This window comes from Triplophysa dalaica, chromosome 1 (assembly GCF_015846415.1).
Source record: "Triplophysa dalaica isolate WHDGS20190420 chromosome 1, ASM1584641v1, whole genome shotgun sequence".
Lineage (NCBI taxonomy): Eukaryota > Metazoa > Chordata > Actinopteri > Cypriniformes > Nemacheilidae > Triplophysa > Triplophysa dalaica.
The window spans coordinates 12682403-12751931 of NC_079542.1; the positions used below are offsets into that span (position 1 = coordinate 12682403).

General features: G+C 38.4%; 8 protein-coding genes and 1 pseudogene across 9 annotated transcripts; 5 read left to right on the forward strand and 4 right to left on the reverse strand.

The window, feature by feature from the left end:
* Window positions 1-5721: 5721 nt before the first annotated feature.
* On the reverse strand, window positions 5722-11011 carry ccne1 (cyclin E1). Its single transcript, XM_056750978.1, has 12 exons — window positions 10634-11011; window positions 10117-10170; window positions 9887-9974; window positions 9735-9797; window positions 9178-9341; window positions 8828-8963; window positions 8448-8594; window positions 8226-8321; window positions 7987-8121; window positions 7179-7290; window positions 6715-6872; window positions 5722-6441 (listed from the first exon to the last, which is right to left on the reverse strand). Exons 2-12 carry the CDS (start codon window positions 10131-10133, stop codon window positions 6325-6327), a joined length of 1233 nt encoding a protein of 410 aa, XP_056606956.1. The 5' UTR covers window positions 10134-10170; window positions 10634-11011; the 3' UTR covers window positions 5722-6324.
* An 81-nt stretch (window positions 11012-11092) lies between these two features.
* Window positions 11093-22300, forward strand: zgc:162297 (uncharacterized protein LOC555865 homolog). 2 transcript variants are annotated; one of them, XM_056750990.1, is made up of 7 exons: window positions 11093-11571; window positions 11637-11719; window positions 11999-12179; window positions 12295-12445; window positions 12524-12651; window positions 21248-21424; window positions 21614-22300. In XM_056750990.1, the coding sequence occupies exons 1-7, from the start codon at window positions 11499-11501 to the stop codon at window positions 21877-21879; spliced, it is 1059 nt and encodes a 352-aa protein (XP_056606968.1). In that variant the 5' UTR covers window positions 11093-11498; the 3' UTR covers window positions 21880-22300. The 2 variants fall into 2 exon arrangements, with proteins under 2 accessions (XP_056606968.1, XP_056606978.1); XM_056751000.1 differs by lacking the exons at window positions 21248-21424; window positions 21614-22300 and adding an exon at window positions 14986-15196 and having other exon boundaries at window positions 11098-11571.
* On the reverse strand, window positions 15343-17924 carry si:ch211-260e23.9 (uncharacterized protein LOC555795 homolog). The gene is made up of 4 exons (XM_056751011.1): window positions 17784-17924; window positions 16623-16776; window positions 16302-16437; window positions 15343-16038 (listed from the first exon to the last, which is right to left on the reverse strand). Exons 2-4 carry the CDS (start codon window positions 16750-16752, stop codon window positions 15810-15812), a joined length of 495 nt encoding a protein of 164 aa, XP_056606989.1. The 5' UTR covers window positions 16753-16776; window positions 17784-17924; the 3' UTR covers window positions 15343-15809.
* Window positions 22301-22412: 112 nt separating the features above from the next.
* zgc:101715 (Protein C19orf12 homolog-like) lies at window positions 22413-23910 on the forward strand. Its single transcript, XM_056751168.1, has 3 exons — window positions 22413-22537; window positions 22760-22933; window positions 23193-23910. Exons 2-3 carry the CDS (start codon window positions 22774-22776, stop codon window positions 23453-23455), a joined length of 423 nt encoding a protein of 140 aa, XP_056607146.1. The 5' UTR covers window positions 22413-22537; window positions 22760-22773; the 3' UTR covers window positions 23456-23910.
* Window positions 23911-24388: 478 nt separating this feature from the next.
* si:ch211-260e23.7 (protein C19orf12 homolog) lies at window positions 24389-26037 on the forward strand. Its single transcript, XM_056751297.1, has 3 exons — window positions 24389-24501; window positions 24711-24889; window positions 25550-26037. The coding sequence occupies exons 2-3, from the start codon at window positions 24724-24726 to the stop codon at window positions 25813-25815; spliced, it is 432 nt and encodes a 143-aa protein (XP_056607275.1). The 5' UTR covers window positions 24389-24501; window positions 24711-24723; the 3' UTR covers window positions 25816-26037.
* A 2369-nt stretch (window positions 26038-28406) lies between these two features.
* On the reverse strand, window positions 28407-29929 carry plekhf1 (pleckstrin homology domain containing, family F (with FYVE domain) member 1). Its single transcript, XM_056753101.1, has 2 exons — window positions 29821-29929; window positions 28407-29616 (listed from the first exon to the last, which is right to left on the reverse strand). Exon 2 carries the CDS (start codon window positions 29601-29603, stop codon window positions 28728-28730), a length of 876 nt encoding a protein of 291 aa, XP_056609079.1. The 5' UTR covers window positions 29604-29616; window positions 29821-29929; the 3' UTR covers window positions 28407-28727.
* A 2550-nt stretch (window positions 29930-32479) lies between these two features.
* pop4 (POP4 homolog, ribonuclease P/MRP subunit) lies at window positions 32480-34861 on the reverse strand. Its single transcript, XM_056753112.1, has 7 exons — window positions 34713-34861; window positions 34492-34544; window positions 34127-34347; window positions 33851-33928; window positions 33681-33742; window positions 33460-33561; window positions 32480-32935 (listed from the first exon to the last, which is right to left on the reverse strand). Exons 1-7 carry the CDS (start codon window positions 34720-34722, stop codon window positions 32799-32801), a joined length of 663 nt encoding a protein of 220 aa, XP_056609090.1. The 5' UTR covers window positions 34723-34861; the 3' UTR covers window positions 32480-32798.
* A 145-nt stretch (window positions 34862-35006) lies between these two features.
* On the forward strand, window positions 35007-48141 carry shcbp1 (SHC SH2-domain binding protein 1). Its single transcript, XM_056753089.1, has 13 exons — window positions 35007-35340; window positions 35531-35725; window positions 35804-35919; window positions 36008-36213; window positions 38027-38122; window positions 38335-38565; window positions 38899-39076; window positions 40284-40404; window positions 42688-42819; window positions 43451-43569; window positions 43828-43914; window positions 44682-44823; window positions 47285-48141. The coding sequence occupies exons 1-13, from the start codon at window positions 35142-35144 to the stop codon at window positions 47623-47625; spliced, it is 2163 nt and encodes a 720-aa protein (XP_056609067.1). The 5' UTR covers window positions 35007-35141; the 3' UTR covers window positions 47626-48141.
* Window positions 45731-45872, forward strand: LOC130430448 (5.8S ribosomal RNA; annotated as a pseudogene).
* Window positions 48142-69529: the final 21388 nt, after the last annotated feature.

A 69529-nucleotide genomic window follows, 5' to 3' on the forward strand; every position in this document is an offset into this window, starting at 1 on the left:
CAGAGACAGCTGGGGTAAACTCAGCCCAGCTGATGCCGGATCCGCCGAGTAGTTTGCATATTCAACCATTGGAGGGCAGCAAACTCACACTCACTCAGACAAATGCAATCCATTCATAAATATTACCATGCAAATAAAGAAACAAGACAGACTATACATAAACCTCATCTGTATAGAATATAGAGTACTTTCCTGTAGCTCATTGGTAAGTGCATGGCGCCGTGGGTTCAATCCCAGGGTCTTGGACATCTTAGAAACAATTGTATAGGATAATGCAATGTAAGTCGCTTTGGATAAAACCGTATGCCAAATGCATAAATGTAAATATATATAACTGGCGTCAACATTATGCAGATGGTATCAAACTGCTCATGTCATCAACACATAAAAATAAAAAGTGAAAGTAACAACGGTGGTATCCATCCACTAGCATTGGTTTTGTGTTCATACAATAGAAGTCAATGTGAACCCACATTCTTCAAAATATCTTCTAGTGTTCTGCAGAAGAAAGTCATAAAGATTTAAAATGATATGCAGGTAGGTAAATTTTCATTTTTGGGTAACCTATCACTTGAACTGTTGATCCAAGTCTGATCATTAGTTTCAACAGCTGAGTTTACGCCAATTTAGAAAAAGTAAAGAAACTGGAATTTAATACCTGTACAAAAGCAAAGACATGTACACCATAAACAAATCGTCAGATATTAATGTTTAAAAAGTAATCGTCCACAGAATAGGAAGTTGGCACCCTTCAATAAGATGTTTTGCACCCTTAGTTCTATATAATGTGATTTCCCATTTTTACATAAAAAAACTGCTTGCAAAATTTTGTGAGATGTGTCCCTCACTTGTTCTCAGTAGCAAAACTAGATCTTAACATTATTAAGTCCCCGCGAAAGAGAACTGAAATGTCAAGAACATGACAGGACACCAAACCATTTACAAGCTTTGGGCCAGATTCTTTTCTGTCAGAGTGCTCTGTTTTGATGACCATACCTAAGCATGATTCCCATACGCATGACCACCTACGTATCACCGAGACCCTTTTGGGAAGTACTGAAATGTCCAAAGCATGACAGAAAATCAAATAACTTACAAACTCGGGCCAGATCCTATGTCTGTGTTCTTTGCATCTCCTCTGTTCTGAGATCCCTCTGAGACCCCCAGCATAGATGAACGTTCCTCTGTCTGAGTTCCATTCATAGGTGACCAGCTCCATCATCAAGCCAGAGCTGTGAGGAAGAACTTAAACGTTCAGGGAATGCCACAAAAACAAAACTATAAACAAGTTCGGGGCCAGATTCTCTTTTGACCGAGCCCTCTTTCAAAAACGTTATATATGTGACATATGTTATTGGAAATGCCTTTCTGACCTCATCGTCAGTAGACCACAATAAAATAAAGGATTTTGATTTTAAATGATCCAAGTGGATGAATAACTTACTTAAATTTACTTCAAGTTTATGAATTTAACATACATTATTTTAACAGAGACCTACTTTTAGCAGAGCACTTCTATGCTTACATGCAGCAACATCATTGACTTTTTTACAATTATGATAACGAAAGACACTTACAGTTAATTGTACATAAGGAAGGTTATCCCCACAAAACACATTAATAACACAATATTTTGAGATGCATGTTTCAGCGCTGTCATGCTTCCTGTATTAAGGTTAAAATGTAAAGCAAAGATGAACATTGTAAAACTTTAAACTTCGTAGGGGTAGTCAAGACCAGTCCCAAAACAAAATTATTTATTTATTTTATTATTCTTTTTTTATATTTCAATAATAAATACACACATTATAATTGTAGAATAATCTAGCTTCCATGACGATTAATTTGTATCAAACTTTGCCTAATTACATTCATTACCATACCTGTATTGAAACGCTGTGAAATGGTATAATCATGTTCAAGGTTTCACAAAACAGCGTCTTTCGGAGCTAATAGTCAAAATACATAAATAGTTTTACAAGTTTTAACATTAATTGCATTGCCAGGCTTGACGTTAATCTGAAAAACAGGAACAAAATACACAACAGTGAAGTATTCCAGAAAGCAGAGTTAATTTACACAGTCAACTAAACCCTGATCTCTGGGTTGATGGGCTATATGCATGCGTGACTTCCGCGTTTCACAGTAAGAACCCTAGGCAGTTTCCGGTTGAGTAGACAAAATTGAAAATTGTTACATTTTGCAGATGCTGTACATTGCGACACACAGCAGTCGTGTATAGAAGTGGCGTCTGCCGTATTTGAATGTTATAACGAAATGTTAACTTGTGATAGTATCAGACTCGATCACAAAAACGTGATTGACTGAATTTTTGAATTACTTTTTAGTTTAAAAGTTAGGCTAAATAGAGTAAAAAAATCCCAACAGCCTCGGGGCGCATAGAGCGTCTCGTTCAGCTCATGAACTTTTCACACAGGCGTTGTTCAGCAGGTCACGTGGGTAAACAAAGTTGCTGCCACGTGTTGAGACGGGAAAGCTTCCGTGACAGTTGAGTTTGACAGCTCAGAGAGGAAACAGTTGTCACAAGAATGTTGCAACTTGAATTGATATTTTTTAACAAAAAGAGAGAGATTATAATAATAATATTTATTGTTATCAATATAATATATTTTTTATTCAAGTTTGTAGCCAAAAAACATAGTAGCACAAAAGTTACGTCATATGATTTAGCTACTGTATTTTTACTATAAAATTTATATTGATAAACTAAGATGTAATAAATGAAAGATAATTTCTTACGCAGTTATTAACCTTAAAATTAGATCTTTTTGGTTTATGTTTGTTTATACATTATAAATGTAGCCTTTTAAAAACATTTTTAATAAATATATTATTATAAATGTATTTAACCCAAAATGTATAAAAATGTATTAGTGTGTGTTGAAATCTAAATTGTTCATTACTATTGCATGTTAGCTATTGCATTAACTAAAAGTGTCTATAAAACCTTTTTAACATATTATCAGAATTGTTTTAGCAGTTATGGTGGCAGGATATTTTAGATTTACAGATTTCTTTAATTAAGCGTTTTTAAGCTTTTTAGATGGGAAGACTGACCAGTGCACACAATATTAAATAAATACAAAAAGAAGTAGGCTGTGTGTTTATGAGGTGGTGTTGGGAAAACTAATTAGTGTACTAATTTAAGGTGAAAAAATGAAACTAAAAATACATTTTATTCTTTTAAATTAAAGAAACATACTGTGTTAAAACAACCCATGGACTATATAAAAGATGGAAACGTGATGCCGCTTCCTTCCATTGTAATGAATTGATCGTAAAACGTCTGACGATGGGCACTGATATGTTTGGAGCCCGGGCATACGCAGAAGGAACCGTCAGTGCAGCCAGAGTCTACGCAGTGTTGAGCATGAAGTTCAGGGCTGTATCAATCTTAGGCCTAAACGAAGAAATTGTGTTAACGCAGCCTTTTTTTATAACATTTAACTAACAAAATACAAACATATTCAAAAAAATAAAACTTGGACATACAACAATGTGATAAAAACTAAAATAACAGAATGTATTTTTTTTATGTATCCTAGTTGGCTTTTATAGTTTGGCTGCTGTCCCATTTGTTTACATGGAGAGGGTGGGGTTTATGACCTGTCCTGCACCCAGCCACCAGAGGACGATCAAAGAGCCCACAGCTTCACTTTTCAGAACGTGTGAGGCACCCTTTATACAACCCCATAGCACCAGTTCCTTCTTTGAACACTAGGAGAATTTGATGAAGATGGCCTGCTAGAAATCAGAAGCAGGTGAAATTTGTAATAAATTAGTCATGTAAATGAATTAGCTAAAACACATTTTCCTTCCACCCCATATTGAGTCAAACAAACTCATGCATACATGCATGCAGCTTATACATTTCAACCCTGACAGCACCTGAACTGCTCAAATAACAATTACAAACAAGCAATTCACTCAAGGGCTAGAAAAGCTGGCCCTTATTTAGTTCGAAAAGAAAAGCCATTCATCCGTAATCAACTAAGCTTTGAAACACACAGACATCATATACACCCTCTTGCTGAGGACACTGGCTTGTATACGTAATAACAACATCAACATTTAGGTTCTACTAACGTGCTTTAATATGTTACAGTAGGCTGTGACTTTATGAAAATTAGTGGCAGACAGGGACCATACAGCTCTGACTAGGTGTGACTTTTGGCGGTGGTGACTGGGAGATCATCCAATGGGCACCTGCTGCTGCTGCCACCAGCGTCTATGCAGTAAGAACAAAAGGGGCCATTGAGCACATAACAGCTGTTGCGCTGTTGCCTGCCCCAGGGTCTGTCTGTTGGGGGAAACCACCTCCTCCTTCTCATTGTTGACCTCCAAACAGCTCTTTTAAGAGACTGCAGCCATCCTGCTGCCACATTGTTAAATACAGAACATTGATGTGGACTCCATTCCCTGACAGTCACAGTAGGGTGAAGACCTTGAGAGACACAAGGCTGCTGATATCAGCAGATTAAGAAAACTGCTCCCTTTATTGGAAATATTTATACACTTTTTTGGAAATAAAAACAAGCTTTTTTGTCATCAGACGTATAACATACAAAGTGTGTGGAGATATTTTGATATTTATAGATATTGTTCATTTGTTGTTAGACATAAAGCGAACAGTATGGAGTCTGCCATTCCTAAACAATGAAATAAAAAAGGGAAAACAAAAATTGCCTTAAGCAGATTCCAGTCACCAGCATAGCACCCAAACGTTGCCAGACCAAAGCAGCAGAGCGATTGTCAGTGTGCAATGAAATGAATTACCCTTGTCTCAGCAGCATCTGTTGAGGAGCTCACAGACCTCAAGTCCAGCTCTCTGATTTTGACAGACAAAGCATCACACTGACATCTAGTGGATCACATCCTAGGACAGTAACACTTGCTCTCAGATGGCAAGCAGAGGGCACTGTGTATGTAAATGTATTAGTGAGACAGCCATTACAGGCCCTGTTCACCATTTTGTGACGTTTCATAGATCTTATACATAATGCACAAATGGTTGTTTTGTAACACACAAATACCTATTCATACTTGAAAAAACATGCAATGGTTGCTTTTTGATAGGTCAACTTAAAAAATGCCATAATAAAATTTGGCTTATAATCACATTTGGTTGCTTCGGAGCATGTTTATCATATTAGACATAGAAGTTTTTAATGTAGTTTAAAGCAGTGCACTTTAATTTCTAGCTCAAAGATACAATGCTTAGCAAATTGATTAAGACTCTTGTCATAGAAAAAAACTAAAGTCTTCTTTAAATTTTATTTTGCACATTAACTTCTCAGAGAAATATATCATTAAATTCAACCTTTAAAACATATTTTTTTAGTATGGACCAAGTAAATCACTGTAATTTAGCATCTCAATAAATAAAATTAAGCGCTTACTATTTTTCTGCCTTTCGTGTGTTAAAGCACATTTATAAATTCACTGATATCTATAATATTTAAGCATCAAAAGAACTAGTGTGACTAAAAGAGATACATACTGGTGGATTAACTAAATATTTTGGTATTCACAAATACTTTTTATCACAAAAAAAATGTTAAGCACTGTATGTTGTTTAGATGTAATAAATATTGTTCAAATATACACTTAGTCAAAACATAAAAAATCCATTACTGAAGGAATCCTTAAACCTACTGCATAAAAAGATGATGTTTGAAAATAATTTACACAACAAACAAATTAAAATTAATAACTGTCCGAGACAGTTGCTTTATTTAGACATATGATATAGAGAAATGTAGCAGCATCATGTTTAAAAACAAACCTATAAAAAGGGAACGATCCGATTTGGTTAAAACACTCAATCAGAAGAAAAATCTTAAATATAAAAATCTGAGTCCTAGCTTCTGAAGCTGGTGATTTCTCTGGTCCTTTCTGGCAGTGGAGACTCCAGTCCCCATGACAACCTGTCAGGATTTTGCTGGTCCAAATGGCAACCTGAGCCACAGAAACCCCATGCTCATATTTGTGTGGGGATCTCAGTGGTCATCTTTCCATCTGCTCCAGTCCCACCCTCTTTTAGCAGCAATCAGAGCCAATAACAGCTCTGAGATTTTGGCAGGTAGTCTACATTTGTAAAATTAACAAAAATAAAAACGCCAAACCTTCGGATCATTAAAATCAATGTCGCTCAAGGCTCGCATTAAAGAACCGCAAGATATTTTTGGTTGTGAATCCATGAGAAGTGATGTCGAGTGTGTCCTGCAATACCACCATTTTGTGGATTGTTTTAATTTAAATTCATCAGTCAGGGTTGTCCTCTATTCCATACATGAATGGAAATCAGGAGACTGTGCTCTCTGGCTTCTCACTACTGGGTGGTGGAGTGAGAACTCCAGAAGGAACAGGAGACCTCTGACTGCTTTCAATGTCCACTAGTTGATAGGAGTGAACCCTTCCCTGAAACATAAGAAACAAGAAAACTTCAGTCTTCAACTGTTAAAATAAATTAAATTTAGCTGGGGATAAATTTCTTAATTATGAAAAGTGCTTGTATACTAATGTCAATCTTGTGGCAAGTATGGAAACCGTAGATCTTCCGGGTACTTAAAACAACAACTCATTTTAGCATACATGATTTTGGATATGCTAATTCTAATTTCAAATACCATTTAGTATGGATAGCTAGAAAAATTGGGGTGCAGCATGTTTTGAGACTACAAACAGACTAACCAGCCATTCCAAATAAGATACATGGGTCTGGATATTGTGCATGTCATCTGCTTCTATTCCTTTGAATGTCTTGAGAGTTGAGCTGCCCGCTTCACGAATAGACATGGCGAAAGGGACCATCCATTTTACGCACTCATCCAAATCACACCACTTCAGCCCTGGAACCCCCACAAAAAAAAATAAGGTCAACCACAGGAGACTTCAACACTGTCTCAATTATATTTGTGTTTCAGGCCAGTAACACACAGGTACTGTGGGTTCTAAAGGTTTTGGCACAGATAAAGCATCCCTTTGCATTTCAAATGGTGAACTAAAATATACAATGCGTTTTACAACAGTGTGTCATTTCTTCAATTTGATTTCAATCAGAATTTTTGTTTGTTTATTTACAAATTTAAGTTTAAACGTTCACCATTCCACATTTTATTTCAAGAAAAACGTAAGAAGGTCACTTGTCACAATACCTGAAACTTTTATCACTAGTTCCAGAGATGAGAAGTGAAAGAGTGCGGAAGCTGCAAGGAGGCCATAAGAAAACTCCAGACTCTTCACATCTAGTATACACAGATCCAAAAGCTAAAAAGGAAAAAGCAGAACTTCCATTTCATTTTTGAACCGGTGCAAAACAAGCAAAATCAAAATTCTGAGCAGGTGGATGTTACATATGCACAAAAATCTCAATTGCTAGAAAAGATCTAAAGGGCTCAGCATACCACATTCAAAATCGAAAAACGACCGTCGGTGACCTGATTTTGAACAAAATATGGTCCAAACGACAATTTGTTTTTACTCGTTCACAACAGCAAACCAATCGGAACTCTCCGGGAAAGTTTGTGTCGGCCGGTAAACACCCTCGAGCCACCATTGGTCCATGGCCATTACGTAATAGTTGGGTGTGTTATGTAGCGCCACCCAGTCTTTGGGAAATAACGCATCATTATATTTATATGAGGTGATGTCAGATAAGGTCTACATAATAAAAAACTATAACATTTGAGCAGCATGAATGCTTTAGAATGTCGCATCGCAGAGATGGTACAGATGTACCCACACCTCTGAAATCAGGATCGCCACATGCGCAGAGGCTATTTGCATACGTCATGTAATCCCCGCCTCCAGAGACAAAGGGTTGTAGGATTGTTCGAAAACACTATACGGTCTCATAACGATTTCGAGCTTCGTTTTACCCCAAAATGCAGAAAGAAAGCGCAATTCACTTGGACTATGTAGAGCCCTTAAGCCTCCTGATGTTGAAAGTTTAAGCAGCCCTACCTCTGCGATCTGTATGAACGTAGCCTGTGGATACTGGGCGATGAGAACTTCAGCATCCTCCTTCAGGTAAGCCATCTGCATGTAGATGTTGAGCCAAGCCACAGGAGTTAAAGGACTCAAAGTCCATTTCAACTCCTTTGGGTAGAAATCAAGCAAAGATCAGACAATAATTTAAACAGTCAATTTACAGTCTTAAGCAAGAACCTTCAAGGTATTGAAGGAAAATTATGCCAATCTACCTTCATGATGATAATCTCCATACTAAGAATGTCATCCTCGGAGCAGGCTCCATCAGTAACATAAGCAAACTGGTGCACTTTAGGAGGGTAAATTTCCTTTGGAAACATCACAAAAGGCCCAATTATATTTCAATTTTACAAATATTGTACAAGCATGTGGTACATGTTTCACTTTTTCCACAGGTTTAAGTATTAGAAAGAACATTTCAGTGGGAATCTTACCTCCATTTTGGCAGCAATGAAGAGGCAAGAGATGCCAATGAGCTGTAGTGTCGTTTTAAGAACATTCTCTTGTGTGGACATAAATCGATCAAAGTAATCCTGTCCCAAGTAAAATGTTTCTCTGTGCAATTTATACACCTCACAAACCTGAAAAGATGGTAAATGAATGTCAGACCATGTTGGCATTTTCTTCTTAAAGTGGAGAACCCTCCGTAAACATCACTTAAACCTAAAAACTTCATGAAACTTTGTAATTCTACAGCCTTGTTTGTATACCTTAAGGTTTGAATAAAAATGTAAATGAAGGAACTTGCAGTGTCCCCACCCCTCTTAATGAGATAAGATTAAAAGGTGTGAGTGGTTAAACAAGGATTACCAACCTCTATTAGCCAATCCAAGAGAATTGCTCTCATTTTAGGTTGGAGATTCGGATGCCTCTGCATAACACGCATATCTCGCAGGTAGATTTTGTCCTTTTTAAGCAGGTTGTTCCACACGTCATCTTTGCTCGCCCAGCTATGGAAAATTTATAGGACAAAGCTCACCTTTACTTTGAGGTAACATTCAACATATTGGACATTGTACTTATGCAGTTTAAACAAATGACATTAACCCCCAAAGTCATAAGGGATGTTAAAGATGTCTATTAGGACAAGATGAGCAAATATTAAAAGTATCCCAATCCATTGAATCAAGTAGCTAAATGCAGTCGGAAAAGTCACCAACTCACCAGAGGGCAGGCAAGGGGGTAGAGCGTGTGGGGGTGACAAAAATGTTTTCAGAGGTGTACTGTGCGAATCCCACGCTGCCAACAGCAACCGGTTCCTCGACTTCATCAGGTGTGGGGATCCGCCTGCATGGGCTTGTGTAACCTGTGTCAGGATTCCAGCAGGCCTGAGCAAGACAGAAGGAAGGACAAAAAAGGTAAGACTTCTAACGGATATAAACAAATATACCAGCCCGCCCTCTGCAACTGGGACAGGCTTCAAACAAAGCAATTTAGAAAAAAGGTTATGTGATCGGCAGACAGCCTATTAAGGAAAATCACAACAATGACATGAACCTTTACCACTTAACGGAAATGGACAACACAAAATAAATTTACAATCACCAAGAGTTCTTCACAATCATGCATGTATGAATGAACAAGGAATTGTAGCCCATAAGTCTCAACATAAACCACTTCACAAGAGTCTAAAGTAAGTCTTATGGGTGAGTTGGTTTAGCATCTCTGATTTTGGTATGAGGTCCTGTAAGGCTACCACATTAGCAACATTTCATTCGTACCTGGGATGCACATGGTTTCTTTTTGGTCATCTCTGCAACCTCCTCATCTGGATCTTGTAAGTGCTGTGGAAAGAGAAAGTAACAGTCAAGACTTCAGCTTCCATTATGACCCCATTTATACGAGAATAAAGACTAGCAAAAAGGTTGCTTACAATAGCCACATCTGCTTTCCTCTTCCTGGAGCGTGCTGAAACGGCTTTAGAAGCTGCATCTGTAGTGCTAATCTGCTCTGTTTGTGTCCTGGTCGAAAAATAATAATGTTACACATCCAAATTGTGCTAAAACTCTGTGCAAGTCACTAACTGGCCAGCTCGCCGCTACAACTTTTCCATGCACACCGATTGTCAAAAGCTACTTAGAAAGACACGAAATAGAAACTTACACTTTCTTGCTTGGCATGATATCCACGCGTATGTGTCTCTTGAGTGGAGAGAGCCTAAGAACAGAAGTGTTATTTGATCAAAAATGTCCGATTTATGGCGTTAATCCCAACCCCCCCCCCTCACGCAAATATTCACAAAGCGCTTTGGGCGCGGGGAAGTAGAACTGGGAACAATGTTCAACAGGTCAAAACTATACGAAAAACCCAACATATTAGTTAAAAAGCACAGATGTATGCACTGTAGAGTCTATATTTTAAGCACAATGTAAGTGTATAACGATATTTCGTTTGCTGGGTTAAAAATATAAGATTTCGTTGCTGCACAAGGGAACCAGAAAATGGCCGAGTTATCCCTCATTTGATTAAACGCGCTCTCGCAATTTTGATAGTTAAAAACAAAAATATCGGCAATCCCATTTCCCATATGTGCCCCTTCAAGCCTTCTAATACATTTCAAGCATTATGTTACTTTTACACACGTCTGACAAATGACCATACGGATCTGCAATGCACTTACCTTGTAATGATGCTCTCAAAATATTACTTCTCTTCACAGATCTCTTCGGATGCAAGAGTTAGTAGAGTATCACACAAGACATTGTTTAGTAAAAATGAACAAACGATCTGCGTGTAAGAGGCATAAGGCTGTGATGTGTTCCGCAGTCCGCTCGCTCTTAGCTGGCGCCAGTAATTTTGCGCCTTGTCTTATAAACCGCCTGCAGTGGCTAAAAGGGGCCGTCAACGCGGGTCATTTAAAATCACAGCTGCGATATAACAACAGCAAACGGCAGCAACCAATGCCGCTTTTCGATCCACAACGGTACGCAAAAAATCTAGAAAATTCCAGCGTTATATATCTTAAATATATTCGCCAATAAAAGCAAGTTTAGAAACAAGAGCAATTTTGCCGGCAAAAGGATGGGTGTGTTTCATGACGTCACGTGCGGGGCGGTACTGAGACTCGGGAAGTGCGAAGAGCACATGGCTAGAACGTTCAAGAAGTAAACAATACGGGCGATCGCATCAAATAGTTGCAGTTTATCATGATATATTGCTGGTGAAATGTAAAATGGGAAGTTTTGATTATGCACGACTGACCGTTTGAGATGTCACGTGCTGGAAATGTTGGTGAAGCGTATTTTGAAGAATATTTTGTTGCAGTTGCTGTTTCGCATAAGGCAGGCAGATCGGTTTCATTAGAATGACTGGAGCCCCTTTAGAAACTCATTTTTTCTAATGTTATTAAAATGGGTCCTTCGCGTGCTTAGTTATTAATTCATAAACTTGGTTGTTATCGTTGTACACACCCGACGGCATATAACCTTTGACCAGTCACGTGACCATCAATGCACTCCCAAATCTGTGTATTGTAGGAATAGAAAATGAAGTTTTTAAAACTTTTCGGACGCCTTGAGGCAAATGTCATTGGCATGATTCATGTCCAAGCACTGCCGGGTAAGTCATTCGTTTATCCAGGTTTTCTGGGTTAAGAGCCAGTGTTGAACTTTTGTCGTTTGCAGGGACCCCCTTGAACAGAGCAACCGTGTCGGAGATCACAGAGAAGGCATGTCGGGAGGCGGAAATTTACCACCAGGCAGGGCTTGTAAGTGATCGGATTGAATGAAATGTACACATCAGTAATAGTTTAAATATCTTGCTTTCTTACAACCTTTTGTTTTATGTAAATCTATCATTAGTAATTCATTGCGTCAGTGTGTGAGAACGGGTACCCGTAAGGTCCATTTCCGGGAACCATTTTCATTGAATTAGACTTTTTGATAACCTTAACAAAATCTGGTCGAAATGGTATTTATTTATCCTTATTTGTGTTTCTTTTTTATGTTTTGTTCAGTATTGATAATTTCATAATACCCTCTGACAGGATGGAGTGATCATTGAAAACATGCATGATATTCCCTACACCTTTGAGGTGGGTCCAGAGGTGTGTTCATCTATGACCGCTGTTTGTTCTGCAGTTAGAAGACTTTATCCATCCTGGCCGCTTGGGGTGCAGATTCTCTCGGCTGCAAATCATTCAGCGCTGGCTGTTGCCCTGGCCTCAGGTGTTCACATATGAATGAATGTGCAATCGCAAATGGCCAACTTTTGTCAAAGGCTTCCGCTTATTAACATAACGTGATGCTTTATAAATGTTAACTTTAAACCCCTCCTCCAAAGGACTGGATTTTATCCGTGCAGAAGGCTTTGTGTTTTCACATGTTGCTGATGAAGGACTGTTAAATGCGTGTGCTGGTGGGTTGCTGCGCTACCGTAGACACATAGGAGCAGAGCACATTCAGATCTTCACAGACATCAAGAAAAAGCACAGGTATGGTTATATTAGACTTCACTCAACTAGCAGATCCTTCAATATCACATAAGGTTAGTGAATTGACTGTTGTTTCAGTGCTCATGCCCTCACTTCAGATGTGAGTATAGCTGAGACAGCCCAAGCAGCTAAGTTCTTCCTCTCTGATGGAGTCATCGTCACAGGAACAGCCACTGGAGCTCAAGCTGATCCAAAAGAATTAAGAGGTGAGTGATGCAGCAGTATGGTCATAAAACATGTAAGCGGGTCATGCCTGTGATTCGTATATTTTGGACTTTGAAACTATTTTCTTTTTTTTTCGTGGATGGGGTATGTTCACACAGGTCAAGCTTAAAGCATGTAAATTTATATAAACATTTTAAACGGATTGCTGACATAAAATGCCAACCCTGGTATGGTCAAACACATATTAGTATAATAATCAAGGTTTGTGTATTATCATTGCCTTAACCAACATACATTGTGTCCTTTAATCTTGTCTGATTATATATTTTTCATAATTTAGTGAATTCCAAAAATGTTATGAAATAATGATTGTTATACCCACAGTATTTGTAGAAGTTGCTGAATTTAACTGCACTTCACAAAATATGACATGAAAATCACAAAATATTAGATGGATATGAAAATAATTTTTGAAAAACAAGAAGACATTCTATTGGAACAATTTTTAATGAAAGAGGCAGTACCATAACATTTTGGGTCAGAGAATGTAACCATTGACATTTATTTGTGTAAAATCAGATATCTTTTATATCAACTATTATTAATACCATAACTTGTACTGGGGACTTGAAAGTTTTTTAATTGTAGGAATGAGCCACGTTTTTTTTTTGATACTGTGTTATTTGTTTGTTAAAATATATCCTCAATATGTCTAAATTATTACAGTTTAATGTGCAGAAACTGCTATAACCAAACATTTACACGTTGGAATATGATGTCTAAAATGATTTGCAGTGCGTTTAATTTCATAAGTAATGTAACTGTATTCCCTGGGAGTCAAACCCATGAACTAACAGCATGCTCTACCAGATAAGTAAACCATTTATAGGTTACTTTCCCAGGAGAGTTTAAATATTGCTGTTTGTTGATGTTAACCCTAAAATCTCAAACATCTAAACCAATGATTTGGATTTGTCGCTCGACTACCTGTTTTTTTTTTTCAGACAATGGCAGGTGTGAAGACTGTTTGGAAAAATATAAAGATGTAAATCACCTTTTATAGCAGCACAGAAATTACTCTGTGAACATCCAACATTCTGTACTGAGACAGAATTACGTTTATTTCATATCTATCACTTTATTTTACGAAACCGTATGTTCTTTACTGCAGTATGCATCTGTCTTTGATTTATTAGGCCACGCTGTGATTGATTCCCTAAATCAGATCAGCGACCTAGTATGCTATGCATGTTTGAATCACTCAACTCAGAATTGCAACAGTACAAACAAACCTATCTCATATGTCATCCTGACATTTATCTGCAGCTCCCTAACAGTGAAACCAAATCAAACAGCCCTTTTCTAAACGGAAACCTACTGATATAAACATAATTTGTCAGGTATTTTTTAGTCATCAGTTTATCATACGGCAAAACAAAGAAAATTAATAGTAGTCTGCCAAGACCGAGGTAATTTTGGACGCTTTAGGTCAGTATTTCTCTGTCTCTCCGTCTCTATCTCCTTGTCTCTGTGTGTGTGTGTGTGTGTGTGTGTGCTGTGCTGGTTTAAGATTAAATATACCGGACTATATTTTGCTCTCTGGTACATTTGACAAATGCTCAGCATCACGTGTACAGTGTCACACAACCACAGTTTTCCTAGTATTTCATGCGACCAGACTGCTGCCTGAGATGACAGGACATTAACAATTTTTTTATAATAACTCTCATCTTAGCCCCATTGAAAGCCTCAAACTTTACTGGACAATTTAATATCCAATTCTAATATCCAATGTAGACTATTGTGTTACTAATCACAAATAAACCCATGTATAATTTGGGTTTAAGGCCTTAGAGAGAATAATCTCCTACGGTGGGAAAGAATGCCGTAAAGTCTCCTGGCCCTGGTGATTGTCCCATGTGAGCAGGCAACCTGCCTCAACCCCTGCCTCACAACCAATGGCCTTGTATGGGCTAATATAGACAACAGCACTGCTAGCTATTTTAAATCCCACTTCCAGATGGCTGATGATCATTGACGGCTGTAAACATAGACATGAAAACCAGGCCCAGCCTAGTCTGCCATTGCCCTGCTGCCTACTTTGGACTTTTGCCTAGTGCCTTCCTTAGTTCTGATCCATTGGGCTGGGGAATCTGTCAGATGGAGGATGGGGCACATTCTGCCAAAATACTCATTACAATGAAGGAAAAACATGTTTTGTATTTTAATGTCTGCATGTTGGAAAAAGATGCCCGTTTTATGCACACACGATTTTGTTAATTTGTTATCTAAAAAAGATGAATGTTATTTTGTGTGTAAATTATTACCATCCAAAATACCTTCAGAGGTATTTCAAAGGATTTTTCTTCCTCTAGATGTAACGCATTCTGTACAGATACCGGTCCTTATTGGTTCTGGAGTAACGCAAAGCAATGTGGAACACTTCCTTCAAGCTGGTGCTATGATCATTGGCTCCCACTTTAAGAAAGACGGACATTGGGCAAATGATGTGGATGAAGAGAGAGTTAAGAAGTTCATGGAGAAAGTGTACAAACTTCGGGGTTGACTAAAGGCATAGCAGTTAAGACAAAATATATTTTGTGCTGTGATGCAGAATAAAGCAGCATGAAGCATTACTTAAAGTAATCTCTACATAATAAAAAAATTGTGCTGAAAAAATATTTATATTTTTTTACAAAGATTTTTACAAACATGTTTTTGAAGATAGAAAAGAAGATATCACAATGCATTTATATTTACAAAGAATAACAAAATGTGTAACTCTGAATCATAGCATAATATCCAACAAATAGCGTGGTAATCATTTTTGAAGGGACGGGTGCCATGGCTACAACTTGTACAGTTAAGTCTTCAATTTTTGAAAGTTTCAACACTGAAATATTTTCATCAGTCATAAGTAACCAAAAGCAGAAACACATACAACTACACTTTAAAGTACTAATGAACTAAATAAAATACTGAAAAACTGCTAATACAGTGACATTCCCAATTCCTTAAGGTCATACTTTGTATCCTTTATGTCAGTGAGACTTCCATCCTAATAAAACCACACTGCACTTTATAAAACTTCAATCCAGTAACAGTCTCACAGCCAGGAGGATGTTTTCATGATTTGCAAAAGTAGGCTACAATTATGCATATAACATAGCCTTTTTATAGTGTACAAAAAGATTAACACTCAAAAGTTGTACATGCGTTGAGTAGGCTGTTTGAAGTATCCATAGCGGCGCTCAGAAGACGAAAAGGATGTTTTTGCAAGATTTTGCCTGTTGAGGGCGCCACGGGTCAGCTTCCTTTGCTCATTATAAACTCTGGCACGTTGCATTGAGAGCAGTATGTTGCTGGAGGGCAAGGGGCTGCCCCATGCAGAAAGCTGCCAAGAAACGTGACGTCTGATTGGCACATGCCTAAAGCAGAAGATTGAAAGACCAATACAAAATTAAAACACAAACATAGGTTGCATGTCACCGTGACATCACAAGAGTTGTTTTTCTCTCATTTAGGTATGACTGTCATTCTTATGTGCAAAAAACATATCTGACCCATACAGAATGTGACATACTTCACGTAGAAATAGCGTTTGGGTGTTGAGATTTATAAGGTCATTTTCTCCAAAAACTATTTCTGACTTAAAGTTGCATAGATATGTTGAATCCGTTTTAAAACTTACCTAGCAATGTCCTCTGCTTCTTCCTCTGAACCAAGGTCTTCCTCATTAGGCTTCATCTGGTACACAGACATGCTGGGATGCTCGATCAGTAGGTTTTCCAGTATGTCTGCTTCACCTGAGCCTAGTGACTGATTCTCTGCAAAGGAAGCAGAATTCAATTAAAAAACTATAATCTGAGACCGGTCTCAGTCTCACTGAAACACATGAATTTATAACAAAAATGCTTGTTCCTAGTTCTTGACCTCCCTAGACTTATTGTGATACCAGTTTTATTACAAAACATACAAATTGTTATGCATTACATTTATCAAAACCACTTACCGTGTATATTTATAATAACCCATTCCCCATCCTCAAACTCAAGGAGGTTCGCACAGTCATCAGTTTCAACTGCAGCATCACTGTTGTTCTCCTGTACGGCGCCAACCAGTGCGAGGAGTTTACCGATCATTCTATGTTCTTGATGTGTCGGATTCTAAAAAGAAAGAAAAAAAAATGATTTTGACGCTCTCTAGAGGAATCAAGCTCAATAAGGATATCATCGACTGGTCTCTTTATTTCGCTGTAAAAGTTGATGATGGAAAGTAACGTGCAGAATGTTAAACATGTCATATTAGACGCTTGAGCCTTGCATAACCTTAAGGTCGTGTCTGCTGCCCTGGTACAAGTTGCAACTAATGCACATGGCACATCAGCTGGTCGGACTGAGACATGGTGTTTACTTCCATACAAGGTGTATTTTTAACATTGTCTGGAATGCCGTTCTAAATTTAGATTCTTAAAATGCATACATCAGAACTACGTGAAAAATGTTATTGCAAGTTTATTATTGTTCATCATAGCCATAACATACATTAAACTAAACAGAGTAGTGGGTATATCTGACAATACGGAATACAAGCCTGTCTGTCTGTTATCAACCTTTTTAAGTTTTGCTTAATAAGTCTTTTAATATATTAAGCCCAAATAAATGGCTAGGCCTATTATATTTATTTTAAGTCGATTCTATACTATCCCCAGCAATGGTGAAATGTTGAAGTGGTACAGGAAGGAGCGTCAGCTGTAGTCCTGACCTTTTAAAGCATATGTGCTCTTGTTTACAAGCGCTGCATTATATTTCTTTGCATATAGTAGCTCAAACAGGGCGAAGACGGCCATAATAACGGACAATTAAATAAACTATATGCAAAAAAGGACAATACTTTTATAATACAAAGGAACAACAGGATATTGTAGGCGAAGTGTTCTCATCATCGAGTCGTTTTTCTTTGCGGCATCATTTTAATTTACTAAACGGTGTTTAATCACATTTGTTTAGATACACAAACACTTCATAACAAGTGTTTTAATTAAGCCACAATTGTTTAGACACAAACACTTCAAGTAAGGTAAGTTAAGGCTACACGGACGCGACTAAGTATAAGCAGGTTACTTCAAACTGACAAGAAAGTGTAAATGAGAAAGATGTTAAAGAACTCTTACCTCAATAGCTAAATCTACGAAGTTGCCTTTTATGAAACAGCTTTACTCTGTATAAATTATGTCCAAGTTGCACCCCCGGTGTACAGTCTCGACTTGTTTATGTACTCAAAGTTCCTCCCCTTTGTTCTCGACTGTACTTGACATGCGTCATCAAACCCCGCCCACAAGGCGGAACATGTGGCGTTCCCGCACACGCGGATGCTCATGTTTATAAACATCCTCACGGGTGATGCCAGAGAAATCATTTTCAACTGATATATCGATTTTTGGTCAACTGAAAGTAGAAAAAATTGTATTTTACACTGGATTTACATTTTAACTCCTTAGATTGACTTTATATGTGCTGCTGCAGAAAAACAGCTTTAAACTGAGTGGTGCTGAACCATATGTCATATTACATGAAAGTTATTGGTATTTGGAGGTAGGGAGTGTGATTACAGATATGACGACACTGTAAAACTGTAAAAAGATGCACATGGATTACGCATTATAAAGGCCTACACAGGACATTGTGACAGGCACCTCGTCGAGAAATGGTCGCCCTCTGGAGGAGAATATTGGGACAACTTCTACTCAACTCAACTTTATTTATATAGCGCTTTTTCAAGTTTCATTGTTACAAAGCCGCTGTACATGAGACATATTGGCTATATAGCAAAACAATTAAAGTTATACCTGTAAAAACAAGAAAAAGGAGAAAACACAGAAGACCGACATACGCACATACAAACGCTCCACACACAATATGCATATGTACTAACACACAAACAAGCACACACACACAGATATGCACGGGTGCACACACACAGAGATGCACGCACAGTGAAAGCGGAAATTTAAGATAAAGGAGAGAGAACACAGGCCAAATATTAAACAGACTGTAAATTCCTACATGCAATATTAACTATGTAAAGCTTTAAAATTCTAAAGTAGGCTCCCCGGCCAGGCAAATAGTGCAAAACAGTATGCAAACAGTGGCGATGAACCCCAAATCCCAATCGAGAAAAAAATCCTCCGGAGAACCCAGGCCCAACCAGGGGATTCCAGTTCCCAACTGGCAAAAGCTGCTGCCTCTGCACAACCTCGAAAGTGCTTGCAAAACAAGGCTAAATAAATAAACTTACTAACAAAGTAAATTATAAATTAAAGATTATCATTAATAATCTAATAGCATTTGAAATTTTGTAGTGAAGACATGTCAAGTCGCTGCATCCTTCTTTATCCAGCTCTATCATCTCAGCTTTTGTCAGGTCGGCGCTTCCCATTCTCTGCTCTACCATCAGGTATGGAGATGAACTGCATCCTGTTCGCTGTGGTAACCCCAGAACAAAGAGACAAGACTGGCTGAGAATAGAGTACTCTTCTGCACTCTTTGATGCAACAAGTACATCAGTTGTTGTTGGAAGTGTTCCTGGCTCCAGTTGATCTAACTAATGCCCCCTAAACCCTCAGAGGATTTATGTTATGGAAGTGTAGTGTATGCAAGACAGAGTGTCTCTGCCTCCCCGACAGTGCAGGGAAGACTATTCCAAAGTTTAGGCGGTAGATAGGAAAAGGATTTACCACCTGCACTTGATTTTGAAATTCTGGGTATTACCGACTGAAAGAGGATGCATAAGAGCGTAATGCAAGTGAAGGACTGTAATACAAGAGGAGTTCACTCAAGTACTGAGGAGCTAAACCATGTAGGGCTTTATAGGTAATAAGCAAGATTTAAAAGTTAATGCGATGCTTTATAGGTAACCAGTGCAGGGTTGACAGAACCGTGCTCAAATGTTAATACTTTCTTGTACATGTAAGAACTTGCGTTTTGGACCGGTTGGAATTTTTGTAATAAGTCTGCAGAGCAACCACTTAACAGTCTTGATGTCCCAAATTCATGAATTATCTTCTCTGCATCTGACAGTGACAGCAAATTCTGTAGTTTAGATATGTTCTTAAGATGGAAAAATGTGATTTTTAAATGACAGATTACTATTGAATAAAACGCCAAGATTCTTTACAGACGACGGAGGTGTTCTGGAATATCCTTCAATGGTTAAGCCGTATTCTTGGTTGTTAAGTATGCCGGTTTTCGGTCTAATGAGTAACACTTCTGTTTTGTCTGAGTTCAGTAATGAAAAGTTGTTACTCATCCAGTTTTTTACATCGAAAATGCATTCCATTATTCGATGGAACTGCTGTGTTTCATGAGGCTGCATGGAAACATAAAGTTGAGTATCATCAGCATAACAGTGAAAGTTAACTCTGTGTCGCTTTATTATATCTCCTAGAGGTAGCTGTCATGATTCTGCCTTCCTTGTCATGCTTTTCAGGTCTTGTGGCAGGATCATGACATGCCCATGTTTTTTATGTGGAAAAAGGGAATGGCGTTGTTTTGATTTTGTAATGCCATGCTCTCTCCAGTGTCGCGTCCTCTAGCCCTGCCCCCTGTTATCCGTTAGCGCTCATTAGTTTGTCATCTGTTTCACCTGTCCTGCCCGTACCCATTAGTGTTTGCGTCCCCTCACCTGATCGTCACTAGCCCTGTGTAAATATCCCTTGTAATTGTTCCCCTATATCTTGTCCCAATTCCCTCTGTCCTGCATCGGTTCATTGTGTATGTTTACCTGTTTTGCATTCCTGTTCATGTTGCTTGTAGAAGACTGTTTTCCTGTTTGGACTTTCCCTATTCGTTATTATTATTTGGATTATTTTCCTAGTTTGTTTGTCCCTCATGTGGGAAGTTTTTTGTTATTTAGAGTTCCGGTTTTGCCCCATTGTGGGTTTTTGTTTTATAAATAAGAAGGATTTTGTTACCCTGTTTCTGCCTGCGCTTGGGTTCTGTCCTAAGTCATGACAGTAGCACGTATAATGAGAAGAGACCCTAAGACGGAGCCCTGTAGTTCACCGTACTGGAGCTCTTAAAATCTAATATCTCTAAAAAGCTAATTCCATATCTGTTTCAAATATACACAAGTTGAAATATCAAAACAAAAACTTTTACATACCGACTATATAAAAAAATAGGATCATTAGTGTTAAGCCTTTATGATAAAACATGGGTGTCGGTCATGGAACTGTCAGGGTCATTTGTTACTAGATCCAAATTAATGTGACTACGTGGCTTTTTTAAGTTTAAATTGTCAATTTGTTTGTTCGTATTAACACTGTCATTACACAAAATGGAGAGGGAGGGAGAGAGAGAGAGAGAGAGAGAGAGAGATTGATCCGGCCCCTTTCAAAGAAGGCGAGGCATTCCATACGCTGATTTCTTCAAAAGTATCTTTAATAGGCATCTGCAGTTGTTCAAGAAGAGGAAGGTGGGATTAAGCTCTGCATTAAGTAAAAGATTAGGGCGTTTGTTTCTATTTGACTGTTATCACATGTTGGTTAAATTGCTTATAGTTTATCAAATGTCTCAACAAGCCTTTATCGTTTTTTATGTGTGTGTGTGAAAGGTCAATTAATCAATTTTTTCTCAGGTTTCTCAACACAGCACAATGAGCAGTCGCAAGATGATATTATTCAACTATGTTGTGAGATTTCAGCAAATAAAAAGATAAAAGCAGCAGTTAAGAACATTGGGAAAGGAGCTGCAGCGGCCGGTAGTGGTGCTTTTGTTGGGGGACTGGTTGGAGGACCAGCCGGTATAGCTGTTGGTAAGCTTATGATACTACATTTTTGCAATCATCGAACTTTCAACCAGTTTCATTCCACAGGGTGGAGTTTTAATATCGTCTGTCATTGCTTAGTTATTTGACTATTCCGTGTTAACAAAATAACAATACTTTGTTAGTTACCCTTATAAACATGCTCTGTGTTTATATTTCTATATTAATCTGATTTAGGTGGTGCTTTGGGAGGTGCTCTGGGAAGTTGGATGACAAGTGGCCTATTTAAACCTCTTCCAGAGATAATCATGTCACTGCCTTCTATACAGCAGGAGAAACTCTACTCTGATGTGATGGCAGCGTTGGGGAAAGTGGACTGGGTTGATGTTGCGAGCCTCACTGCTCTGGTTATAGGGAATGCCACACTTCAAGAGAGAGTGCTTGGTGCTATAGTCACCTATGCCACAAAAGAGCTTAAGGCTGAAGTGCAGTATGGAGTTTGAACACAAGAGGGAGCAGCAGCTCATTTACTGTCGATGTGTGTGTTTTGAGCTGTTTTGCCGCTAGTGTTTTTTTCTATTGGGGCTCCGAATCTTACATTTACATTTATTCAATTAACAAACACTTTTAGCCGAAATCCCTTGCAAATGAGAGAGCATTTTACGCTTTGTCCAACAATTGGCTAAGTGTACTATATGAAGCTATTTTCTCCATCTTAACATGTCTTATATTAAACAGCTATAATAATTGTGTGATCACAATAACATGTTTGTCCATAGTGCAGAGTTTTTAAATAATTGTGGTTAAATATCTGGCTTAATTACGGGTTGGGGGGGTGAATTCATGCTTTGTTTTAATTAGACATTTATATGTGTGTGTGTATTGTTGAGTGTATAAATCAATAAAATGTGCCCCTCAATAAGCCATGGGTGTTGCTCAAGATGAAAGTTTTATACTGTAGATGGTTAAATAGGTCTCCATTTAAAAGTGTCTCCATTTATCCAAACCTTCAGCCCCACAACACAAACAACGGATTGACAAATATAAACAGTCATCAGCTGGACAGATGCGGAAGTGAAGTCAGTTCTACAAAATTTTTAAAATGAAAGTAAAACCAATTATAGTAACTTGGCATCGCTGGCGTCTTAACAATAAGCTAAGGTATGTTCTTTAAAAAGTTTAGTAAAGCATTATGGCAATGTTGAAGTTTATCACATCAATCCGCAAGTTTCAAATATTTTACAATGTTATACACTTATGGTATAAAGTAAGAACTGTGTTACACGTCGTCGCGAATAATCAAATCTACAGCCTACTGTACACTGCACATTTTTATTATCATTTATATAATAAATGTAAATATTTATTTATGTTTATGCACAGGTTTCGTTGGCACAATGAGCAATTGCATGGAGGATGTTGTGCGCCTTTGTTGTGAAATCTCAGCTGAGAAAAAGATAAAAGCAGCTATTACGAGCTCTGCGAAAGGAGCCGCAGCAGCCGGTGGGGGTGCTTTTGTGGGGGGGCTTCTTGGAGGCCCAGTCGGAATAGCTGTTGGTAGGTTTTCTACATGCTGTGCATGTAGTTTATATAATACTGTAATAGTAAATATATTATAATCATTAATAGTTATTCGATCACTATATGACACCGTAGGATCAAACAACCATGCTTTGTTTTCTGAAACCAACATGTTGACCTTTTATAATAATGCTTGTATTGTCTAGGTATAAATGAGCTGCACCTTGACCAACGAATGTGTTCCATTGTTGGCCTTTATGTTTGTGTATGTAAATTACTATGTATTATCTTTTAGGTAGTGCTGTGGGAGGTGCCCTGGGGGCATGGATGACAAGTGGCCAGTTCAAACCTCTTCCTGAGATCCTCATGGAGCTTGCTCCTGCACAGAAGGAGAAACTCTACTCTGAAGTGATGGCAGTATTGGGCACAATGAAATGGACCAACCCTGCTCAGCTAATTAGTCAAGTTATGGGAAATGGCGTTCTGAAAGATCAAGTGCTTGCTGCTATAGTATCTTATGCCACAAAAGAGCTCAAAGCTGATGTGAAGTATGATTGACTACTATAGATGGTGAATGTCATTCAGTCTATTCTCTAAGTAGTAGTTTTTTAAACGAAGATATTTGTTATAAACAATCATTTACTCAATTGCTATGGTTTTATTATTCACTTAAATTTAATTATATAGGGAATTCAGTGTATGAGTTGTGTTTTGATTTTATTTAGCATACAGATGTGTCTGGAGTCTGATTAGCCTATATGTTGGTTAATAATGAATTTGTCACAATGAATAGGCTGCTACATCATTTGGTAGGGGTGACAAAGTATGGTTAAAACAATGTGATTGGTGTGACAATAGTTCAATACCTCAGCGACAAACTAAAATACACAAGTTAACTGTTTACATTCTACAATGTTTTTCTTACAATTTTACTTCTTTTGTAACACTAGCCTTTTCAATATACCTGCAGTGGGCAACTCGTGCTATTGTAACAATAAATAGAGTTTTCTCTTTGTCTTTTGTCCTTGCTGACAGTAGTGTAATCTAAATCAAATAGTAAACACATTGTTTCTTTTTTAAATGCTCCACCTCAACACAAAACATTAACAGACAACATTTCTCATGTTATTATAAAAGTAAAACACGTATACAAATGGAAACCTGCGCCCAATAATCTACCACTAACATTATATCTTTCACTTCTAAAAACTACCATTGATGGTGCGAATTTTTTTAAGTTTCAGCTTTTATAAATCGTATCTCTTAACCATTCATTATTGTAATAGTATACGCTGTATTCATTACAGTTTAAGATAGGCGATATGAAGAAAATAAATAATGACGAAATCAATTCCGTACATTGTAACTTAACACAGTAGCCTTATAATAGGTTTTGATTGGTTATAGCCTACTGCTAATGCTCAAAGCGGTGGTTACAAAGTTTAATTCTTTATTAAAGTTTTCGCTTGCTCTTTCTGTGACCTCTCATAAAAAGTAGGAAAAGTGCGGAAGTGATGTCACTGCATGTCTTTATAGCCTAGCCTACTCTTTACTCTGACAGTGAAACTGAAAGAACAGTAATATAAGAAAGAAAAGAAACTAAGGTAAGTTTTTTGTTATGTTGCCGTTTATTTTATCCGTTAAAGTATAAAACAGCTAAGACAGTAATGACAAACAACAAACTGTCGTTTCGTTTTATATGGGTGAGAGAGTCTGCTGTTTTTCTGCTGTGTTTTCCGGTTGTGTTTTAGGTGTTTTAATCGTGTGTTTTGTTTGCATTCATCCGAATTATTTGCATTACTGCTTTTTACAGATTGTTTCACAATATGGCTATGAACTGCCGAATAGATGATGTAATGGGACTTTGCTGTAAGATATCAGAAAACAGGAAAATAAAAGCAACAGTACAGAACTCTGCGAAAGGAGGAGTAACAGCTGGAGGAGGGGCTTTTATAGGGGGACTGCTTGGAGGACCACCCGGTATTTTTTTTGGTATGATAATGTCTAAATTCTTGCAATCCACTTTTTTTTGCACTACACTTTCTAACCACACAGTGGTGCTATAAAATCACATTTAGTGGTAGTAGCAACAGCACAGGTTAGGTTTTAGGGTTTAACCCTCACAGTACAGGTAAAATAATCAGTATAACTTTGACTTTAGATGCTCTATAAATATTTGTATGTTTTGATACAAACTGATACAAACATCTATTCGGTAGTACCATTCTATCATGCTGATATCATGGGATAAAATTTGCTCATTTGGAAATGCAATGGATCAAGAATAGCATAGTCCTATATTTTCCCTATATATTTTGCCTATGTATATGATAATGCAATGTAAGTCGCTTTGGATAAAAGCGTCTGCCAAATGCGTAAATGTAAAAGTATATCATTGATAAAACTAATCAGAAAGTCACTAGCAGACTCTGAATTCTGACAATATAATATATATCACTAAATTCTTGTTTATTGACATTAACACCCTACAACAACATTAATTAAGTTAAGTATATCAATGTCTAAATTATTTTTCTGTACATTCTGCTGAATGAACAAATGAAAATGAATGCCAAGATAAAAAGCTGTGTCTAATTTATTGTCCCACACATCTCAGGTATGTCCCTATTATTCTCTTGTTATCGTATTAAGGTGCGACTATAGGAGGTGCACTCGGATGGTGGATGACCAGTGGCAAATTCCAACCTCTTCATCAGATCATAATTGAGCTTCCTCCTCGACAGAAAAAGAAACTCTATGATGATGTCATGGCTGTATTAGGGAAACTGGACTGGATAGATCTTGCTCAACTACTTGTTCTTGTAATGGGGAACTCCTCGCTGCAAATGCATGTACTTAGTACCATTCTCTCTTTTGCCACAAAAGAGCTCGGAGCCAAAGTACAGTATGAAGATTAGGATACTGGAGTGTAAATGTCAGTTTTACAGTTTATTTCAGAGATATTCAGATTTTCAGGCTGCATTTTTTAGAAACACTTACAATAAAATAGTACATTTATTGCCCAAGAGTAATTGAGAAATAATCTTCTACAGGCCAAAACCTGTTTAAATTCATCTAAATTTATGCATTAGTTTTGTTGAAAGAATTTCTAAATCCAAATAATAAACAATACATTGTTATATTTTGAGTCATGGATATTAAGACTTTTTTAGAGCTACCTCATTTAGTTTGCATTATAATAAAATAGTTTATTTTAATAAAATGAAATGTATGATAAAATGTTTTTGCATATAAATATATTTCTGTTACCAAATAGATCTGGACAAAAGAAAAAATATTATTACAAGTACATCTAAAAATCTCCCTTGACCTAGTTAATTTCAAAGACAGACCTCTATTTATTTTTAAATAAAATCTAATTTAATTTTCCATAAAGTTGTCAAACTCATTTTTTTTCCATTTGCATTGAATGTCAGAAGATTTGTTTCAGAAGAAAGTTTTTTTTAACATTATGTATCTGATTATGAGTTATGGCCAACAGTGATGTGTAATAGACTACCGGTAAGTACAAAATCTTTGCTCCTGTTGACTGTAGGCCAAAATAAGACGTTTGTTTGAACAATCTCAGTTTCTGAATGCTCTCTGACGTTGTCCAACTAACCCCATTTAAAAGGTGTTATTGTATGAAACAAGGTCAGTGAACATTTCCTGCTTCACAACATTCTCTTGTGACGCAAAAAAGGAGGACTGTACACAACGCATCACACAGATCCCACAAATATGTCGTACTTGATTTTGAAATGTATTTAAAATATACTTGTTTACATTTATGTATTCAAAAAATCAAATAGGTAATAAAAAGAATGTAATTAAGTATTTTTCTAAACCACATCAAGATTTCCTTGAAGTTATGAGGCAATTCTGTTCCGTTTTAATGTTCAGTTCATATTTCTTTGAAAAGTTAGAGAACATAAGCTATGCAGAACCAAAACACAGGAAACAGGAAACAAGTGCATGTACTGTATTCTTCAACAAATAATGTAACTGGAAGTAATATTTTATACAATTCAGCATTGACTGATGATTTTCTATAAGCATTTTTTATGCACTTTTAGTGAAAGTGAGGTTGTCATGGCAGAATATATACTTTTCAAAGAAAATGGCAGCTATTTCCTCATGTTAATTGCATAAGCATTACTGTTCGTCTAGGCAACTCTGTAACATGCTACCATTCAATGTTAGGAGCATTTATAAATTCATATAAATTAAATTAAAACGTAGAAAAAGACCAGTAAAAATTATTTATTGTAAATAATTTAGAGGTAGTGTTTTGTACCGCAGGTGACGTAATTAAATTTGGTACAAACAGGTTACAAATGCTATTATGAAATGTTAGCATAATTGCATAATGCATGATTTGAACTTTTCACTATAGTTAGATAGTTGGAGAGTTGGATTTACAGCAAAAATATTAAGTTTTGTAATTGTGTTGAATTTTTTTGCATTGAAATACAGCACAGTTTCCATCCTAAGGGGTGTGGCCAGTTTAATTCTGCTTCAGATCAGTAATTGAACTAAGGCCCATTCTGATTTATTAATTTTGCCCTGTCAATATCAGGATATTGACAATTTAGGCCCGGTTTCACAGACAGGGTTTACCCTCAGTTAAATTCGGATATGTAAGTTACTTTTATAAAAATGCCCTTGTAAAAAATATTACTGGTGTGCATCTTGAGACAAAACAATGTCATTGACATTTTTTAAGATGTTTTAGGGATAAAAGTATTTTCTGTTAAGACAGCTCAAGCATTCATTTTAGTCTGGGACTAGGCTTAATAGTCTGTGAAACCGGGCAATAGTTTGATAGACAGGGAGTAATCCAGGATTATTTTTCATTGGTTTGTGCATTCATTGTTCTGCCAGTTGCAGACATGCAAAAAAAAACTATCTGCCAACTATCGAGCATGTAGCAAATAAACCTTGATACAATATTTGACCCAGAATCCTTTTTGGAAGTACTTGTCAACGCTTTGTTTGGTTAAGTGAATCTTCTGCCAACTTTTCTATTTTGCTATGTTCTATTTTTATCTGATGTCTATTAAAGGCAATCTATTGAATTTTGAGAAAGTTTTTTACTTGAAAAACTGGTATTGTTTATTTATTTACCAAATCTGCCTAAAATATTCCAGCGAATTGTGGTCTGAATGAAATGTTTTTGAGAGTGTTGTTTGTGAGCTCATTGTGTTATGTACAAATTATCAGAAAAGAAGGAAAAACAACGAGCCTCATGCGTGGTTCCATAAAGATCCTTTTAACATCATCAGAACTGTTGTGTACTTAACAAAGGTTAGGGGTCTAATACAAAAATCTAAACAGGAAATGGTTGTTTTTAAACCTTTGATTGAAAGGTTCCTTTTTTTAAATATTAAGTTGAAATGACTTGTGCATTCAATTAAATTTTACATAATTTTGTTAAGGCAGCAACATTATAATTAATTGTTAAATGTGTGTGTTAAGTGACATGTTGTATGTAATAAAAACTGAAATATTTATTAAAATTCAGTTTATTGTCTTGACTGTAAAGTGCATATTAAGATTTATTTACATGTTAACATTGCATGATAAATTAATAAATATAAATCTGTTGTCAAACATCAAAATAGTGTAATACAAACAAATATTTACAAAACAAAACATAATAGCAAAATACATGTAGAAGTGACTATTGCAAAATACATCATAACTGTATTCTTCCTACTGCACCTGATATTTAGGCTGGTGCAACACTTGATCGTAAGTATAGTTCAAAGTAACAGTATTTGTTCTCTTTCTTTCTTATGTCTGTCCAGTTTTATAGTCTCATAAGAGACTATAAAGAGATTATGTGCTCTGGTCTTAGATTGCAGTATTCAGAATGATTTTCATGCTGAGCCCCACTAAACCACTTGGTGGGGACTTGATACTGACTGTCCTCCTCCTCTTCACTGGAACCCTCATATTCGGGTAGGGTCGGTGTGTCCTCCACTGAAGTCCTCTTCTTCCATTCCTTTATCTTGACTCTTCTCTGTTGCATGTTTCTTGTCTCTCTGTCATCTTGTCCTTGCAGGTAGACCACACAATACCGGCAGACTCTCACCGGCCTCGATGAGATGTTAAGTAGCAAGGCCCGGTCCTTCGAGCAAGCTCCACAAACTATATAGCCACACATCCGGCAGTGGTGTCTCCTGTTAGCAATGGTAAAGAGAACAGAACAGCGCATGCAAATGGCTGAGGCCATGTCAGGAATCCAGGGAACAGCAAAACTCCTTCTGGCAGTGCTATCAGTAGGACGGCCTTTGTGTTGTATTAGCAGGGCTTTGTACTGCTCAATGTGCTCCATCCACGCCTGCTTCTCGTCAGGCGAGGCCGCCGCCACGTAAAAGGATTTGCGCGGTGTGCGGATGAGCCACTGGTTGGCCATGATGGTTTCGTCTTGCATATCTTCCACCTCGACCTGATCCAAAGGAATTGTTTGCTTTTTATTATTCCAGTGGCCCGGCACCATGATACTGCCGTAGACCAGGATGTCATTGAAGAGGAAAAACACTTTGGGTTTGGGTCCATGTCTGCAGAGCTTTAACAAGCAACCCTCTCCCACAAGGATACGGTCTGGGTGAAGAAGTGATTTTCTAGTGCGCCCAAAAGTGTTCTCCACTGCCTGGATGCGCTCACGGTTCTTATTAGAAAATGTCTGCTGTTCCGCCATTGATGAAATTTTTCTGTGAATTGTAAAAACAAGTTTATTTCAACAGATGTGCTTAAAAAGTATGTTTTCCAATGAAAATGCATAAAATGAGAATTGATGTAAATCTTTCAATGGTTTAAATCACTTCAAACACCGTAATAAACTAAGAAAATAATCAATTTTACAGGAACACAAATAAATCACTTCACATTTTAATTCAAGAAGGAATAACACAAACCTGAATGTGGTGGAACAATTTTAGTGTGTGAAAATAATTGATTCCTCCTGATTCTCTGACTACTTGGCTGAGCAGAGTGTGGCAAGTCGGTAGCTAAGCCATGCTCTTATACCAGTTTCATAAACTAGTCTTTCCTGTTTGAAGCTGGGAACTTCCATCACTTCTTAGAAGTGTCAGAGCTCCGAGAAAATTTCGCAATTTTTTAAGAAGTAATCTTCCTTGTATGTGTCTAGGTCTAGAACGTATGAAAACAATAAATTATTGACACATAATTTCATCAGTTCATTTGTGGCATTTGGTATATCAAATCAGAAAGAGCTTAATTGCAGACTATTTTTGCACATACAAGGAATTTGTTTTGGTGACAGGAGCATCCAGTACACAGAAACAGCAACATACAACAGTACAAAGCGACCATAACACAATAGAATACAGTACATAGATGATTTAAATAAGGGCCTGTGGGTATACACAATTAAGAAATAGAATACAATAAACATAAGATAAAGATATAGAGAGTAAAGCTATGTGTATGTATGTATGTGAAAATTCAGTCGGTGTGCACTGCCAAAGGTACAGCAGTTCATCTCTTGTGAAAATGATTGTATGGGAAAAACATAAAACAGGACAAATAAACAAAAACACTAAAACAACTGGAGAGCTTCAAAACACGACAGCCATCTGCAGCGCCATCTTGGCACATATATATGGTCATATAAACAATATATGCTATAATAAAGGTCTATCTGCATAAAATGTTTTCAAAGCATTACAGTGAGAACACCAGCTGTTGTAGTTACATCTGCCCTCTTATCTTATCCAGGCTGGATCTGACTCGCATTGTGTCCTTATACCATTAACTGCCCCTTTGTCTTTTCCAAATTGTTCTATTTTAAAATAAATTGTAGGAAAAGAGTCATGCCTATCTTCCTCATAACTGTATTGAGGTAGAAATAACACACCCATGGGACATTTACATACAGAGTAAAAAAATAAATGACCTTTCGTGGGGAAATTTCATTTAAAAAAAATTTGCAAACTAAACAGTAATTGGATGCCTGCCAACAGACTGACGCATTTCCTTATTCCCATCATTATGTAGTCCACAAACAAAAGTCTATAGCACAAATTCTGGAAGAAAATTTTTAGAACGAAGTATGAAACAACTAAAAGTGTACTTTCTAAAATTATTTTAAAATACAGTGCTGGATTTTGTACTTATTATTTAAAAGGATCAATGTAGAGACACTTCTATAGCAATTATTACTATTCCTAAAGATGACATGTAAACAAATGACATTTATGAACATAAACATAACCTGTAGAATGCATCTGTCAACAGCAGTTAGTAAAGAAAAAATATATAAAAAGATTTACAACGCAACAGCAGAACTTTGACCTTTAAACCCATGGAAACAGATAGAATCTTATATATATCGCTTCAAGTAAAACAGTGGCATAGCCAGTCTAACAGGTTCACTCACAAATAACTTCAAGGCAAACAACCGGCTTGTACTTTTTGAAATTGTATTTGTTAGGATTAAAACCTTCCGTTTTATCTAGAAATACAAAATGTGGTTTAGAGGGAAATTTACACACTTGATGCAATGATGTTTAAACGGTTACGTCAGATGCAGCACTGAATGTAAAGAACCACTTTTCTTTGAAAAGCCTATCACACCAGAATCATGTACAGACTTTATTCGTAAGAATGATGACATCTTATTTCAGCATATCACAATCAGTCTATTTAATTAATGTTTATTTAAGTACTGTTTATTAATTCACAGAACTTCCTTTAACACCATTGCTGAACTTTAATCGCAACACTAAATATGAAGAATAGTTATAATTGGCTACTGTTTTGACAAACTGTTATGTATTCAATGGCAAACTTGTTTGGCCCTTTTTAGGGGGAGAAGGATGACCAGAAGAGGAGGATTTACCAGAGGCAGCGGATTACCAAAAGAGGCGTTCACAAAAAAAACATGTCAACTAAGAATCATGACGACTTTCACAGAGGAAAAAGCAAAGTTCCTTGTTTTGTAACATACTGTCAACTGTTGGTCTAATGTGTTGGAAAATAAAGCACCAGATTGTACTTTATACTGAATTCATATTCAAGATTTAGGTCATAACATTTTTGCTGTGTAAACATGCATATTGGATTTACTCTCATGTAATCTGCCATTAGTAGGGGTAAACAGTTTTAAGCAGTTTGAGTAGTTCACCTTAAAAATTGTAATGTTTCATTTCAAACCTGTAGACTCTTGCATCGGTAGAACACAAAAGAAGATATTTTGAAAAATGTTGTTTACATCCCCCAATTCAATTGTTACCCACATTTTTCAAAATATTTTGTGAACTGCAGAAGAACAAAAGTTAAACAGGTTTGAAGTGACAAGAGGGCATGTAAATGATGACTCTAATTTTCATTTCGAAGGTGAACTACACCTTTAAAGATATGAGATGATATTTGGTTTTCAGTACTGACACCTCACTATCTGTGTATGGTCTTAATGTATATGGAAAACTTGGTATTTGCAAAAAACAAAATAACTATGCAGAATAATTTGCTTATAACAACATATGACAGGATACACAGATGAGAGATTTACAACAACGACAAAAAACAGTGTAAGAAAATAAACAACAGAGGTCTACTCATTCATTCATTTACTGTATAACAGAGGAGTCAAACATATTTGTTCTTTTATAACTAAGAGATGTAAAGTCATTTTTTTTAAACAAGCAAAAAGTATCATGGTCTCCACCTAGTGGACATCTCCAAATGAAACATTTTCTGAACGTCTATATAAAAAAAATTCAGATTTATATCCAAATAAATAAAAGATTTTCAAAGCATCAAATGCTTCAAAGAAAATCTTCTAAAAAGTGTCCATTAAGCAGAAATATCTTTTCTTCATAGGTTCCAGGATCAGCCCACAGTTACATGGTAATGTGGCAACAGTTTTCCATTACAAGTCTATAGTTCCTTTAACTTTAAATTTCTTTGCTGACCGTTCACTGGAGCGCAGTTCAAACTTGCTGCCATAGATGTGCGTTACGAAATCCCCTATTTCCACACTGAACACACTATTCCTTTTAGGGATGACTAGGGAGAGAAAACAATAAATTAGTACCCAGAATGAAATGAATTTATTTTACAACAAGTAACTTATCCCAATGGAACTATCATGCAAAATATAATTATTTACATATCATCTGTTTAAAAGGCTTTTTTTTTCCATTTTCATTTGGTAGAATGCACGTAACTGTAATTCTGCAAGAAGTTATTAAAAGAACATGATTTGAATGTGACCAAGTTTATTATGAAACGTTTAACATGATAGAAGAATCCTTTATTTGACTACACAGCATAAACCCCAGAGAAACGGTTTAGTAAAATGATAGTATTTTCAATTTCGAGTATTGTTGATTGCTCACGGGCTTCAGCTCCCTCTTGTGGTGCACAGGCTGACTTGACATAACTAATTTTGTGCAACTGTAACTTTGCACAAAAGTTGAATTCATTTAATAAATGTTTTTATTTTTATAAATAATAAAAAAACGTATTTACTTCAAAAGCAGTAGAATCTCGTTCTTAAATGTAGTATATAAATAACTTTACAAAAATACCTTTCAGTTTGTCTTCTTTTGTGATGATTTTAAAGATGTGCTTCAGTTCCTGTACTAGAATGCCAGTAAGACCTACATACGAGGGACATTTTGATCTGACCACTGTAACAGACACACAAGAGATAACATGAGGTTATACTTTATGCTCAAAACATCTGGCTTTAGCCTGCAATGTAACATACCTTTGTGCACGGACATGTTTCATTTGCATTATGTTATACCTGTTAAAACAGCACCATGGAAATCAGCTTTCAGGAGCTTCTGCTGGATCATCTGTGGGTTACTGCATTCAGACAGAAACAACAAGACATGAATGTAGCCTAATCCAGTCAAAAAACTATATCCAAACACCAAGAGACAATGTCTTAATGATTTTACACAGTGCATTTACCTTGCTGGTTTCAATCCATTGCATAGATCCACAATGTACTGTTTCCAAAGCTCATGCAGAGGTAAGAAGAGCTCATACCTACAAGCACAACCAATTACCAGATGTAAAGAAATGTATTCAATTGTTTAGTTAACACTTAATTATCAATGATATATGACAATAAAAAAAACATTAAATACATTCTATCAGGCTTAATTGACATAATCATGTGAATCTTCTTAATTTAATGAAACCCATAATGGTAACAAAAATAAATAAATAAATTATAACACCCACTTTTGATGTTCAGGTTTGAGCTGGAATATTTTCAGTCGTCGTCTCTCTTTAGCATTCAGCCCCTTGGCCTTTTTTTTCTTTCCCTTTTTCTTCGGTCTTGCATATTCCAGTACCACTGCCTTGCGCAGCATCATATCCTCGATTGCAGCAGAGGTCATCTTGGGAATGCTTTTCTTCAGGAAAGCTTTGGTTAAATCCTCTGCTATCTTTCCATGATGAGACTGAAAAATTACACGAGTGTCATTTACTAAAACAAACATACAGCGATCAATAACGTTACACGAATTGTCATTTAATGATATCATTCTGTATGCAAAGGCACGTTTAAACCAAGAAAAAGTAATTAATAAAACATCATGAATCACCTGAACTCCCAAAAGTTCACCTTGTACTAGAGGAAGTCGTGATTTGACAAGACCTATCCAAGGCAAACAGTCAAAATAGCGAAAGAAGTCAAGAAGTTATTATTGTGCAGTTACATAAGTCGAAGTAATGAGAATATGGACAAACCCCCCGATTTGATAGATAAGTCAGGAACGATAAAATGGTGCCATAAATGTTATTAATTAAACTATATAATACTTACGCTCCTCCATAGTTCAACACACAAACAACACCAAGAATCCACTGCTGCTTTACACACGCGCTTCAGTGCTGACTGGACTGATCGCCGATTTATAGATCAGACCAGAGTAATCGAGCATTGCGTTATCACCAGAGGCGTGTGAAGAATTGAATTTGTGCAAAAATGTGAAAAGACAATATGAATTTACTTTTTAATTTAAGATCGAAGTGTGAGAACGAATGAATGATTAAAAATGTCATTTTTTGTTTGTGCGAACTGGCCCTTTAAGGTTAGCTCCGCCCCCTCAGTTTATTGGGCTCTTCTGCTCCACCCGTGCGAAGTTTGAAAATACGAGCGAAGGGAGGCGACTCACAGCGTCAGTTGGTAAACTTAAACTAAACGTTTAACTTAACTTTTTTCATCGGGTTTTGTACGTTGTGAACAGCAGTGATGTCTGAGGAAGCTGCACGTTCAACGCCAGAGACGGAAATAAAAGAAGCCGAGAACAGCGTGGAAATAGTCATCAAACTGACAAGTGAAGATTCGGTAAATAACACGGATCATAACGTCGAACAGGAAATAACGTTAGAAGAAGAGACCGAGTCCAACTGTGATCCCATCAGACCAAACCACTCACGGGTTTCTAAAGGTTTGTCATGTTTGTACAATATACGAATGACTGAAACGCATGTTACGATGGCTAACGTTATTGTTTTTAAGCGCCTCGGTTCTTGAAACATTAGTTATTTTCATTTAGATCAACGGTTGATTTGTGATGATCTCAAAATGAAATTTGTCACGTAGACTATACTAAGAAGGATGTAATTAATTGTTTTCAGAGTTATTTAAGCCAGAAGACGACGATGATGATGATGATGATGACAGCGGTACCCATTACTACATCGTCGACGAGGGACCTTGCACTCATCTACGGCGAGCGGAGAGGCCAGGAAATGGAGGACTGCCAGACACCTTCCAGACAGATCACCTTCTGTACTATGAGAGATTCAAAGCATATCAAGACTACATGCTTGGTAACAGTTCCTACAACACTCGTGAATGACATTGTGGATAATAAGGAAATCTATAAAGAACCAACTGATGTTTAATAGGTGACTGTAAAACATCTGAAGTGGAGGCCTTCACTGCTGAGTACATTGAGAAGATTGTGGAGCCGTGCGATTGGCAGGCTATATGGCACACTGATGTATTTGATGTGCTGATTGAAGTAAGTGGATTTAAGCTTGGTAATGGCAAACACTAATGAAACACTTTCATAAGTTGATTTTTTGAGGGCTGAGGTTTGCTGTTTGTAGGTTGTTGATGTTGACTGTAAAGCGCTGAAGGCAAAGGTGGAGTTGGTGGTACCGATGCAGTGTGAAACCAGAGGTTGTGAGCTTACAGAAGAGTCCATGAAGGCCCTGTTGGAGGCCACACTTCATAAAGTTCCTCTACTGGAACTTGCTGTGGTCTATGAGTCTGGTGACTTTGATCAGACTGCTTTGGCCCTGGAACACCTCAGGTTGGTTTACCTATCCGCTAGTTAGTCATGACGTAAGAAACTTGTTGTGTTTCGAATAATGTGCATTGGATAAGTTTATGCTTTCACTTTAAAGCCGAAGAGAGTGCACATCACTCCTCTCTTTGTTAGATTGCACTGTCTCCTTATGGTTGCTCGCATCCAATTCAAATCTCTACTCTTGGCCTACAAAACCACCACTGGTTCGGTTCCTCCATATCTTCACTCGCAGACTCTGAGTTATGTACCCGGCCGATCCCTGCGCTCTGCAATCGAACAACGTCTTTTGGTGCCGTCCCACAAAGGGAAAAAAATCACTCACACGCACTTTCGTCGGATGTGTTCCTTACACGACTCTGGAACGATTTCCCTCTTGACACAAGATCTGCGGATTCTGTAGCTGTCTTTAAGAATCTGCTAAAAACGCATCTCTTCTGTCAACAACTGACCCTTTAGGACCGTCTTCTACTTCTTTTCTTCTTTCCCACAAAAAATATTTCGTATACAGTTTTTACTGCACCTATGCATTGTTGTTGTACAAATTTCAGGACTGGGACATCATCCGCTACAATAGTACAGTATATTGCATTTTTCTGTTCTGGTGAACACATAATGAGATATTTTAAAGAATTTAGGAAAACAAAGAGTTGTCGGGCACCTTTGACTACCATTTAATTCTCCCTACTATGGCAATGGCAATGGCAATGGCAATTTATTTATATAGCACTATTTACTACAACCAGAGTTGACCAATGTGCTTTACAATACAATAACTAAAAACAACAGTAACACACAAGAGTAAAACAAGAATACATTTTGACATACACCAAAATAATCATAAACACGCTGTGCTTCAATCAGGATAAAACGCCTTATCGAACAGATAGGTTTTTAGTTTAGACTTAAAAATAGCCACAGATGATGCCATTCTAATAGGCAAGGGCAAATCATTCCAGAGTCGTGGCGCAGCTGTAGCAAAAGCGCGATCACCCCTGCACTTCCGCCTCGTCTTGGGAATAAACAAAAGTCTCTGGTTAGAGGACCGAAGAGATCTGTTTACATTATGCTCAATCAATAAGTCAGAGATATATGGAGGAGCCATACCATTTAGTGACTTGTAGACAATAAGTAAAATTTTAAAATCTATTCTGAACCGCACAGGCAGCCAATGTAAAGACTGTAGAACCGGAGTAATATGATCCCGTTTATGACTCCTGGTCAAAAGTCTAGCTGCCGCATTTTGAACCAGTTGTAGTCGGGATAGAGCTGTTTGACTAATCCCAGTATAAAGGTAGTCAATAATTGAAAATTACTAACATTCTTCAAAAATATCTTTGTCTGTGTTCATCGGAACAAAGACATTTATTCAGTTATGAAATTATATAAGGGTGAGTAAATGATGACATGATTTAAATTTTTGGTTGAACTATCTCTTTAATATTCAGTAACCCCAAAAGCATTGATGCCACTTTGGGGATCTACACCTGAATACAATGCTCAAGTGAAACTTGGTTTGTCGCTCGGGGGGGGGGGGGGGGGGTTCCCTATATGAAACTGACTGGTTTTGCAGGTTTTTTTCTGCCATTCTGAATTTCGCACTCTTCCAACTTCTCATTATCCACCTCTCTCTCCTTCTGCATTTACATTCAGTTTATTAATTTAGTAGAATCTTTTATCCAGACAGTCAATAAGCCAACAATAATCATTTTTATTATTGGTATGCCAAGGTTATGTTTGGACCAGAGAGAAGCAAGTCATTCTCTGTGTGTTCACTCTTGTCGTTGTCGCACATGTAATATCTGTCTTATTCCGACAGGTTTTTCTATAAGCACATCTGGAGGAAGTGGGATGAAGAAGACGAGGATGATGACTTTGATTACTTTGTTCGGTGTGTGGAGCCTCGTCTCAGGCTGTAAGTGTCCTCGGCATGTAGAGTGTAATCCAGCAACTGTGTTTATCATACATACTTCGACCACAAGGTGGCAGTGTGTTCAAACAAATAAACAGATGACATTGCATGAAAACATTATGAGTAATGCAAAGTAAAGAACTTGGCTAATAATGTATATTGTCTTTATTAAATAAGCCATTTGTGCTTGTCTTAATTTGTTTAATTTACAACAGTTATTATGATATTCTGGAGGACCGCGTTCCAGCCGGTCTTGTAGCAGAGTATCACTCTCTGCTTGCGTTGTGCGCGGATAAGTTTCAGGAGTTCTCCAGCCTGAGAAGTGACCTGAACAGCGACTCCGAATCAGAACAAGACAATGTGTCCATGGTGGAGGGGCTGCGCATGTACGAGCAGCTGGAATCACTTAGGCGGAAGCTGCGTATCATTGAGAACCCGCTGCTAAGGTTCGTACTGCTTTTTGTGATGGATAACTGTCACGCACACGTATGGCAACAGCATTGCTTAGTTCTACAGCTCCGATTTAATCAGGAGAGTAACGCGATCAATGGAAATGCGATTCATTTTGGTACTTGGGATTATTGAAATATTGAATCTAAACCTAGGGATCAATATGCACTATTCCATAATTCATTATCAGGCTTGAACAGACCGATTTGTCTAGTGTGCCACTTTCTTGATTGTTTGGGATTTTTTTCCTCACTTGAACATCTGTTGTGTGGGGTTATCTGTCAGTTCAATGGTTTGCTGACCCCGCGGCACCTGCGTATTCATTGCAGGTATGTTCTGGGCTACAAGGTGAATTCCGGTCAGCAGTCATGCAGGGCGAAGGGCCTTCGTCCTGCCGGAGGCCGTGTGATCCACCTGGTATCAGCCTCGGCCACAGTTCACCAACTTCAAAGCTTAATAACTGACAAACTGATGCCCCACTACTCCAGTGAAGAGTTTGAAGTGCAGGTATGTGTCTAACCCAGTTTGTCGGAGGACCTTACACTAACCTTTGCCGGATAATGGTGTTTTTTCAGGTGTACTACGATAGTAATTGGAGGGTTTGGGAGGGGGTCATGACGTCTGCTCTCTGATGGAATTTAAGAGCATCTCAGTTTTTGTAGTAATGACGAGGATTTGGTGGTTCACGAGTTCACTTTGCAGCTAATGAACTGGGACGGGTAGTTTCCGTGTTTGACGTGCTGTCCCGAGGCGAGGGCTCCGTGTGTGTGCCCGGACCCGGTGCTGAGGTAAAAACGGGCTTGTGGGGATGGAGGAGGGATGTTGCGAAACGTCAGAGAGAAAGGAGGTGAGGTGGCTTGACTACTTATAGGCTTTTAGGATGATTTCTGTGATTGTTTATAGAAAGCCAGCCGATTTAATTATCTGCACGTGCTCCTACGGAACCTTGTTAATAAAACATCATAAAATATGAGCATTGAGATGGAAAATGTCACAAATTATATTGTGATAGATACAATGTGATCATGAGAAAACAAAAGCCGTTTAAAAGGCAGGTAGAAAAGCTGAATAAAACACCTCTCTCTGTGTCTGATCTCTGTCATTTAATTTCCTGGGCTTTACCTCTTAAAGGTTAATATCTGCTTGACTGCGCTGGCCGCCTCAGAGCTCTTAGAAAAAATCAAATTATCGATTTTACTTGCGCTAGTATAATTTTATGACCAGTAGGACTGGGTGAATAATTTAACCCGTAAAATCTGAAGTGTGGTGAGGATTTCTTGCACGTTTTAATTTTTTGCTCAAAGATTAAAGACCGAGTACTATCCAGGTTCTTTTTAATTGTTTGGCTGGGTAGACGGAAGCTGAAATGAGTGGTTTGTGCAGAAAACAGTTGGAAGGATGCGATCGCGTATGTGTCACGGTGTTGTAATGCGGGATTTGAGGTGTGTTAAAACATTTTATTCATACGCTGGCTCCTGTTTGATCTCTCTTGTTCTGCGGGCTAGTTTATCCCTCAAGAACTTGTCACAATTGTACAGGCGCTTGTGCTCTGATCACACCTACAGGGAGGCATTTGCTTAAATTTATGTGCGTGTCAGACATCGTTTGTTAAATATGTATTAGAACCTTTTTTTATTGACCGTTTTCATTGTAGTTTTGTTAGGACAGGGTGCATTTGCGTTCGGCTAATTTGTTGTGTGTGCTTTCATCCTAGTTTCACAGTGACCCTGTGCGTGCGGTCAATGCGTGCTATGAAGGGGATGTGGTGATTGTGTGCCCCGGCCTCTACAATATCACCAGCTCCATCAGTATCGTCGACTCCATCGAGGTGGAAGGTAATCACATGATTTAGATTTGTCCAAACAGACTAAATAAACGTTGTTGTGAAAACTCTTTCCATTGGTTTAATACATTTGTATTGTGTTGTATTCGTGCTGCAGTGATGCAGTGGTATTGACCTTTCTCATTCGATTGATGGCAAAGGATTTGTTTTTGCCTCCCATCTAAAACTCTGAGGATATTAACTTTATGTATGATTCCTTTCTCTTTAATAAAGCTGTGCAATACAGCATGCTTCATAACCGTAAGTCAATAGCTTGGCACCGGGCCTTGTTTGTCACAATGGCTCCCTGGATGAGTATAAAGAGAACGCTGCAACTCGCGCGTGATATCGGGAAGCCTGCCGGAGTAATGGAGCTGGATTGTGCAATAACTGCCACCCAATGATGAGGGCCAGAAATTAATGCGATAGAAACGCGCGGGCATGGGAGCGGTGAGAACACGGGGTCAAGGTCGAGTCTCTTTATGCAAATAGGCGACCTGCAAAGTCAGATAGGGATGAAGTCAAATGAGGAAGAGGGAAAGAGGCCTCGAGGACACGGAGGTTGGAGGTTTAAATATGGAGGTTTTGTGTGCTTTGTCGGTCCCTCCTGCAGCGTCTGGGAAGCCCTGAAAATTGAGATAACGGCACAGGCGGCTGCTGGCTCTACTGCAGAAGAAGAGCAACTCAATTAGACCACTGCCAAATTACCATAAACCGACTCCGCTCCCTTGCTAAAGGTCTTTGATTTTGAGAAAGAACGTCGTGCGTGTCTCAGACTGCAGCTTTATCACGCAGATTATTTGGAGCAGCTGTAAAATTTTTTGTTTTTTTAGTGAAGAGGCTCATTGAGACGTTCCAGAGTGTGTATTGTAGAGCAAGAAGCTCTCTCGCAATTCAACCCCATCCAGAGCATCCCACCGCTGTCAATTACGATGAGATCTTCGAGTGAATCCACAGCCGTTACCTGCAGATGTGGAATTCAGGATGCTGGCGTGACCTTACTGGTCTATATTCAGCCCGTGGCATTTGGAAGGAGTTTGTGAGGGCTGACCAGTGTGCTGAGGTTCATCTGGGCATTGTCAGAAAACTCTTGGAAAAAACGGCTCGAGGATCATCTGTCAAAGAGCACTGTGTAATGAAGCTGGGCTGTCAAACTCTGACGCTTTGAACTGATGCTCGCTCTGACCTGCCACTATTATGTGAAACTGAGATGGGGCTGTGCTGACCTCAGTCATCGGTTCTTCTGGCCGCTGTAGACTCGACATGCTTGTTGATGGTCTTTTAAGCACATTGTTATTTGGAAACCATGTGTCTAGATCGAGAGACTTGTCTCATTTCCATAGAAAATTAGGTTCTTTATGGAGAGGTTTTGCTGTAATGAGATGTCCTTAGCTGAGTGTTATGCCTAGTGATAAATGGCAGCGATCCATCAGGGTTAAGGGCCTGTCAGTTTCCCTTCAAGTGATAGTTCAGCCAGAAATGAAACTTCCATCATCATTTACTTGACAACGGTTGTTCCAAACATATATAATTTCCTTTCATATATTGAACACAGAGAAAATTTTTAGTAATAAGTGAATGTATTTAAATACAGTTAATGGTGACTCGAGCATCTGCCTTTGTGTTCTTTGTACAAGTAGTTACTGACTGAAAGAGTCACGATTCACTTTTGTTGTATTTAAAGCTGCAAGATTCACTGTTTTAGTAAACAAATATTTTAATAAGTAGACAAAAATATCTTTACTGTTGGTTTGCCATCAGTATGCTTAAAGGAGCAATGTGAAGATTTTAGCGGCATCTAGTCCACTCCACCCTTCCGAAGCACTAGGGAGGCTCACACAGGACAAAGATGTTGTCGTGTTTTTGTTTCATTTCAGAAGAAGATAACGTATTTACGAAACACCCTCTGTAGAACAGTTTGTCTATTTAGGGATACTGTAGAAACATGGCGAATTCCATGTAATGGGACCCGCGGTATATATAGATTAGAAACAGCTCTTTCTAAGGTAATAAAAACACAAGACTTCATTATGTAAGGTCTTTATACATTATTATATTGAATTACTATCAATAGATCATTCAAAAACCACATTTAGGAAACTTTAAACTTGCATAAAGAAAAGCGCATAACGTAACCTGCAGTGTTATGTTTCAAACAGAGAGGGCGATATCGAGTGAGTGGTTTCATAATTTCTTCTCGTATATAAAGAAATGCGAAACGCTGAATAATGCACACTTATAGAAAAGGTTTGTTCAAAAAAACACTTTCTCTAGAGCTATTTCTCTCTCTTCTCAGGATACGGACTGCCGGACGAGGTGGTGATCGAGAAGCGTAACAAGGGTGATGCTTTTGTGGAGTCGACGGGAGCGAACGTCAAGCTCTCGAATCTGAAGTTCATCCAGCGCGACGCCATCGAAGGCATCTTATGTGAGCTTCAGACGAATCGCTCTATCCCATTTTCTCTCTACCACCAGTTACCTCTGAGAACGTCTTCAGTTAATAAATCTTGAGGGACTGCGCCTCTTGAATGGCTTGGCAAGCAATATATCCCCCAGAGGCCTGACTGGCACTTTTGTTCAGACATTCAGACACTGAGTTATTATTTCTCGTGGCTTTCCCAAAACGTAGTAAGCTGCTTTGTTGCCTATGTAAACGGCATCCATACTAAGAAAGAAATCTCATATTTGACTGAAATTAAAGTCTTTACTTTTCAATGTGTCAAATAGGCAGAAACGTTTGCAATTTGCATGTGTCTCATATGTATAGTGTTCTGCACTTGAAGAGATCCCTCTGTAGAACCAAGGTAGAGCACCTCTGTAGAGCACTAGGTTTTGAGATCAAGCATTTCTGTGGGTCAGTCTTGAGATATGTAAATCTGTATCCCAGTTTGCAGCTATGCTGAAATTGACCTCCTGTGGGATCTTGTGATCCATTTCTCGGTAGCCGCCCTATGTTTCCTCTGTGCCTATTATTATATGAGAATGAAATTCTGGTTTTCTTAGTCTCTTTGTCAATGCCTTCTCTCCTTGTCTTTCTTTTCTTCACCCTTTGTTGTCAGGTGTTCGCCAAGGGAAGCTGGAAATGGAAAATTGTGTGTTGCAGTGCGAGACCACAGGTGTGATAGTACGATCTGCAGCCCAGCTGACCATGAACATATGTGACCTTTATGGCTCGAAGGTAAACGTGTTTTTCCTGCACATTAATACATTCCTGAAGAATTTATTTCACAATTGGTGTCGTCATGTAATATTTTTGCTGTGATCTGGCCTTTGCGGTAATGATTACAGTACACGCAAAGATACAGGTTGGGAACGTCTTAAATGCATGGCTCAGCAGGGAGTACATGCTATGATTGAATTACCACCGGCCATTAGTCCCTCTTTATCAATGGGTGACGTCATTATCATTTTGATTGTTGCCGTGTGCTTTCTTCAGGGGGCTGGTGTGGAAATCTACCCGGGGAGTGTATGCAGTCTGGTGGGCAACGGCATCCATCACTGCAAGGAGGGGATCCTGATTAAGGTGAGGAAGATGGATGAGCTTTGGCTCTTCTAAACGCCTATAGATTACCCCTCCTACCTCGCGGTTACCGCTAATGGTTTCCAAGGCAACGGTAAGGGTATTGCCAGACCCATCTGGGTCATGCTGTAGAAATGTCTTGGTATTGTACAAATGATCTAGTGGATTAAAGAAGGGTTTAAAAGCCCCCCAGGGAAGTCTAGCCTGTTAGCGTGTTAGTGGAATGGGGCTTCACCGACCACCGTGGGATCTCTTTGATGGTAATAGCTCTAAGCCGTGTCACCAGAGGTCGATACACTCATGCAGTTCAGAGAACATCTCAGAAAAGCCAATGAACACTCAGCGGAGACACAAATCTTTTCAGAAATTCTGGCCGATTCATTTGGGAGGAAAAAATCACCATTTTCGGTTGTTTGAGTTTTTATGCTTCTCAAGGTTCAGAGGCCATCGCAATCCCGCACCCGTTGATTAATCTTTTGTTGAATTGGATTATATTTATATACTCTGTTATTATCTCACTTCACACCAAATTAAATTTTCCAAGCGTGACGCGCAGACGAATGCGCATACAGGTAGAGGCTTTCCGAGAATATTTCTTTCTAATTACCTCTAGCGGAATAAATGGATTTTATCTGCCTTCCAAACCTTTGTGTTTGAGTGCGGTGCCACCCCAGCCTGATTCTTTTTTATTTTTCCCCATGTTGCTTCTGCGTGTTCCTTTGTGTTGGTACGCTTCATGTTTACCTCCCCGCTGCTTTTCCCTTTGGCAGGATTTTGCAGACGAGCTGGATGTCATGCCTAAAATCACCATGGTGAATAATGTGATCCACAACAATCAGGGCTATGGCGTTATCTTGGTCAAACCAGGTGATGCTGCTGTGGAGGAACGGCCCGCCGAGCCCAGCGCTGCAGGTATGTTTGTCTCGGCCCTTCTGTTACTGTAACCTCACTTCACCCAGCAGTGGGGCATATGCTCAAATTAACAATAGCAGTAGACTGTTCAATAAGGCCAGTTATTAAGAAGTACCAGTCTGTGGAGGACATGCAATGAACTAATAAAAAAGAAATGGTAACACCTGCTTTGCTGTTTGTGTTAAAAAGTGTCTTTAACCACCAGTAATATGTGCAACAGCAACTAGGCCTAAATGCTATCTTCAGACAGTCGTGCTGTGTTGGAAGAAATGTGATCCGACAGTTAAAAAAATGTCTGGGCAGTCCACCCAAAAATGAAAAATCTGTCTTCATTTACTCAGAAGTTGTTCTAAATCTGTATAAATGTATGTTCTAATGACAGAAATGTATTTGGAAGAATGCTTTGAACCATATGTCTTGGCCACCTTTGACTAACATAACAGGAAAAATTACTTTATACATTTCTTTGTTCTGTTTAACCAAAAGAAGATAATTTGAAAATGCAGGAAAGCCAAAAACTTCTGGGGCAGTTTTGACGACCATTGTAATTTTCCCTACCATGGTAGTAAATGGTGGCCATATACTGTTTGGCTATAAGCATTTGTCCAAATATCTTTCTCTGTGTTCATCAGAATAAAGACATTTATACAGATTGGGCACAACTTGAGGGTCAGTAATTGATGACAGAATTTTTATTTTGGGAGAACTGTTTAATACATTTTTACTCTTATGAAACCACTAACTAACGTGTAATTTGCTGGAAAATGTACGGGGAAGTGGCTTTAAAGACCCGGAGCTCCCCCGCCACGGCGGGTCGCTCCGGGCACCCGCCCGTGGTCAACACCCTTTCGTTCCCTCCAAACCCATGTTGGCACACGGACCCGATGCAAGTCGAAAACTCTTAGACAACTCTTACCGGTGGATCACTCGGCTTGTGCGTCGATGAAGACCGCAGCTAGCTGCGAGAAGTAATGTGAATTTCAGGACACATTGATCATAGACACTTCGAACGCACATTGCAAACCGGGCCTACGCCTGTCTGAGGGTCGCTTTCACATCGATCGGACCCGCCGCCGCAGCTGGAGGCTTGCAGATGCCCCGCGCGCCTTCATCCTCCCAAAGGCAGACTGCCCCCGGCGTCTGCCGTCTCCCCGCCCCGTGAGGGCGCATCTCGGCCTGCGCAGCTGCCGGTGATCCTTCACCTACCGACCGTGACGGGGGCGAAAAGAACCGAGGCCTGCTGCGGGCCCCCAAATACCGCATCATGTAATTTACACTGGCTAAGTCCACAATCTTAAAGTTCTGAATAGTTTTACTCTTTCCTGTCCTTTGTTTCTTGTATAAGCAATACTTTAACCTTGCTGTTCTTTGCTTATACAAATCTCATCATCTTCGGCACAAATTTAATAGGCCACAACAAAACTCCTCATTACTGTAAATGGCTCCATGCATGCCTGCATCCACTACAGGCTTATGGAGGACCCCGCAGGACTTCACTGTGTGAAACTGGTTCCACTTTCTCCTGTTGAAATATCTATGAAAATATATTCGCTTGCATACAATTTTCCCTTAAAATCCCCCCCTGGGGCTGTCGTAAGGCCCGTTCGTAATGATTGCCAAAGGTATGTCTTTTCGTCAGAATTGCCGCTTTTCCTCAGCCACCTCCGTTTTGGAGAAGAGGAAGAATGGAAATTGGCTTGACATTTAATGAAGGGCAGCTGTGTGAATGTGTGCTGCAGGAGTGTGCTTAGCAGACAGTGTCACGGCTTAAAAGTACACCACTTCCTTCTGCTTCCTTTATGTTTCCAGCTCTCATGCCTGCTTTTGTCTAATGGATACATTTTCCTAATCTCTCTCTCTTTCTCCCTCGGACTTTGTGCATGGGTGAAAGCAGGGTGAGAAGTAGTGCCATTCGAATGGTTTTATTTTAAGTGGATGTGCTGCTCTTTTCCAGAACCTGCTCTTGTTATACCCTTTATTGTAAAAGTAATGCATTTGCTTTTGTGCTGGTCAGATGAGTTCCACAGTAAGAAGATGGATTAAGATAAATATGAAGTGAGCTGAATTAAATATTAAGCAAAACAGGAAAGGTCATGTTATTGTTCTGTGGCTCTGTTATGCCAGCAACTGCCTCATAGCAGGGATTGGGGATGTAGTTTGATGGCGATTGTCAGAAACAGCAGGGTTTAAGAGCATTTCATGCTGTATATAACCATTTACAGCTCTAATGTTTGTGTTCAGTCTGTATGCTTTGTTTTCTGTTTATTCTGTGTGAACCTTTGTTAGACTTGCATTGAGGTTTCCCTTAAAAAGTTTCTTCGGGTGACTATTTGATGACCGAATTTTTTATTTTTGGGTGAACAATCTCTTTATGGTTTTAGATGCTACCAAAATGTTATCAACAAACTGTACAAATTCAGAACCAAATCTGTTCTCAAGCTTTTTGTGTCTTATCTGGCAGATGAGCCGCAGAGAGAACAAAAAGAGGCTGAGGACAATGGGGTCAAAAAAGATGGGGATATGGAAGATGATGATGATATGCCTGGTGTTGTGGAGGAAGAGGGCCCATCCATTACATTAAGCCACTCCGTCCCTTCAGATTTTACTGAGAGCAACGATGCCATCAAGCAAGAGTTGGTTGCCACATCGGCCAAGAAGCAAAGCCTTCTGAGGAGTAGGATGAAGGCACTTGGGGGTATGCAGGCTGATGAGAATCTTCTGTCTCAGGAAATGTTCATTTCCATTCATGGAAATCAGTTCAAGCACAACGGCAAGGGAAGTTTTGGAACCTTCCTTTACTGATGCCATCTATACGGCAAGACGCACAGACACACTTTACAGTTCATTACTATTTATTCTTTAAATCTAATTTGTGAGATTTTACCAAATGCTGTAGGTGAGTGAAATGTGAAATTCATTAAAATCATGATGAGAATTTGTACCTTTTTAATTTTTTTTAATGATTTTAACAAATTTATATTGATCTGAAATAGTTTTGTGTATACGCTAAAATACTAAAAAGCAGCCTCGTATTAGTTTTCTGTCCATATGTCCACGATTTTTGAGCAATGATTTGGCACTTACCTGGCAGTCACGTTTAACACAACATTCAATACAAAAAAATTAAATTCAAGTCAACGTTCTTTTTTTGTGTTCTCACCATTCCATGTTTACTTTGTCCACACTCTAGTTTAATACTCACTGTTGTTTATACTCACTGAATATTTAAGCAAAAGCTGTTTTGTTTTGGCTATTTTTTTTCTGTTGTGTACAAATAAATGTTTTTTTTTTCCGGGTGAAACCGAGAATCCTCATAAACCTCTTGTAGTTTTCTTTACTTTCCAACTGGTAGAGAAACATCACATGTTAGATAGAGAAACCTTCTGAGATGCACAAAAAGCAAATTTAAAGGTATTCTACAACCTTCTTACAGTGAAGGCAGTTTGATTAATTACATAATACAACAAAGTTCTGTCAAAACTACACATGAGTCTGGTCTGGTATAGGAAACAACATTGTGACCTGAATTAGCCAAACATATTCTCCAAAAGCTTTGAAGCGCATTCGTTTTTGATGAGTACAATAGAATTAGGCACGAAAAGCACAAACCAGATAGATGTACAAAACAGCTGTACAAATTCATTGGAGGAAATGAGATAAAGGATCAAAACAAAAGTAATGATTTATTCTGTTTTCTATATTGTGAAATTCAGCATTCAAATATATATATTCATGGATTAACTTTCTTTTTCAGGTTTTGCACTTTCAGATTTTGCTATCCAACAGTATAAAACATTTAGCAGGCCGTCTATGGAAAGTCTCTTGTCAGAACCGAGCATAGAATTATTTATACAGTACATTATCTTTATAGGTCACTTAGGGAAAATAAATCTTCTACTGTTTGTTACCCAGCCATAGGTTTTTCTTTCGTTTCACAAGATGTCTGCATTCGTTTTGTAGGTGAAAGTATTTGAAAGGAATCTATGATAAAAATACACACTTTTCTTTTTGAGGAGGGAAAAGGGCCGAGGGATTATTGATTTTCTTTTTATTTTTGTTCTTCCAATGATTCTTCACCGGCATATTTTAGATGCAACGGCATTAGAGGGGAAAAGATGTGACGGGATTCTTTTGTGGCAATTGTTTTATCTTCAAAGGAGGTGTCACAGCCTGGACAGACCAAAGCGAGAGCTCACGGCCATGGAAGACTCTAAAAAGTGTCCTGTTTTGAAGCCACGTCCTTCAGACCAGCGAGTGGTCTGTGAAAAAGTGGCAGTGTGCATTGTTCCGGGTAAGGGCGTCTTTCAAAGTCACTGTTTCACCCCTGTTTTGTGAAGCCTTACACAGCATCCCCTTGGTGCAGTTTGAGAGCGTTCCCACTAGAGCAAACATCACTATACTCTTGGTTTTTTCCTCAGTGCTCGGATGACCTTCATCTTTTCTCATTCATGTCTACTATTTGCTCATTAATTTTGACAATGACTATTTCACATCCCAATGCTGATTTGTCATGTTGTACGTGAATGCTTCAGTTTCCTTTGCTACTTTACAGATGTCAAGTAGAAGAAAGCGGTGAATAAGGTTTGATTAATTAGCATTGCTGTGTGTTAATTAAATGTCAGGGTGCATTGTCCTCTTGAGGTCGAATCTCTGCTGTGTGTTTAAATGTAGTTTCCTAGGACATCATTATTAAACTCAGTCTTTTTAGGGAGGTAAGGAATAATCTTTTTGACAGAAATAAGGGTTTGTGGGCTCATCCTGATCATTTCCCTTGAGTTTAGACCGCGGCATTGAACAGGAGCAAATGCAATCTAAAGATGTGTTTAGAATAGATAAGTCTGTGACAACAGTGACTACATATTTTATGCTTTTACTTGGCAGAAAATAAACACATTCTCTTGTATAATTAACTCTCTAAATTATGTACTTCCTAGAAATGTTAAACCTTTATTGAAGGAACAATTACCCCAAAGTTGAAAATTCTGTTTTTATTTACTCACCCTCGAGCTGTCGAAATCTGTACAGATTTCTTTGTTCTGATAAACACAGAGAAAGATATTTGGAAGAATGCTTGTTACCAACCAGTTGGCCCCCATTGACCACCACTGTAGGACAAATTGCTTGTTAAAATTTCTGACACAAAATAATGTATTAAGAAAAAATTTCGAAAGCAAACAGTTTGGAGGCACTTTTGACTACCATTGTATTCTTTTTGTTACTCTGGTAGTTAACGGGGGCCCAGAACTGTTTGATTCCATGCATTCTTCCGGAACAGAATAAAGAAATGTATAAAGAGGAACAACTCGAGGGCAAATAAATGATGACAGAGTTTTCACTTTTGGGTGAACTGTACTTAAATTTAAAATTAAATAAAGATGCATCCATGAAAGAGCCTTCAAATTTCACATTGCAGTCTCACTGCTTGAGAATTTGGTGTAATAGCATTATTACCAATATTCCTCAAGCAATGCGTGATGAGTTTGCGAGCAGCTTTGTTTGAACATCCAAAAAAACCTGTCGCAGATGGTGGCCCATTATCTCCAGGCCAAAGTGAATGAACGAGTCATCCACCAAATCCTTCATTTAAATCTCTTTATTGGCACAAATGTCCAGTCAGCAGGCTAACCAAAGCTATTGCCAAATCTGTAAAGGACCCCATCAGTCAATTTACTGACTTTCTGTTTTAATAAGTGACTGTGTTCTATTATGAGTATGAAAATTTTGGGCTTAAGTAATAGTCAATAACACCATGGACATTTTTTAAAACAGAACATCGGTAAATTGACTGATTTCCCTGTTACTTACCCTAATTATCCACTCATTACCAAAACAAATTCGACATACAGAAAAAAAAAATCAGCTAGAAACCGTGAATGACAAGAAATGCTGAATTGACACCTTGACGAGAAGCTGCCCTTCTTTCTTGGTATCCCTCAGCGCTTCTTTTCTATTATTGGCTTCTGGAGGTCAGGTGTAAGGTGAAGAGGCCGAACTAGAACGATGCAGGCCTCGGATCAATGAAGTCTGCGTGCACTTTAAGGATCACTACGCCAGAGCTTCCGAGCTTTAATGACTGAAATATCTCACACCAGCTGTCACTGTGTGGAGCGAGGCGGGAGGTCTGGCTCTGTGCTTCACGATTAAAGCCTGGAATTGTCAGTTCATAGTCTGCTTTTCTTGCCAGCGTTTTTTGGATCTAGTTGCACGCCCCCTCAACACCTTCCTATAACGCCACCTTCCTGACCATTACCCCCACCAGCCTTCTCTTCATCTCGGAGGAGAGATGGGTACCAGGGAAAGAGCATGCATACTTCTATTAGAGCTCACGCTGTGAGTTCAACAAGCTATGCTCCAGAATCTAAAGTATCCATTCACGTTTAAATAACCGTTTTCCCAGTTTCAGGTCTCTTGTGTGCCAGTTTCTCCATGCCGACCCCTTTCAAAGGCTTTTGAATTAGATGGCTTCGTCAATCCGTCTAATTCAACACCCTCATATTTTTAATGAAGAGCCTATGTACAATATTTTTCAGACATTCTATCAAGATTTTCGGTCCGTATCAGCTGTGATTTTGACTGGGAAATGAAAGTGCACCTGCAGGTTCAATGCATGTACGGTCGTACATTTGTAATAAGTTTGAAAGCCATTTGCAAAAATGATTAAGTATTTTTAAGGAACCTTTAGATGCAGACCTCATTTTAAGAGGGCACATCTGATGTCATCTTTGCGCTGTCTACTATCCTGTCCATCTAACTCATTTTAGTCCTGTTTGTCTTTTCAAGCTAATGGATATGACTTTAAATATCCACCACTTCCCAATCTGAAATTATGCTGTCCTGTCCTGTCTTAATGATGTGCTATGCTGGACTAGTTCACTTATGTCGAATATAATAATCTGAACAGCCGAATCTTAACTATTCCCTTTTACACATATTTCTAAATTTTCACCTACATTTATTGAAAAATTATCTTTGAATTTTTATGATCTCATCACTGAAACTGCTCTCCTTAAAATGAAATATTGTGGCTCACTTTGGATTCATGTGGTTCTGCCCTGCTAGATTCAAATGTGGCTTTTAATAGTGTCAATTGTACTATTCTCTTACATAACCTACAGGAGGAGGTTGGTATACGTGGCACTGACCTACAATGGCTTTCAAATAGGTCTCTGACATTGCAATTGTATCCATTCTTATACTCCTGCGCCTTATACTCCTCAAGGCTCCATTCTAAGGCCCATCTTATTTTCACTGTATGTTACAATTAAGATCTGTTTTAGAAACTTTCAGATTTCAGATGCTATGTTCACTGAACCCTTCTGTATGTTTCCTCACCATCTCACAATAGGCCTTCATCTTTGATTAATCTGTGATTTAGAGTACCTCAAAACGCAGATCTCCTGGCAAACTCATGTCTGTCAAAGAGGTCTTTGATGGAAATGTCAAATAATGAATCAATTCTTCATGGGAGTAACAGAATTATATTGCCGTCCTTACAAGAAAAATACAACGATTTTTTTCTTTGTAAGCTTAACCAAACCGAATCGCCCTTTATGTTCAATAACCTTATTGCTTTAGAAACCTCAAAATTTTATCAATCTCATCCCTCCCTTGCAGTCCGTCTGCAGTATCCAAATATGTCTCTTGACAAACAGCAGATAGCCGAAATCAATGTGTTGTCGCATGCTCTTTGAAGATCTCATCTCTCACTCCGTTGAAGTATTTCATAGTAGGTTTTGGTCTCTGCTGTCATGTTTGTTTTTAGATAGAATGCTGGAGCTAAAACACACCACACAATTCAATTTCATTTTGCAAAGTTACTAGATCCTGTCGTATATTTTATGTGTTCTCTTGATGTATTCTCCGCAGTTGTAACAGACTAACGGTTTCCATCTTCGACTGGTACAGGAGCACCACATTTTTCATGTCATGTATTTGTATGTGTTTTTCTTGTTTCTTTATAGCACCGCACTGTTGTTTGTTTGCATTGAATTTAATGGCAGTGAGGTTTTATGCTGTGAGATTCATATTACGTTATAGCACACACTTTATGCCTCTTTGCTTGTAGCTCCGGTTGTTCTCCCAATAATAATTTGTGTTCAATAGCTCCAGGACAGTGTGTTCCTATATTCAATTTGCTATTTTTTCATTTATTCAGTTGCTGCATAACTGTATTATAATTATTTTTAATGTAGCTTGACACATATACGTATACACTCTTGATTTTATTTTTGCCATAGTGACTTAACTTATTGAAAAAGCAATATGTTGTTCTTGCAAACGTTATAGATTTTTCCCTCCAATTTGCCCACAGGTAGGGTTGGGACCTTTTCAGTGCTTGTTGTCTCCGGACAGGGTCTTCTGTTCCCAGTTATATTTGCCTGTTTTTGCCCTCATTAACGTGTCAACATCCTGAGTCCTTCACCATCTGTTGGGGCCAGACGCGAGGGACTATTGCGGATGGCTGCCATGAGTCTCTGACCTCCAAAGGGACAGGGGGCATCACCTTCTGCTTGGACATGATTACACTTAGGGCTGCTCTCAGACGCAACATTAAAATCTGTGCCTTAAAGGAATAGTTTACCATAAAATGAAAATTCTATCATCATTTTTTCACCTCGTCATTTTAAACCTGTATGACTTTTTTTTTGTAGAACACTAAAGAAGATATTTTGAACAATGTTGGGAACCAAACAATGTTGGTACCCATTGAATTGCATTGGTCTTGTGTCTATACAAAAGACGCGAATGGGTACCAACATCCTTTAAAAAAAAGTCAGTGTTGCATGAAAATATTTGGAAGACATCTTCTGTGGAGCTCATTGTGAAAACTAACAGTCATTATGCACTGGTCGAGGTGCGTTTTGTGTGTGTTTGTTTTAGTGTTCAGAGTCTGTGCATACTAGGACAGAGTGACCATGAAAAATCCCAAGTGTCTATTAATGTTGACCATGATGATCTGAGTGTTTTGTTTCCTGGGCAGTGGGCATAGAACATGTGTGCAACCCCATGTGAGCAATATCCTGGATAAAGAAGAGTGGAAATATAATATTTTTTCCAGCTTTGTTGGAAACAAGTCTTTCTGTATGGATAACAATGAACATTCTATGCTACTCTGTTCAATTACATTCCACAGCCTTTTTTATCCATTTCTTTGTGTTTCTAGATTGACAAACCCCATATTCTTCCACATCCACCTTGCTGAGCAGACCCGACCTGGTATCCATTCGAAAGAATTTAGAGGTAGGTAAGAAAGCACAGTTTAATGATTAGTTCACCAAACATTATTTATTCACCTTCATATAGTTTAAAACCTGTAAGACTGTTTTTGACAACACAAAGTAAATGGCCAGTACATTATAACTTGATCTCACAGGATTTTAAAGTAACTCTTTTACTATGTGGCTAATTTGTATGAATTGGTAGCCTACATTGTGAATCATACACAAACATACAGTTACTAGAGAAAAGCAAGACTGAAGCCTCACCCAAGGACACGGAACAAAGATGTGGAGTATGTTTAAATGTTAAAAAACAGTTTTTCCTTTGCTTTAATCTAAAAAGCGATGTTAATACACTTTGTCGGCGTGGAAGTGTGTTTATAGTAGTGTGTCTCCGCTGGTTGTAGTGGTGAAGAAAATCTACTTTTTGCTGAAGAAATTATAATAAGTATGTCACACGGCACAAACATGCAACACGTAGGCCGCCATTATTTTTTGGGAATACTCACGCATGCCTACAGACTTAATGCGTAATAGACATGCGAATGATGTCATCGTTTTTGGAAAACGGCACCTTCAGAGTTTACACGGAAACGACAATGCTGTCGTTTTTGAAAATTGCACTTTGAGATCTGTTTTCAAACGTTTGCGTTTTCAGTCACCCAAAACGCTGTTTCTTCTAAACGGCCTATTAAGCCTATTGCACATTAAGTCCGAAATTTGCGTCCGAAATTTCCACACTTAAAAATTAAATACGACCTCACATTTTGTCAATCACATTTACACACTACCTCCAATGTTTTCATCCGTCATATAAAAATTGGACTGGGTTCGTTTTTTTGCGTTTTTTGCATATGTCAAGCATTTTGAGTGGCCTTTTTAACAATTCAGAGACACAGTACAAACGAGAGCCAAATACAAAAAACGCAGTTTTTTTATGGATCGAAAGAGTAGAAAAGAGATCGAAGTCAGAACTAATCGGCCAGGTGCTGACGGAAGAGATGCAATTTCAGCCGATTCTTAAAGATGGCTACAGAATCTGCTGATCATTCCACAATTGTGGAACAGGTCCAGAGAAGGTACGTGAGAGTGATTTTTCACTTTTTGGGATGACACAACAAGATGACGTTTGTTTGCAGAGCGTAGGGATCTGGCAGGTACATAAGTCTGAATTAGAAGATATAGGGGCGCTGAACCAGTGGTGGTCTTGTATGCCTAATGCAGAGCTTTGAATTTGATGCGAGCAGCAATAGGGAGCCAACGTAACTTAATGTTCATCGAAGACCACTCTTGCCATCCCACATGAAACACTGTACTACACTTTCCTATTTACTATAGTAGCTTGTACTAAAATTCCTAAACATAATATTATACTATTACCACAGTATTTATTATTACAGTATTTGTAAGTGCTACAGAATAGTGTAGTATATGTTGACAAGAGTTATTTATATAATATAGTATACTAAAATGTACTATAGTTTACTAACAAAACCAGCCCCAATAGCGTTCAAAACTAGCTGGAATATTGCAGACTTGGCAACACTAACACATTCTGTAAACGCAAAACAGAAAGTAGCTTTTGGTTACGCTTCATGCTATTTACTTGGGAAAAGTATTTAGCTAATGGGAAAGCTACACTTTGAGCTACCTGTCAAATTACAATAAAAATAACGAAAACTGTTATAGTGTCGCTAGCTACTTCCCAACAATAGCAAACACACTAACCACTTGGTTTCAGAGTAGCTTTCCCAACACTGTGTTTGGAAAGAGTTCACTCCTCAAGTCATTCATGTTAGGCAACATTATGTTGCTCCTTCAGCTCAAGACATGTCTGCTTGTTCTCATTGTTTCAATGCTGTTGGCTAAGTGTTCCAGTGTCCTTTTCAGGTCAAACTGACAAACCCACAGGGTTACGTGCTTTGTCCTGCCAACCATATTGTCTGTGTTTGACAAACTGCTTGTGACAGCTCTAAGAATAGAGGTCGGGCAGATTGTTCCAGAAGTAAGTTCACCAGCATGCACATGACAATTTTGGTCACCATTCCAAGAACGGTAAGGCTAGGAGGATACACAAATTATTTTTTAGGGGCACTTTTGCCTTACAGATGCAGGGAACAGTCTATGTACAAGTTCTAAAGCATGTGCATCCATTTCACATCTCCCTGTAGAGCAGAGAGACAAGTTAGCACAAACAAGTTTGTGCCAGAGCACAGTTTATCACAACAACATCCTTCCATTTTTCTCTCCCTCTTTCGGTCTCTCTCTGAAGCCCAGGCAGCCTGTGGTGGTGTTTGCCATTTGATGTGGTTCCTCTGTTGTGGCAGCAGAGCGGAGATTTCTCCTTCCCCGCAGGAGCATCAGACTCTGTATGCGTGGAGGAAAGCTCCAGCTGAGATTCCAGCTCTTTGTGAAGAAAGCTGGGAAAGAAGCAAATGCTGTGTGCGGGAAGAAAGCGAGGGGTAAAGAGATGCAAATTCAGCAGGGGTATCAGGGTTGGAGAAAGGGGAGATGACTTTAAAAACACTTTGAATGGAAGCAGGAAAGGTCTCGTTCTAGTTGTCAGAATGGGAGAAAATCTGTTGAAGAAACGAGAACAGGAAAATGAATGAAATATATTTTGAAATGATCAGAAATGGTGCTTTACAGAAAAGGATAGTGAAGGAATACATGGGAAAGCCATTGTCCATATGTCCCACATACTGTATATAACTAGAAAAAACAGCACAAGGCTGAGAGCAAGCTGATATTTAATGGAAGCTGCAATCCATTTTCTTGTTTACCAAGACGCTATAAAAATAGAGTGTATGGCCTCTTTCTGTGGCGACAGGATGTGAAAAGGCCAGAATAAAGATCAGCTTCTCAAATTACGATTAAATTCAATATAAATGAAATGACACACAGAAAACTGAAATGGTGAGAGATTCTTTTGTCGAGAAGGATTGGTAAGAAATGTTCATATCTGCAGAATACTGGTATTAACAGTGTTTCCTCCCTACACAACTTTTTCTGTTGATGGCAAACCTTCATGGATCCCATTCTGCATAACATTTGACTTCAGCACAGAGTCCTGTATCTTTTATTTGTTCATTAGATAGCTCTGGCTGTGGTGATCCATCAGAAGACTTGATGCCGTCCAGTCTCAAGCCCCTTATGATTCCACCGGAAAGCAATTGCGAGGGATCATTCGCCTCCGTTACCTGACTTCACGAGTCTGTGTGTGTGACTGCGTGGCTGTGAGTGGGATTATTTGTTTTCTTGTCACTGCTGAAGATAACATATCACTGTACCGCAGATAATTACTCTTCTGTGAGTTTGAGGGGGGATAAAGATGTTTAATCTTCTAAGACTCATTACTCACTGCAATGTTAATGGGAATTACAGGCAAGAAGCAAAAGCAGGCGGGGGACTTTAAAGATCAGCCGCTGCATGGTGAGTGTAAATCTGGAGTGGTGTGTATGTGTGTGTGGTGCGTGCGTGAGTGCATGCGTACATGTTTTTGTACGTGCATGCTGTTTTAGACTTGTGAGTACGCGCCTGGAACAGATTGCCATCTGTTTAACTGCTCCTTTTTCAATCTCGTTGTTATTTTCCATAGAAATGCATTGTGTTCACGTAGTCTTGACTATCCCTGAATGATTTTTTGGCACTGTCCACTTGTGATGTAAAGCATACAGATTTTCATTTAATCAGCATCTCTAGATTTATTGTGGCCAGTCCAGTGTCTGTTGAATTTCAACAAAATCAAACCTCAGGAATTGAAAAGTCATGGAACAGCAATGTGAAAGACTGACAGCCTGACAAGACACATAAAAACTGTGACAAAAATCGAGGTTATCAAATAAAAAATATGTTTTATACTTTTCCTAAATACATTTACAAATATTACTTTTGGAATGCCAAAAAAAGTGAATATGAACTTATTTCAATGGCAGTTTTTGAGTTATAAATAAATACAGGGCATCTTTTGACCTGTTTATTCCCGAAACAAATAGAAACAATTTTTTATTTGAAATTTGGGAGAAATATTGTTAGTAGTTCACTGAATTAAACAAAAATGATCATTTTACCTAAACAGATACCTATAAATACTAAATTCAGAAAAAACGAAAATGTTCTTTGAACTGCTCTCTCCGTTTTTCTTTTTTAATACGGGAGCTGGTTGCGTCTATATCATGCCGTTTGCTGTTAGTCCAAAAGCCAAGCATAATGAAATACGTTTAAGATTGCTTGTGTCATCTTGCGCCCACCAAACCAGCATCAACACTGAGAATATTTCAGTCCCCATCGTAACCATAAGCGACTAGTCAGCAGAAAAACGACATTGGGCGCTTCTCATATGTTTGAGGCCTGAGAGCTGGAAGTGAGACAAATGGTCCCGGTGAATAGACAGTGACTGAGGTGGCTGTTGTTTCGTTGTAGTTTAGGATTGTTATTTCTCAAGCGAGTCTATTTTTAGCAAAGTCACTTATTCACACTGGACAGAGGGATATGGGCAGAGATGGATGAGATTCTGGCATGATGAATATGCCATACGCATTACGTGTCACTCTGCATCACTTCACCTATCATTCTGTGCGTCTCCGTAGGCCCGTGGCAGTGTTTGAACATGGATGAGCGACACTTGAGTCTGCAAGATGACCAAGAGCCATGTTTGGGATCGCTGTTTGTTTTGTCCCCCAAAGGCTTCCAACAATCATTTTGACATTCTTAGATTGTCAAGGACATTTGAATCGTAACAAATGGTTTTTCACTCAAGATTGCTGTGATGGCAATGGGTACCACTGAAGCATTTTGCATGTTTATAAGTAATCTACTTATGTTGGTGAATAGTGCAGATGCTATAGAGAGGTGGTCAATTTTTTTTTCATGAAATTTATTGAAGGTCTCATGAACTGTGCTTGTTTATTGTTTTATACTACTTATGATGTTCGCGTGGTTTTTACATCCAAAAACTTCAAAATCAATAAGTAATAGTCTATTTTCTACCCAGGTTTTGAGGCCAGTTCTGCAAACGCTCATTTTTAATGGGTGTGCTGCATTGAAGACACTTGGAATTAAACGCCCACTGCTTTGATTGGATAGCAGTTTGGAGCCTTCTTTGAATTTGGTTCAAATTTGGTTCATTAGCACCATTCAGTTTTCTCACGGCATTAGTATTATCTGGAGTGATTTATAAATGACCTCCCCACATCAGTATTTCATGTGACGCAATCGCATGGCATGATTTTACTCAAATTCACTGTCTTATTTCCTACATGTGATGACATGGCTTTGCATATAGTTTGTATAGCCTATACTTGTATTGCGTTTAATGATATATGACTGTACCTGTTACTGCGATCCCGGGTCTCAAATGTTACTAAAGTTTCCATGATAAATAAACAAACGGGAGATTCCCAGTAACTTATGGATATCACCCAGAACCCGAAATAATACCAAAACACTTCAAAGCAGCCTCCATTATTCACAAACACAAAGCAATAGTGACGCATGGTACCACATTTTTACCACAGAGAAGTAGTTGTTGATATTTTTCTGTGGAGGTGGTGTTCAACCTATCAGTTTCGTCATAGATAGAATCTGGCGTTCGCTGGGCCTGGTGTCAATAACATATGTAATCTCAGTAACAATGGCACTTTCAGTTGTGACACGTAAATATGATTCACTCTTATATAACAACAGCTTGGGTTAAAATTGTGATTTTATTTCATGCCTCCTTTAAGAATGCAACTGAAAAACGTTGATGACATATATGTGGAGTACTTGAGTAGATAAAGTGACCAGATTATTCTTCTGAATATCAAATTTAAACTGGTAGAATATAAGGCAACATATAAATAATTTTTGAATGACATTCAAGGAACCAGCTCCTGGAGATATTTTGGCAAGACGAGAGAGGGATCTTAGCGTGAATGTGTCCCAGTACCCAGTCTTCAATCTTTTGCTAGACCCAGCTTCCATTTGCTCTCTTATAGTAATATGACACACTCAGTTATCTGTGTGACAGTGCAGGTCATAGACAGGTGACAAAATGACTTCATAACTTCTTTCACAGGGAGAAGCACGTTCTAGATCGACACCTGTTGTCCAGGTTGTATTTGCACAGCAGAAGCCCCTAAGGATCAGGATGTCCTTGTATGTTAATGATTGTGAGGTGCAGCTGGTTAGCCAGTCAATCAAGGCACTTAGCGTCTGCAGCCTCTGCCGTTCTCCGGCCTCTTTTAGGACTCAGATTAATTCCTGTTGTCATCCGGCGTATTGGGTTTGTTTTCCACCAATGCTCCTCCAATGCCCATTCATAACAATAACCTTCCTGGTACGTCACCGGTATACGATGCTTTACAGATGGATCCTCACTGCATTGGCATGTAATAAAGCATTTGAACAACCCTGTCAAACACATTTTCCCATTGGTAATTCAACCAACACTAGGAAATATAACTCTGAAGTTAATGCTTGGCTGTATTTTCAGAGGAGTGTGGTTATGTTATGTGTTCAAATCTTTCACACAGTGGGTGAGAGCAATTGCATATCGTCCTCCTTCAAATAGCCTTTTGAAAAATAATGAATATAATATAGAAAACAAAGAACAAAAAAGCACCAAACCAGCATATGAATGAAAAATTACAGATTATCTTGGTTGTTTTCATCAATGAGATTAAATAAAGAGGAAACTTTTGCTAAAGTTTGCTGTGTCTTAGATATTCCTCCTGAGACAGATACCCAAACATCTCCCTTATGTCTCTATTAGATCAGCGTCTGACCAATAATTTCTATTTCCTTCCTTTGTCCCACTTTACAAACGCATTCAAAGGCTTTTAGGTAAGGTTGAAGCTCTTGTGTTGTCAGTAAAGTAGTTTGTTTTTATTGAAGACCAAGGTTTATGCACCAACCAGTGACATTCTTATCAAATTATCTCCATGTGAGCTCACAACAGAATACATAATAACATTTAAAGTCGGTCCTTGCTTATCTTTGGTTCTTTTGTTCTTAATCTACTACAAGATTGCTGTTTTGAGAAAGAATACTTTGTATGACCACATGGGTGTGACGATATAAGATTGATGAACCCTCATTATTTTGACACTCTTCAATAGTTATTTTAAATACATCTTAAAAACTTGGAATTTGTTTCTTTTTGAGACGATGTTCAGTTATTTCTGCATGCAAATGTTTGTACAGAGCAGTCACCAATCCTTAATAATGCTCTGTGTGGCATATGAAACGGTCGCTGTACCTCATCCAACGAAACGAGTGGCAAAAGACATGTCCACATCACTGATGTTATCATAAAAATCCAGCCCTGCAATCCCAGACACTGTGAGGGTACTCTCACCCATCCATTAAAATGGATAAGTCCCTTGTCCACCTGGATCTTTGCTTGAGAGATAACATTTTGAAGATTTTGAAAGAGAAGTGGGAATATGCTGCTGGGTGCTTTCTAATGCGATGTTTTCATTGTGCCTCTGTCTGGTCGATGAGGAACTGAAGGGGCGAATGCAAACGCAGACAATGTGCTAAACATGGTGTTATGAAGAGTTGTCATATCAACGCTGTGATGTGCTGCGCAGATCTACATCTTGGTTTAGTGTGTCAAATTGACAAAGTGAAAATTCTTTCTCTTTATTTTTGGAAGAACATCTTGCATTCATCCTTTTAGAGAGAAAGTGGGGCATAAAAGGCAGACGGTGGTCTAGCATTACTTCATGCTTTTTGGAAAGCTTGTTTGGGGACTGATTTGTGTATAGTGTATCAATCTGCATCAAAATGAATGTGACAAGAATATTTGGATTACAAAATACAGACAGTGCACTTCTCCTTTATTTGTAACAGAAATTGTGAATACACACAAACAAACGCTCAGTTGGTGAAGATGGCTTCATGTTTTGAATTATAGATAAAACCTTATCTGATCTTAGACAACGCATGAGGTACTTAAATCCAGGGACTCTTTAAGATGCTGCAAAAACAAAAATATCGTCTTCTCTTTATCTGCAGCCGTGGTGTCTTATTCTGTCAACATACCCGTCAAATGTAGTATTGTTACAGTTTGTCAGAGTATTCTTACAGAAAACAAATTAATTGCACTGGCTTGTATTTTACCTTTTTGTATCTTGCAGTTGTTAACAGTGTTCCTCAAGAGACAAGAAAAATAAATTCAAATATATTTCTCAGTATAATCCCCCAGCTAACCTCTTGCTGATACCCCTTTTTACAAGAGCTCTTTTGCGGTGAACCTTGCAAACGGAAGCATTTTTGCAGTTTGTTTCTGTAGTGGTATATTCAAAGAAATAAAAGTTAGAGATGCAATGCAATAGTATGACCATCACCTTAAAATCATTACAGGGCATGACTTGACAGTAGATACTCAAAGGTCTAAAATTCTACATTGGTTTATTTTTTGTATGCAGAAGTTATGCTAGTATATAAAAGAAACTTGAACAACTGAGTCGGTTATTTGGTCATAGGTCAGCTTTTCATTTTTTGTTTTAAACCAAAGCAGGTTACAAGAATGTCATCTGATTTTTCTCTCTTAAAGCGGTAAGTCCAACCAGAGACTTTTGTCCAACACATGTAATGATCGCCATCGACAAAGTTACTTAAAAGAGCTTTTGGGAACAAACTTCACTACGGAAAATATTTGAGTTAAGAGCTGATATTATTTCAAATTCCACATATAGCTGCTGACCTTCTGAAACCATCTCGATATTTATCTATTTTTTTTGCCATAATTTATTATTATTAGTCTCTCTTTATGTTTGTCACTGGGTTTTACAAATGTCTTAGCAATAAATAGTATTAAAAAATGCTTGTCAACTTTGAAAACAGAAAATGTAATCATTTAAAGAGTAAAGTGTTTTTTTTTCCATTTCCTGAAATTGAAAAATGTAAAAAATACATTTTTTATTCCTTTTTTAAAGAATCAAAGTCCCTATAAAGCAAGTCAGTATACTTTGCGGCCATACTGCAGCTATTTGTCATCATAGCTCCTATATGAATGAGTATAGAACCCAATCTCCAAAACACTTAAAGGTTACATTCCAATGATTGAAATAAACTCAGAGCATTGATATCATAAATTTTACTACATTGTTTAGCTCAAATCACATAATCACATCTGTTTTGAACTGTTGGGCAGGATTTTAGTTTTAAGATTCCCATATTAAGCATTATGATTCATTTTATTACGAATGATCTGTTTCATCACCATATAATGTGTGTTCACTTAAATCCATTTCCAGAGGCATGGGGTCGTATTAATCAAAGCAAGGTAGCAGTAAAATTCAAGACTCATAAATTAAACTCAATGAACAGAAGCATCATGTAAAGTAAGCAGTTAAAATGGTGAAATTAGATGCATTTAAACAGCATTCTATCCTTGGGGCTCTTCTGCAGTAGGGGGTATCATCAGCTTTGTTCATTTAACAAGTGCTAATCTGTCTCCGTAGTGGTGTTGAAAAAAGCCTCGGCACTTTAATGAAAGCCTCAACATACCCTGTACGATCCATGTGAACCGTAATAGCGGTGCCTTTTAAATGCCTGTAGGTGAGGAAAGGGCAGGTAATTATTTCTCTGTCATGCAACAGGCAAAGCAAGCGAATCGGCGATATTAGGCATGGATTTTTTCTGCCGTTCGTATGAGTGCATTTGTGTGTTAAAATCGCTTTAATTGCACTGTTAGGCAGGTCAGATGCAATGATGTGTGGGTCATGTTTGGCAATTTTGTGGTTGTACGAACCATTATGCCAGGGTGACTGGGATTGTGAGATGCAGGATGAATATCTGGCTATGTCGCCGTGTTTATTGAAACCTTATTGGCAAGGAACACCTAACAGAGAGCACTTTTAAAGTCTTCCGGCTGATTGGTTGATTGCTCCCTTTTGCCTTTGTAGTTTCAAACTGTTCATTTGTATCTTCACATGTATGCATTGAATCTTTTTGTTTTGTATATGAATTTGATGTTAATACCACCATGGGTTGGTCCATATCTTACCCATATCAATGCTTAAAGCAGTTTCTTGTAGTATGGCTCAAAAATATCTAATTTATTTTATTTTTATATATTTTTCTCCTGTCGCTTCTTCATACAGAATGTTTCACATTAAACTAAAGCAAATTGCTGTCCTTTTCATTCTTTTTTCTTGTTTTGATGAATGAGTTGGGTAAATCAACAGCTTAAAAACAAGAAAAAGCTACATATTAAGAAAAGCAAGCTGGGCACTGGCTTCTTTGAAATGACACAATAGCAGTGTCATAAAGGTAAAGCTAATGTAATTTCAATGCAAATATGATCTTAGATAAGACACTTGTTCTCTGTGCTTGTGTTTTTCACTTATGTATTTCTGTGCTAGTTGATTGTCTCTTTGATTGCCTCCTTGTTTTTAGGGGATGAATCGCATGCACATGGAGGCGACATTGTCTTTGGGACCTGTGTCATTGATTTCCAGCCATCTGTTTTGCATTTGAAACGAATGCAGGAAAAGACAAAACGCTTAAAGATTAAACCTTTGAGAATTGCGAAAGTTTTGCATAATGAAAGAATTCTGCTGCACTCAAAGGGGAGGAGAAAGAGGGAGCCGTGGGATAAAAAACGTCTTTATCAGAGAGCGATAAGCATTAAGTGTGGCGGATATGATTGCAATAAAGAGGTAAGGTGATAAAGTATCTCCCTTTTCTATATTTGGGTTATAGATTAAATGGAAGGAAATTTAACCTTTTTCTCGAGCACTGTAGAATAGCTTCCTCCACTTATCCTTGGCAAACTGTCTTTTTCACCCCTCTTTCAATGGATTAATGTGTGTATGCAAAACTGTCACAGAGATCGAGAGGAGGGCAATTTATTTACGTCTCGAGGCGTGTGTGACTGTCTGCTACGGCGTGTGTCTGTATAGACATGCCGGTGCGTATGAAAGTGCAGTCAGCTTTCATTAGCACGGACTCATTGTGAGAAAGCATACGTGATGGAGCCAGTGGTAACAGCCGCAGCGGCTGCACGCAGATGCACTCTCCCTAAGGTTTGTGTCTGGGGGCAAGACCTGCATACTAATGGTCCTGTTTCAGGCTTGATCAATGAGCACCGATCAGACACCAATCTCACTCTGGCAGTGCAAGAAGAAAAAGTGGGACCGAAAACCTTTAACTAAAGTTGGTCTGATGCTACTGATCGAGGTGCTTGATTAAGTGAATTGATCATGTTAAAGTCTTAGTCTCTTAGCCTCTTTTCCTGTCATTATCAAGACTTTCCGTTGATTTCTATTGTGTTTATGCTAAGATAATATGTTGTTTCCTCTGAATCCTATTGCAACCCTCTCACAAAATAGCATTTTTACATTTAACATCTGATTTGCAGTTACAGTCGGTGTGTGCTCACAATGTAGCAAATGTTAGTTTTTCCTACAGTACATTACAAGGACACTTTAATACCATTATAATGGTGAAACTGAAAAACACACACATCTCAACTGATGTCGCTGTAAATGCAAACGCTGCTTTAATGGCAGATATTTTCCAAGATTATTCTAATAACTTTTATAGTACGCAAAAAGACTAATGTTTGCTTTTACGACTTTGTAGTCTATTGAATTGGAGGAGATATTTCTATCAGGCACACCAGAATTAAACTGAGAATAAAGAAGAGAACTCGCAATCTGAGACACTGCAGTGCCAGCTTTTGCCCGTAACAAATTGAAGCTAATGCAATGAGGATGCAATCGTTTTTGCTCTTGCTGTCTTGCTCTCTATCTCTCCTTCCTGCTTGTTGCGCCGGTTGGCTCTCAATTTCTCTCTCTTGTGTTAGCACTTTCTCTCCCGGTCACCCAGTCGTGAGCACAGAGGATCTTCATGCACGTTTTGGTTGAAGCCTCCGTGCTGTTTGAGCCCTACAACGTTGACCCGTTTCTGCCTCAGTTCCACCTCACTGAGCCCATGCTTACTACCCCATAGTGTACTTAAGGTTCCTTGCAGTAACTCTGTGTCCGTTCTTCACTTTCTTTCTTAAAGTGCTTTCTAAGTACCACTAAACTTTAATATTCTGCTTTTATTTCCTGATGGTGTGCACCAGCTTTTAACCTCTTGCCTCATCTATTGAGCGTCGAGCCTCAAATTGAATCACTTCTCAATAAATGGCCATTGGCGTTATTGTCTGTGCAGGCGAGAACCACGGTGTAAGAGCTCAAGGACAGTCACCGATGTGTGACAACAACAGGGCGTGCATTTCCACTCATTGCCATGAGGGGCAGTACAGCACGTGCTTTCCCTTAAATCCCTTAGTATTGCAGTACAGACTAGATGTTGTCTGTGTATCTCAAGGACGAATTGAAAAAAGTGTAAGTGAAAGGTGAACTAATGTGTACAAACAGACACATCATTATATTTTAAAGAACGGTTATTTTCTCTTGTTTGGTTGGACAAGCAGTATTTCAGTTGTGTTTTAGTATTGTAGTAGTTCACCCAAAAATGATTGTCATTTTAAACCTGTATGACTTTTGTTCTTCTGCAGAACACAAAAGTAGATATTATGTATATAAAATATCTAATATACGTATATACTTTAAAAGCTTTTATAACAATACTGATGTCCAAACCACAATTATGATGATAAAGATGGACATTATTGTTGGGATAACTTTCAGAGCATTTTTTTTGTCAAAATCATTCGACTTTAAAAGTCATCCATTTAAACTGTGAAACTGCAATGCACAAGCTAAATAAACAATGTTATCCTCTGTTGTCATTATGGTTATCTATATAGTTATCGCTATTCTGGGGCAGGGTTACTGTTTGTATAACTCACAGATTTGTCTATGTTTGTGGCATTTCAAGATTGAAACTGGAATGGATCTGGAACAGACCGAGTGTACATTACTGGTTCCCAACCAGTGTCTGATACCCTCAGCCGTGCTTATATTCAATACAACGTCACTCTTTTTTGTGAAATAGTCAAAAAGTACTACAGACACCGTTAGCACTAAACATTTTGAATCATTCGTCACAGACTATCTCCATTTTTTGACACCTTCTCGCTTCACACAGGGTGTTTCTTCTCCGTGCGAGACATGTTTGGCTTACACTGCTGCATCCCTCATCGTTTATTCATGAGCCAACGTTGTGCCGGTGGTTAGGTGTGTGGGTTCAGAGCCAACCACAGTCCTTCCACACTAAACAATGGCAGCGATCTCCCCATGTTTATTTATCAGAGTCAGTGCGCCTGGTGCGATGGGTCTCACATCATTTATCTCTGCTATTGGTTTGGTGTCTGTGTGCTGTAATGGGGCTTGCCTGGCTTGTCTTCAGAGAGGCATGTAGCCTCACAGCAGACCCTTCAAAGACACTTCGTTGCTATTTAATGAGTCCCTGGATCACTTAGCTTTGGTTCTTAATTGGTACATCCAAATAACTTGGGGTTGATTTGGGATCCTCACACTGCCTGGGGCGAACCGAAGGTTATGATAGAGCAAGCAAACAACACATCTGATCTCTGCTTGAGTTGTACTTACGCTTGTAAACATATGCACACACATTTACAATTTAAATAAATTCATATTTAACAGCTAACATGGACAGGAGTCTAAATTAAGATCAAGATGCACTTTAGTTGAAAGTAAACTGATGTGCCTATCTGAAACATAAAATGATGGAGCGTTCTAGCACTGTTGATATAGGAAATTGCAGCTTGTGGCGTTATTGATGAGGGCTGAGATATGTGGTGAGGAAGATCAGGGACGTCTCTGCTTTAAGTAGTCCCTGCGGAGGAACGGCTCTCTACCTACCACCAGAGAGCGGATCTCTCAATAGCTATAAGTTTTGTAATTTCTCTCAGTCTCCCGAGAGAAACACCGCCTCCAAAAGAGAGGCTTGAAGCTGCCGATGTCTGAATGGAAAACAACATTAAAAATAAAAATGTTTCTAAGCTCCACTGAAACCGGCCACCATTTTCAAGTTTATCAAATCACACAGCTGTCTTGTGCCTCGGAGCTTAATGGGAAAAAAAATCTGTGTATTAAATGTTAATGGGTACTTCACCCAAAAATGAAAAATGACAAGAGAGTGAGTAAATGATGACAGGATTCATTCATCACTTTAAGACGTTTTTGAAGTGAGCAAAATAATAAGGTATCATTAAAGAGGACATGAACAAAGGTTTCCTAATTTACGTCAGCCCTGGTAGCTGTTTTTCCCCCTTTTTGTCTGCTCTTTTTCCTGCGACTCTTTTGTACCTAATAGACCATTACGCCGGGTCTACACTGGACGCGAGGCGACACATGCCTTGTTCTAATGGGATTGTCGCGCCACGTCCGGAGTGGACAATTTTTTTTATATAAGGGGTTCTAATTCATTCTCTTGTCGCGTCGCATTGCGCCGCATACGGTTAAGACACGGTGTAAGCCACATAGTTTCTCATTGCTTCGGTTCTCTGCCCTGGTTGGTCATAGTTGATTCAGAGGAGGATCGAGCAAGGGAGCGCTACACTTCTGTCACAATACCTCAGCTGTCTCTGCTCAAACGTAACGTTACCGAAGCACCTGCCACCACCCCTTTGCCACAATGTGGCTAAATGTTATAAAGATGATGTTGAAGAGTAGTTTACTGTAGGCTAAATACTTAGAGGGTTGTGGTCACAATTTCTTACAAAACAATGATCCATTTCCACCTGCATTTGCAATTCTTTGTCTGTCCTTACTAGGAGATGCAAGTTCATGTTGATAATTTAATCAAGATAACACCTAACACAGCAAGACCTGTCATGCCCATAACGGTTTGCTTAATAACTCTGTTAATTTCTCACTGAGGTGCAGGCAGCGTGTTTTAATTGAATCCCCGTCACCTTTAAAAACATCGTATTAGCCACTACACTGCAGACCTGGGGGAATCAATGATTCCTGCTAGAAATGTTAATTGTATTGACTTTGGGGCAGAGACAGAACTAATGAACTCAATAAAGTTAAGCTAGTTAAGCAGTTAGCCGCTAGTAGACATTGTTATGGTGCTTTTTTAAATTGAAAGGTGAAAGTACCACCAGTAGGAGGCAATGTTGAAACTCAGAATGCATTTACACGTTGTTTAGATGCAAATAGCTTCAACAAGAAAATACTTTCAGCGGGTAAAATAAATAAAGGAAAATGAGAAAAAGTGATCCGAGAAGGGTGAAAGTCGGTATTGTCCCTCAGGTTGTTGGCTTGTAGATAAGGGCTGTTGGCTGATTGGAATTTACTGTTGTACCATGCAAGCACTTGCAGCCTGTTAATATGCAGGATGATATTCTGAGTCACAATCTGAAATAGAGCAAATAATGAAAATTGAGAGTGAGAGAGAAAATGTGTGGCATGCTTTGAATAACTGTCCCACTCATGGATGGAAGAAAATTGTGACAGCAATAGGAAAGCTCTCTTCTCATTTGACTCCATAAGGGAAAATTGGATAAAAGGAATTTGCATGACATTTTGAAATAAGGCGCTCATCTAATCAAGGTGACAGAAGCAATATAT

What these genes read in the sequence shown, in the direction of transcription:
- ccne1 (XM_056750978.1), bottom strand. An exon ending in CGTTCATACAGATCGCAGAG is followed by an intron (nt 7,291 to 7,986) that starts GTAGGGCTGCTT and finishes TTTCCTTTTTAG; the next exon opens with CTTTTGGATCTGTGTATACT. An exon ending in TATCTTATTTGGAATGGCTG is followed by an intron (nt 6,442 to 6,714) that starts GTTAGTCTGTTT and finishes CTTATGTTTCAG; the next exon opens with GGAAGGGTTCACTCCTATCA.
- zgc:162297 (XM_056750990.1), top strand. Translation starts at nt 11,499, where the DNA reads ATGAAGTTTTTAAAACTTTTCGGACGCCTTGAGGCAAATGTCATTGGC. An exon ending in GGCTGTTGCCCTGGCCTCAG is followed by an intron (nt 12,180 to 12,294) that starts GTGTTCACATAT and finishes CCTCCTCCAAAG; the next exon opens with GACTGGATTTTATCCGTGCA. An exon ending in TGATCCAAAAGAATTAAGAG is followed by an intron (nt 12,652 to 21,247) that starts GTGAGTGATGCA and finishes ATTTTTTCTCAG; the next exon opens with GTTTCTCAACACAGCACAAT.
- si:ch211-260e23.9 (XM_056751011.1), bottom strand. Translation starts at nt 16,752, where the DNA reads ATGATCGGTAAACTCCTCGCACTGGTTGGCGCCGTACAGGAGAACAAC. An exon ending in GGTTATTATAAATATACACG is followed by an intron (nt 16,438 to 16,622) that starts GTAAGTGGTTTT and finishes CTTCCTTTGCAG; the next exon opens with AGAATCAGTCACTAGGCTCA. An exon ending in GAAGCAGAGGACATTGCTAG is followed by an intron (nt 16,039 to 16,301) that starts GTAAGTTTTAAA and finishes CTTCTGCTTTAG; the next exon opens with GCATGTGCCAATCAGACGTC.
- zgc:101715 (XM_056751168.1), top strand. Translation starts at nt 22,774, where the DNA reads ATGAGCAATTGCATGGAGGATGTTGTGCGCCTTTGTTGTGAAATCTCA. An exon ending in CCCAGTCGGAATAGCTGTTG is followed by an intron (nt 22,934 to 23,192) that starts GTAGGTTTTCTA and finishes ATTATCTTTTAG; the next exon opens with GTAGTGCTGTGGGAGGTGCC.
- si:ch211-260e23.7 (XM_056751297.1), top strand. Translation starts at nt 24,724, where the DNA reads ATGGCTATGAACTGCCGAATAGATGATGTAATGGGACTTTGCTGTAAG. An exon ending in ACCACCCGGTATTTTTTTTG is followed by an intron (nt 24,890 to 25,549) that starts GTATGATAATGT and finishes TATCGTATTAAG; the next exon opens with GTGCGACTATAGGAGGTGCA.
- plekhf1 (XM_056753101.1), bottom strand. Translation starts at nt 29,603, where the DNA reads ATGGCGGAACAGCAGACATTTTCTAATAAGAACCGTGAGCGCATCCAG.
- pop4 (XM_056753112.1), bottom strand. An exon ending in GTGAACTTTTGGGAGTTCAG is followed by an intron (nt 34,348 to 34,491) that starts GTGATTCATGAT and finishes GTAATTTTTCAG; the next exon opens with TCTCATCATGGAAAGATAGC. An exon ending in AATGGATTGAAACCAGCAAG is followed by an intron (nt 33,743 to 33,850) that starts GTAAATGCACTG and finishes GTCTGAATGCAG; the next exon opens with TAACCCACAGATGATCCAGC.
- shcbp1 (XM_056753089.1), top strand. Translation starts at nt 35,142, where the DNA reads ATGTCTGAGGAAGCTGCACGTTCAACGCCAGAGACGGAAATAAAAGAA. An exon ending in GTGAAGAGTTTGAAGTGCAG is followed by an intron (nt 39,077 to 40,283) that starts GTATGTGTCTAA and finishes CTTTCATCCTAG; the next exon opens with TTTCACAGTGACCCTGTGCG. An exon ending in CGCCGAGCCCAGCGCTGCAG is followed by an intron (nt 44,824 to 47,284) that starts GTATGTTTGTCT and finishes CTTATCTGGCAG; the next exon opens with ATGAGCCGCAGAGAGAACAA.